The sequence below is a fragment of the Somniosus microcephalus genome, chromosome 16 (assembly GCF_052327205.1).
Source record: "Somniosus microcephalus isolate GS21.2 chromosome 16, FLI_Smic_1.0, whole genome shotgun sequence".
Taxonomy (NCBI): domain Eukaryota; kingdom Metazoa; phylum Chordata; class Chondrichthyes; order Squaliformes; family Somniosidae; genus Somniosus; species Somniosus microcephalus.
Window position 1 is genome coordinate 64,925,645 of NC_141002.1, and position 72,089 is coordinate 64,997,733.

The 72,089-nt window shown below is 43.9% G+C and overlaps 1 protein-coding gene across 3 annotated transcripts; it reads right to left on the reverse strand.

The window, feature by feature from the left end:
- Nucleotides 1-9,511: 9,511 nt before the first annotated feature.
- On the reverse strand, nucleotides 9,512-40,777 carry tfec (transcription factor EC). 3 transcript variants are annotated; one of them, XM_086009168.1, is made up of 7 exons: nucleotides 40,539-40,777; nucleotides 33,559-33,657; nucleotides 26,943-27,078; nucleotides 23,768-23,824; nucleotides 23,552-23,627; nucleotides 22,495-22,642; nucleotides 9,512-12,579 (listed from the first exon to the last, which is right to left on the reverse strand). In XM_086009168.1, exons 1-7 carry the CDS (start codon nucleotides 40,629-40,631, stop codon nucleotides 12,202-12,204), a joined length of 987 nt encoding a protein of 328 aa, XP_085865294.1. In that variant the 5' UTR covers nucleotides 40,632-40,777; the 3' UTR covers nucleotides 9,512-12,201. The 3 variants fall into 3 exon arrangements, with proteins under 3 accessions (XP_085865294.1, XP_085865293.1, XP_085865292.1); XM_086009167.1 differs by having other exon boundaries at nucleotides 22,495-22,675; nucleotides 40,539-40,774; XM_086009166.1 differs by lacking the exons at nucleotides 33,559-33,657; nucleotides 40,539-40,777 and adding an exon at nucleotides 27,193-27,355 and having other exon boundaries at nucleotides 22,495-22,675.
- Between the last annotated feature and the right edge of the window lie 31,312 nt (nucleotides 40,778-72,089).

A 72,089-nucleotide genomic window follows, 5' to 3' on the forward strand; every position in this document is an offset into this window, starting at 1 on the left:
AGCCACAGAAATGTATGGGATGGAACTGGATCAAAATAAGCCATCTGTGGAGATAAGAAGGTCTTTGTTCTGAGCATGTGCTAGGAATACCAAAGAAACTGCTGGATATACAATTAGAGGTACAGAGTAACTTACAAAGTTTAAGTGCAGCTGAGAAGCAAGGGCATTCATGTGAGCCAATAACTTGATAACACAAGCTGCTCTTGGTTGACATTCTGAAATACTTGTACTACTTGTGAAATCACTTATAAAAATACATGCTTCACACTTACCAGATGGCTCAGCCTGTCAATGATCCTCTTTCCCTATGAAATAGACAGCAATATTTTAGGATCATGTGCTCAGATCAAAGCTTATTGTTATCTTGTGGCTTGTTTGCTGTGCCCTGACTATTTTTTATTGCATTCCATTTTCATTTTTCCATCTAATTAAGCTAATTGATCTGATCCTGGGCATTCTGTTGCATCCGTCAAATTTTCAATGCGTTGCAACGTGCTCTCCTATGGTTGATAGTATTAATATGGGTTGGAAAAAAGTGTGGCTACCTTTGGACTTTAGTTCTAGTCTCTGTTTTGCATCATTTATTACCACGAACATGTTCTATCACATTCGCAGTGTAGGTCAGGTATCTCCTTCACTCCCACTGAGGTGGTAGATTTGAGCAATTCCAACTTTGCTGCCAATGATAGGTTGCATATCAGAATTTGCAGTGTTTCTGTTTGGTTGATAAGATGAACACATTTACAACTGGATAACTGCCTAAAGTGTTATATTGCCTGCAATGTGGGGTTTCATCCATGTATAACCAATGAAGCAGACTGTACAAAAGATTTTGCTGATTTCTTGTAATGTTCAGTTCCCCATGAAAAAGAAATTAACTAAAACATTTAATGTGATTTTTCCTCTTTTTATCCTGTAATTATTTTTTTAAACTGCCCAGAAAATTAAAAAATGCAAAATGCTATTGGATATAATGATGAAAATAATTACACCATAGGCTGCCAGTAATTTTTTGTTGTTAAATTGCCTGTAATATTATCAAAAAACTGCCATATTAAAGCATTCACTTGAAAAATTACCTCGGGTACCACAAGATTAGTCTTTTAAATAATTTAATCTGTGTTTTTGAATGCCTATAACTGTGCGCAAGTTGAGTGGAGACTTCTGCAATGCTCTTTGAAAAGCCTTTGTGAATTGCAAAACAGAAAATTTTCATAATTTTCAGCCAGTTTTAAAAACCCAAATGTTAAAAGCAGCAATTGACAAACCTTGGATAACAGTTCTGATTAAACAAATGTGCACCATCTACGTAATACAGTTTAATGTAAGATAGACAGTTTGTTGACATGTAGCAAGACTGAAGATTAAACAATTGAAGTTAAAAATCAATATAACTGAAATCTGGGTGCAATTACAGAAAAACTGGAAGATGGACTAAGGGTAAGAAAATAAATAAGAAGGAAAGAAAATGGCATCAACAAAGAACTTTCATAGAAACATAGAAGATAGGAGCAGGAGTAGGCCATTCGGCCCCTCAAGCCTGCTCCGCCATTCAATGCGATCATGGCTGATCATCCAAACTCAGTACCCTGTCCCTGCTTTCTCCCCATATCCCTTGATCCCTTTAGCTTTAAGAAATATACCTAACTCCTTCTTGAATATATTTAATGAATTGGCCTCAACTGTCTTCTGTGGTAGAGAATTCCACATGTTCACCACTCTCTGGGTGAAGAAATTCCTCCTCATCTCAGTCCTAAATGGCTTACCCCTTATCCTTAGACTGTGACCCCTGGTTCTGGACTCCCCTGCTATCGGGAACATCCTTCCGGCATCTAGTCTGTCTAGTCCTGTTAGAATTTTATAAGTTTCAATGAGATCCCCTCTCATTCTTCTAAACTCTAGCGAATATAAGCCTAATCGAACCAATCTCTCTTCATACATCATTCCTGCCATCCCAGGTATCAGTCTGGTGAATCTTCGCTGCACTCCCTCCATGGCAAGAACATCCTTCCTCACATAAGGCGACCAAAACTGCACACAATACTCAAGGTGTGGTCTCACCAAGGCCCTGTACAATTGCAACAAGACATCCTTGCTCCTGTACTCGAATCCTCTCGCTATGAAGGCCAGCATACCATTTGCCTTCTTAACCGCCTGCTGCACCTGCATGCTTACCTTCAGCGACTGGTGCACAAGGACACCCAGATTTTGTTGCACTTCCCCTTTTCACAATCTATTGCCGTTCAGATAATAATCTGCCTTCCTGTTTTTGCCACCAAAGTGGATAACCTCACATTGATCCACATTATACTGCATCTGCCATGCATCTGCCCAATCACCCAACCTGTCCAAATCGTACTGGAGTTTCTCTGCATTCTCCTCACAGCACACACGCCAACCCAGCTTTGCGACATCTGCAAACTTGGAGATATTACATCTAGTTCCCTCGTCTAGATCATTAATATATATTGTGAACAACTGGGGTCCTAGGACCGATCCCTGCGTTACCCCACTAGTCACTGCCTTCCACTCGGAAAAAGATCCATTTATTCCAACTCTTTGCTTCCTGTCTGCCAACCAGTTTTCTATCCAAGTCAGTACCTTACCCCCAATCCCATGTGCTTTAACTTTTCACGCTAATCTCTTATGCAGGACCTTACCGAAAGCCTTCTGAAAGTCCAAATACACCACATCCACTGGTTCTCCCTTATCTATTCTACCAGTTACATCCTCAAAAAATTCCAGTAGATTAGTCAAGCATCATTTACCTTTTGTAAATCCATGTTGACTTTGTTCGATCCTGTCACTGTTTTCCAAGTGCTCTGCTATTACATCTTTTATAATGGACTCTAGCATTTTCCCCACTACTGATGTCAGGCTTACCGGTCTATAATTCCCTGTTTTCTCTCTTCCACCTTTTTTAAATAGTGGGCTTACATTTGCTACCCTCCAATCCATGGGAACTGTTCCAGAGTCTATAGAATTTTGGAAGATGACCAGCAATGCATCAACTATTTCTAGGGCCACTACCTTAAGTGCCCTAGCATGTAGATTATCAGGCCCTGGGGATTTATCGGCCTTCAATCCCATCAATTTCCCTAACACCGTTTCCCTACAAATACTGATTTCATTCAGTTCCTCCCTCTCATTAGACCCTATGTTCCCCGACATTTCTGGGAGTTTATTTGTGTCCTCCTTTGTGAAGACAGAACCAAAGTATGTATTTAATTGGTCTGCCATGTCTTTGTTCCCCATTATAAATTCCCCTGATTCTCACTGCAAGGGACCTATGCTTGACTTTACCAATCTTTTTCTCTTCACATATCTATAGAAGCTTTTACAGTCAGTTTTTATGTTCCCTGAAAGCTTACTCTCATACTCTATTTTCCCCCTCTTAATTAATCCCTTTGTCCTCCTTTGCTGAATCCTAAACTGCTTCCAATACCTCAGGTTTGCTGCTTTTTCTGGCCAATTTATATGTCCTCTCCTTGGATCTTATGCTATCCCTAATTTCCCTTGTTAGCCAATGTTGAGTCAGCTTTTTTGTTTTATTTTTATGCCAAACAGGGAGGAACAAATTCTGTAGTTCATCCATGCGATGTTTAAATGTTTGCCATTGCCTATTCACCGTCAACCCTTTAAGTAACATTCCCCAATCCATCCTAGCCAACTCGCACCTCATACCATTATTTAAATTCAGTACCCAAGTCTCTGGATCAACTACTTCACTCTGCATCTTAATGAAGAATTCTATCATACTATGATCGCTCCTCCCCAAGGGGCCTCGCACAACAAGATTGCTAATTAGTCCTTTCTCATTACATAATACCCAGTCTAAGATGGCCTGATCTCTAGTTGGTTCCTCAACATATTGGTCCAGGAAACCATCTTGTATACACTCTAGGAATTCCTCTTCCACAGTATTGTTACTAATTTGGTTAGACCAATCCATATGTAGATTAAAGTCACCCATGATAACTGCTGTGCCCTTATTGCACGCATCTCTAATTTCCCATTTAATGCCATCCCCAACCTCAGCATTACTGTTTGGGGGTCTGTATACAACTCCCACTAATATTTTCTGCCCCTTGATATTTCTCAGCTCTACCCATACAGATTCCACATCATCAAAGCTAATATCCTTCCTTACTATTGTGTTAATCTCCTCTTTAACCAGCAATGCTACCCCACCACCTTTTCCTTTTTGCCTGTCCTTCCTGAATATTGAATACCCCTGGATGTTGAATTCCCTGCCTTGGTCACTCTGGAGCCATGTCTCCATAATCCCAATTACATCATATCCGTTTACATCTATTTGCACAGCTAATTCATCCACCTTATTACGAATGCTCCTCGCATTAAGACACAAAGCCTTCAGGCTTGTTTTTTTAACACTCTTAGACCTTTTAGAATTATTGTTTACTGCGGCCATGTTTGATTTACACCCTTGATTTCTCTGACTTCCACTTTTGCTTTTCTCCTTCCTGTCTTTTGCTTCTAACCTTGCTCCCCTTTCCTCTGTCTCCCTGCACAGGTTCCCAACCCCCTGCTATTTTAGTTTAAACCCTCCCCAACAGCACTAGCAAACACTCCCCCTAGGACATCGGTCCCAGTCCTGCCCAGGTGCAAACCGTCCAGTTTGTACTGGTCCCGCCACCCCCAGAACCAGTTCCAATGTCCCAGGAATTTGAATCCCTCTCCCTTGCACCATTGTTCTAGCCACGTATTCATCTGAAATATCCTTCAATTTCTACTCTGACTAGCACGTGGCACTGGTAGCAATCCTGAGATTACTACCTTTGAGGTCCTTTTTTTAAATTTACCTCCTAACTCCCTATATTCAGCTTTTAGGACCTCATCCTGTTTTTTACCTATACCGTTGGTACCTATATGCACCACGACAACTGGCTGTTCACCCTCCCCCTCCAGAATGCCCTGCAGCCGCTCCAAGACATCTTTGACCCTTGCACCAGGGAGGCAACATACCATCCTGGAGTCTCGTTTGCAGCCACAGAAACGCCTATCTATTCCCCTTACAATAGAATCCCCTATCACTATAGCTGTCCCGCTCTTTTTCCTCCTGTCCCGTGCAGCAGAACCACCCATCGTGCCAGGGAGTTGGTTGCTGCTGCCTTCCCCCGATAAGCCATCCTCCCCAACAATATCCAAAGCTGTATATCTGTTTGAGAGGAGGATGGCCACAGGGGACCCCTGCACTACCTGCCTGTGCCTACTACTCTTCCTGGTGGTCACCCATTCCCTTCCTGCCTGTGCAGCCTTTACCTGCGGTGTGACCAACTGATTAAACGTGATATCCACGACGTCCTCAGCATCGCGAATGCTCCAGTATGTACCCATTCACAGCTCCAGGGCCGCAATGCGGTCTGCCAGTAGCTGCAGCTGGATACGCTTCCCGCACACATGGTCGTCAGGGACACAGGAAGTGTCCCTGATTTCCCACATAGTGCAGGAGGAGCATGCCACGGGGCCGAGCTTTGCTGCCATGACTTACCCTTTAATTAATTTAAATTAAATTAATACCACCAATTATACTACAATTAAATGATATGGCTCTGGAATGCCGCCGCCAGTCTGCGAGATTGGTAAACCTCTGAAAAAAAAGCCCGCGAAATTGAATTTAAATACTCACTGAAACTCCACTCACACCGCTCCCAGCACTGGCCTGTGAAAAAAAGCCCGCGAAAGTGAGTTTAAATACTCACTGAAACTCCACTCTCGCCGCTCCCGACAATGGCCTGTGAAAAAAACCTGCGAAAGTGAGTTTAAATACTCACTGAAACTTCGCTCTCACCGCTCCCGACACTGGCGGGTGTAGGAGAAACGATTTCAGTTAATTTGCAAGAATATATCCTATGATTCATGTGTACTTAAATATGTAACAATGTAACAATACTATTTCAGAAGACAAAAGTCTCCACCTCCAAGTTCCCCTCCAAGTCACACACCATTCTGACTTGGACATATATCGCCGTTCCTTCGTTGTCGCTGATTCAAAATCCTAGAACTCCCTGCCTAACAGCATTGTATGAGTACGTTTGCCATACGGACTGCAGCGGTTCAAGAAGAAGGCTCACCACCACCTTCTCAAGGGCAACTAGGGATGGACAATAAATGTGAGCTTTGCCAGCGATGCTCACATCCCGAGAATGAATTTAAAAAAGAGATTTGTCACATAACACTGATTTTATGTTCCATCTCCTGAAACGTAGTGTAACCATTCTGTTTTATTTTCAAATGAACTATCTTGTGAGCACTCAAATATATAAAGAGCCAAACATTAAGTGTAGTCAAAAACCTGAAGTATTGAATGTTACCAAACCCAACGTTATTCCAACCCCTTCAAACCCCTTCCAATCCCTCCCAGAACCACGATAGGGTTCCTCTTGCCCTCACTTTCCACCCCAGCAGACTCCAGATTTAATGAATCATTCGCCACCATTTCTGCCACCTCCAGTGTGATCCCACCACCAAACGCATCTTCCCTTCCCATCCCCTTTCAGCATTCCGAAGGGAGTGTTCCCTCTGCTATCCCCTGGACCACTCCACTATCACCCCCAACACCCACTCACCTTCCCACGGCACCTTCCCTTGCAAGTGCAGGAGATGCAACACTTGCCCTTTTACCTCCTCCCTTCCCACCATCCAGGGTCCCAAACACTCCTTCCAGGTGAAACAGCGATTTACTAGTACTTCTTTCAATTCAGTGTACTGTATTCACTGCTCACGATGCGGTCTCCTTTACACTGGGGAGACCAAATGCCTCCTGGGTCCGGGGTGACCACTTTGTAACCCTGATTCTCCGGACCACTCCCACTCTGACCTCTCTGTCTTCAGCCTCCTACACAGTTCCAATGAAGCTCAACATAAGCTCAAGGAACAGCACATCATCTTTCTATTAGGCACTTTACAGCCTACACATTGAGTTCAACAATTTCAGGTCATAACCTCTGCCCACATTTTTTCAGACGGCAGTTGTTGCTGTTGATTCTGATATTCTCATTTCCACCTCCTCTAGACCCATCTTTTGTTCCTTTACTTGTCCCATTACCATCTCCTTTCACCTTGCACCATTATTCCTTTTGTCATTTAATCTCTCCTGCCTTCCAGCCAATCACAGACTTCCCTTTTGTTCTTTCCTCCCCTCCCCCTTTCCCTGTTACATCCCTAGCTTTTTTCAGTTCTGATGAAAAGTCATTGACCTAAAATGTTATTTCTGTTTTTCTCTCTCCACAAATGCTGCCTGACCTGCTGAATATTTCCAGCATTTCCTGGTTTTTATTTCTAACTAATGCCTGACATTGTTAGATGCCCAGGTATTAGTTGCCGCATATCTTATGAGCTTGTGCGACCTGCTGGTTTGTGATGCAGAATTTTTATGAGGCCAGCAGTGGTTCAGCTTTTAATACACCTGACCTCATTATCTTCAGATTTCTGACATCTCCTTGACTGCCCCCCTCCGGCCTTGCCCAGGTAGACTGAGCAGCTGGCTTGCTGTGCAGATTGTCCATGGAATGGCATGAAGCATCTGGGCTCCCGCCCGTGTGATGGCTCACCTATGACTGAACACAGCATGTGCCTAGCTGCTTGAGACTTTTCCACTCCTGATGAGGTCCCAGATTCTTTAATTGTCTGGAACTATTTCCAGAAATTTATCCTTTAGCATTAAATGACAAAAGGCCTTTGTAGTCTGCCATGCCTTCGTTTTGAGCTGGTTAACCATTTCTCTAAGTATTTTCTCAATTCTTAGTTTCTTAAATTTCTGCCTGTGCACTTAAGACGATAAATCATAAATCCAGAGAACAGCATGCTTTACAATCCTAAGCCATGTTATTGGCAGGATTGACAACACCTTGAGCACCTTTCTGCTTAGTGACATCATTCATTTTTGTCTTTTTTATAGTACCCAGCTAACAATTTAAATAAGGCTCAAATAAGGATAATAAAATTTGAAGTAAGGTTTGATTTCACCCCAGGTTCCATGGCTATGCTTACTGGACTCACTAATATGCATTTCTTTGCCAGTCTATTGAGAGCATGGCAATGCTTTGTCTCCATCTCCATGTCATTGACTTTTGCCAGTGCATTTTGACACTGTTTTACCCTGCTGACTTTGAATTTTGTTGTTTCCTGTCATCTAATGCACCCCACATCACTCAAGCTATATTTGAAATGTGTGCTCTCTTACCTGAAAGTCTCATATTCACTTTTTCTTTGAACGTTAATCTCTCAAACTCAAACTTAATCCGTTTTGATTTATTGGACATTTTTAAAATCTCACTGCTTCTGTTCTGGCATATGATAAAACTCATCAATTTGGACATTAAAAAAAAATCTGTCTCTGTTTATGTTTAAATTTCAAATATTTTGATTCACAGTGTAGCTCAGAATCCCAGGTAGCTACCACCAATCATTACAAATTCAGGTCACCATAGATATCTTCTCAAGTTCAGTGACATCTGTCATTCCTGTTGACAGACTGAGCACCTTACTTTTAGGAGAGTTGATTCATACTGTCCTCTATCCACTTGTACCACAGTGTAATCCAAGTGTAATAAAGTACCCCACACTTCCTCACAGCAGGTGGTTATCACACTAGACTCAAACAAGGTGACTTCTAACAACAGCATTTCAAACCTGCGTCTCCACAAAAGCCCTCATAGCGCACACTTTACAGAGATGACTGCTTGTCTGACAGCAAAACACTGCGGATGCTGGAAATCCGAAATAACAGAAAATGCTGGAAAAACTCAGCAGGCCAGGCAACATCTGTGGAGAGAGAAATAGAGGCAACGTTTCGGGTCGAAACCCTTCTACAGAAGTGAGAGAAAAGGCAGTTTGGGGCTGGGAAATGGGGGAGGGGATGAAAGAAGAGACATTAAGAGATATTCAAGGTGTCTCTTCTTTCATCCCCTCCCCCATTTCCCAGCCCCCAAACTGCCCTTTGTTTCATTTCCTGCCTTTTCTCTCAGTTCTGTAGAAGGGTTTCGACCTGAAACATTGACTCTATTTCTCTCTCCACGGATGTTGCCTGGCTGCTTGTCTGTCTGTTTTATCTTCCTCTGTTCACAGCTGGAATGGGGGGGGGGGGGTCAATGGGCAAGAGGTGCTTATTGATTAAACTACAAGCATTGTGCGTGAGTCTACAATCTTTGGGGGGGAAAATAACTTTTTTTTAAAAAGGCAGATTAATGACCTTTTATCTGGGTGCCTTTTTTCAAACTTGGGAATATATTTTACTTTAAAAACAATATTAAAAGGTAACTTTTGCCCCCCAATCCTTTGTGGAAAAATGGTTTAAAAAGCCAAAATGTGACAGGTTACATTTTCTTTAAATGAGAAACATATTTTGGTATTTGTTGTGCATTTTTTTTTTTTTTTTTTGCAGTTCAGGAACAATATGGAATGGTCTTATATAAGCTGAGGACATTTCTATTTAACAAGAAAATAGATGACACTAAAAGACCAAGTATGAAGATCACAAGTTTCAATGTTGTTTTATGGTGAGTTTACTAGTTTTAGTAATGTCCATTTCAATGACAGTGATGACAGAAACAAATACACTATGTACATGAAGAATTTTCCACACAAGAATTCAGTGCTGAATCTTTTACACAAAAGTTTAAAAATCTATACAAATCTTACAAAGGGTTATTTCATACAAAAGTTGCAATTATACAATGATCGTACAATTCAGTAAATAGTTTATAGCCTTGAATATAGATTTACAAGTCAAAGCTCAATGATTATCAGTGCTCAAGCCCAAAAAAGCCTTGCACAAATACTTAGTTAACCCTACTCTCATTAAACTGTCAAAATCTTCACCTCTTCTCTCATTTCCAAAACTAGCATATTGTCTGTGCACTGTGTGTAACAAAGTTGTAAACCCATTTACACAGAACAGGGTAAACATTATGTTGAAACATTTTCTCCTGTTGAAAATTAGTCTTCATTGGCAATATTGCTTTGCTTGTGCATCTTCTTTCTAAAGCAAGAACTGGCTAAATGACTCAAGTTCAAATCAGTTTTCCATTCCCAGTCTATTGTATATGTTAAAATGATTCATACACAGCCCAAGTTTGCATCACTTTCGAGAATTCTAGGTTGTTTGAAGGACAGCCTTCTAAAGACAAGATTGTAATTTAATCTATTATGTAATCAAAATGTCGCTAAGGCATCACGAGTGTTTATCACGCAGAACACGATTATAGCTAATCATAAAGTTGCAAGTCCCTGGACTTCTTGTATATTCCAGCAGGTCTAAAGCCTTATCCAAATGTGCTGATGCAATACAAAGACCATCAGCACCAGTTAAATTAATATAGGCTAATTATAATGGGTCACAGGATTCAACATTTGATGCTGCCTATGTTCCAGCCCACATCAAGTCCTGCTCACCCATCACCTCCCTTTCCTCACCAGCCGACATTGGCTCCCGGTGCCCCGCAACACCTCAAATTTAAAATTCTCATCCTCCTGTTTAAATCCCTTCATGACCTCACCTCTCGTTATGTCTGTAACCTTCTCCAGCCCTACAACTTGTTCTAAATTTTGAAATTCTCCGACTCTGGGCCTCTTCTGCAGTAACCCCCAGATTTGGCAGCCATGACTTCAGCCACCCAGGCGCTGGAGTTCCCTCCCTAATTTCCCTTTCCTCCTTTAAGACCCTTCTTAAAACCCACCTCTGCCCAAGCTTTTTAGTCACCCCTCGTGTATGCTCCTTCTTTGGCTCAGTGACCCAGTCTTTTCTGATTCTATAATGCACCTTGAAATATTTTGCTATATTAAAGATGCAATATAAATGCAAGTTGTTATTGAATAGTTGGGAAATGATTAAAGGGGAAATGATTAAAGGGAAAAATAAGAGCTATTGTAATGCTCCATTTTCTAATTGCAACAAATATCTTTAATTATGCAGTTCATCACCCACTAATCAAATGGCTCCAACAATAATTAATACATGGTGAGGAAGATCATTTTAACACCAAGTAAAATAGTTTCTTTTTTAAAAAAAAACATGGCTTCTGAAATGTTATTTCAAGAAGGAAGACCACTAAAGCACATTTTAAAACAAAATCAGAATGTAAATTCTAGGACCATAATTACTGTTTACAGCAAAATACAAACAGAAGTAACACTCCTTAGAAACTAAGCTTTTACTTAGAAAACTCCTCTAGACATTGCGGGAGCATTCTCAACATTTTTTTAAATTCTTATTCAAATAAGATTGTATTAAGTATTTTTTCTACATTTTGCACTTGCTTAATGCACTATAATTCTAACAAACTAACGTACACCCTAATTATACTCTGAACGTGGGCTGTTATGCATAATACAACATAATTCTCCCATAGGTCCAGAAAGGGAGGGTCAGTGTTACAATAGTTTATTTAAAAGGTCATTTTTGCATCACTTGGGTATTTCTCAAAAATGAAAAATCAACATGTCCCTTTTGCTCAATTGCTATTTCTAAATAACAGAAATGGGAAGTTACGTGCGATTCTGGTCCACACCCAGTTAAACAGAACCAGCTGAGCTGAGAATCTCTCTCCCTTAAAGCAGAAGAATGCAGTTTGACTCAAATATACTTGGGGGGTGGGGGGTGAAGGATGAAAAAACACACAAAGTTGTAACTTAAATTTCTAAAGGACACACACACAAAGTTCTTTATTTTGTATGCAGAAAAATGCAATTCCATCTAATCCTTCATTACACCACCTGGTGCCTGTAACAATTCTGACTGATCATTTCTATAAAAAGACAGTTTGATTTTTATTACAGGAAAAATATAATTGTACCACTTCGATTTGAGCCCAAGTACACAGATCAATTGGTCGTTTGTGAATATACTTACGGAAAAGGGATGTTGGAGCCTTACATTCTCTATTAAATTGTGCATATGATTTTATATTTCTTCTGAAAATGTGCAATTTTTATTTTGTCAATGTGAACTCACAGATCTCTCCGTTTCCCTCGTGAAGGATTATTAATAGCAGCACCGAAGTGAAATAAACATTAATCATGTGGAGAGGATTCTAACCTTCAGTGTAAAACTTTGACAGCCTGATGTGCTCACAAGGCATCAGTACTTAAGCAGTAAGCAAATCATCTGTGTGTTTACTCATTTTTCTTCAAAAATGAAATGATTAGAGTCCCTCACTGTATCACATAGAATGGCGTTTATCACAGTTCATCATCATCTGTGCTGAAGCTACTTCTCCTGCTGCTTCCTTTAGATGCACCAGGTGATATTGCAGACAACAGTGGATCAGCACCCAATGGAGAGATTGTGTTGTCTATTAGAATGTCATCAAGCCTGTTGTCCTGTTTCAAAGCAGCACTGAAGGACAAGTCTGTGAAATGTGACAAAGGATCCAAGAAGCTACAAGACCCATCATTGAGTTCACTCAACATCTCAGGCAAGGTTGGCTGCTGCAGGTAATCAGGGCCTTTGTCCTCTCGGTAGGACTCGTGCTTGACAAGGTGAGCAGCCAGCTCCGTTGGATTAAGGGCCGACGACATGGTGGGCAGCCCATGGGCTCGAGCCTGCATTTCCAGCTCCTGCAATTTGAATGAGAGAAAGTCATCTTGGGTATATCAAATGATTTAGAAATGCAAAAGAAAACTGTAACTTGCATTTAAACATGGAGAAGGAGGTTATCTTTAAAGCCTAATAATGAGCGTAGGATTCTTCCAGTACACGGCTGTAGTGAGACTATGGACTAGGCGACAACAGTATTAGCCATCTCAACCAAAATTCCTAGGGCACATAACCAAATGTAACTTTTTTTTTGGAGGGGTTGGGAGCAAATTATAACTCTCCTCTCCTAACCCCTCCCAAATATACATCAGCTCCAATGCAAAGTGTTAAAAACATTATTTTAACATATTAAAAACGTGTTTTGCTAGTGGGTTTTTTCACACTCGTATGGGCAGAAATTTCCACCATATACATGGTCATTTTACCTTTTGTCTAAAACTAATTGCAATGTTGGGGTGGAGGAAGAAAACTTAATTGTACTTTTTTTTTTTTTTTAAAAAAACCTCTCAAATGCAACTCCACAAAACTGTAACTTATTTTGATCAGACTTTTATTGGTTCACCAGCGGCAGCAGCGAGAGCGGCCCTGGTTGGAGACTGAGAGCAGAGACTGAGGATTTAGAGCGGGGAGAGAGAGAGCGGCCCAGACTCACCGGCAGCAGCAGCAAGAGTGGCCCTGGGTGGAGACTGAGTAAAGAGACCGAGGACTTAAAGAGCAAGGAGAGAGAGAGAAGTAAAAAGTCATCGCAATGTGACGTCACCAGAAAGCAGGTAAGTGATTGGTTGGTGAGTATTTCTCTCTTTTTTCCAAACTTAATTTTTGTGGTTTATAGTTTCTAGGGTCTCCGTTGTGTAGCGGAGAGTGCTAGTAAACAAGGGCCCTTGAGTATATCATTTAATTGTAGTGTAATTAGTGGTATTGATTTGATTTGTTAATTTGAATTAATTAAAGGTTAAGTCATGGCAGCACAGCTCGGCCCCGTGGCATGCTCCTCCTGTACTATGTGGGAAATTAGGGCCACTTCCTGTGTCCCTGATGACCGTGTGTGCGGGAAGTATATCCAGCTGCAGCTACTGGCAGACCACATTGCGGCGCTGGAGCTGCGAATGGACACATACTGGAGCATTCGCGATGCTGAGGACATCGTGGATAGCATGTTTAGGCAGTTGGTCACACCGCAGGTAAAGGCTGCACAAGCAGGAAGGGAATGGGTGACCGCCAGGCAGAGTAGTAGGTGCAGGCAGGTAGTGCAGGGGTCCCCTGTGGCCATCCCCCTCTCCAACAGATATACCTCTTTGGATATTGTTGGGGGAGATGGCTTATTGGGGGAAGGCAGCAGTAGTCAACTTCCTGGCACCATGATGGGAGGAAAAAGAGCGGGAGAGCTACAGTGATAGGGGATTCTATTGCAAGGGGAATAGATAGGCGTTTCTGCGGCCACAAATGAGACTCCAGGATGATATGTTGCCTCCCTGGTGCAAGGGTCAAGGATGTCTTGGAGCGGCTGCAGGGCATTCTGGAGGGGGAGGGTGAACAGCCAGCTGTCGTGGTGCATATAGGTGAAAACATGGGATGAAGTCTGAAATGCTGAATATAGAGAGTTAGGAGGTAAATTAAAAAATAGGGCTGCAAGGTAGTAATCTCAGGATTGCTACCAGTTCCACATGCTAGTCAGAGTAGAAATAGAAGGATATTGCAGATAAATACATGGCTGGAGGAATGGTGCAAGGGTGAGGGATTCAAATTCCTGAGACATTGGAACAGGTTCTGGGGGAGGTGGGACCAGTAGAAACTGGACGGTTTGCACCTGGGCAGGACCGGGACCAATGTCCTACGGGGGGGGGGGGGGGGGGGTGTTTGCTAGTGCTGTTGGGGAGGGTTTAAACTAAAATGGCAGGGGGTTGGGAACCTGTGCAGGGAGACAGAGGAAAGGGGAGCAAGGATAGAAGCAAAAGACAGGAAGGAGAAAAGCAAAAGTGGAAGGCAGAGAAATCAAGTGTGTAAATCAAACAGGGCCACAGTAAATAATAATTCTACAAGGATTAAGAGTGTTAAAAAAACCAGCCTGAAGGCTTTGTGTCTTAATGCGAGGAGCATTCATAATAAGGTGGATGAAATAGCTGCACAAATAGATGTAAACGGATGATATAATTGGGATTACAGAAACATGGCTCCAGGTTGACCAAGGCAGGGAATTGAACATCCAGGGGTATTCAATATTCAGGAAGGACAGGCAAAAAGGAAAAGGAGGTGGGGTAGCATTGCTGGTTAAAGAGGAGTTAATAATAGTAAGGAAGGATATTAGCTCTGATAATGTGGAATCTGTATGTGCAGAGCGGAGAAATACCATGGGGCAGAAAACATTAGTGGGAGTTGTATACAGACCCCCAAACAGTAATGCCGAGGTTGGGGATGGCATTAAATAGGAAATTAGAGATGCGTGCAATAAGGGCACAGCAGTTATCATGGGTGACTTTAATCTACATATAGATCGGGCTAACCAAATTAGTAATAATACTGTGGAGGAGGAATTCCTAGAGTGTATACGGGATGGTTTCCTGGACCAATATGTCGAGGAACCAACTAGAGATCAGGCCATCTTAGACTGGGTATTATGTACTGAGAAAGTATTAATTAGCAATCTTGTTGTGCGAGGCCCCTTGGGGAGGAGCGATCATAATATGATCGCATTCTTCATTGAGATGGAGAGTGAAGTATTTGACTAGGGTCCTGAATTTAAATAAAGGAAACTATGATGGTATGAGGCACGAGTTGTCTAGGATGGATTGGGGAACATTACTTAAAGGATTGATGGTAGATAGGCAATGGCAAACATTTAAAGATCGCATGGACGAACTACAGAATTTGTTCATTCCTGTCTGGCATAAAAATAAAACAAAAATGGTGGCACAACCATGGCTAACAAGGGATAGCATAAGATCCAAGGAGAGGACATATAATTTGGCCAGAAAAAGCAGCAAACTTGAGGATTGGGAGCAGTTTAGGATTCAGCAAAGGAGGACAAAAGGATTAATTAAAAAGGGGGAAAATAGAGTATGAGTGTAAGCTTTCAGGGATCATAAAAACTGACTGTAAAAGCTTCTATAAATATGTGAAGGGAAAATGATTGGTGAAGTCAAGTGTAGGTCCCTTGCAGTCAGAATCAGGGGAATTTATAATGGGGAATAAAGACATGGATGACCAATTAAATACACACTTTTGTTCTGTCTTTGTTCTGTCTTCACAAGGGAGGACACAAATAACCTCCCAGAGATGGTGGGGAACATAGGGTCTAATGAGAGGGAGGAACTGAATGAAATCAGTATTTGTAGAGAAATGGTGTTAGGGAAATTGATGGGATTGAAGGCCGATAAATCCCCAGGGCCTGATAATCTACATCCTAGGGTACTTAAGGAAGTGACCCTAGTAATAGTAGATGCATTGGTGGTCATCTTCCAAAATTCTATAGACTGGCACAGTTCCCATGGATTGGAGGGTAGCTAATGTAACCCCACTATTTAAAAAAGGTGGTAGAGAGAAAACGGGGAATTATAGACCGGTAAGTCGGACATCGGTAGTGGGGAAAATGCTAGAGTCCATTATAAAAGATGTAATAGCAGAGCACTTGGAAAACAGTGACAGGATCAGACAAAGTCAACATGGATTTACAAAAGTAAATCGTGCTTGACTAATATACTGGAATTTTTTGAGGATGTAACTGGTAGAATAGATGAGGGAGAACCAGTGGATGTGGTGTATTTGGACTTTTAGAAGGCTTTCAATAAGGTCCCGCATAAGAGGTATAAAGTTAAAAGCACATGGGATTGGGGGTAAGGTACTGACTTGGATAGAGAACTGGTTGGCAGACAGGAAGCAAAGAGTTGGAATAAACACGTCTTTTTCCGAGTGGAAGGCAGTGACTAGTGGGGTACCGCAGGGATCAGTGCTAGGACCCCAGCTATTCACAATATATATTAATGATCTAGACGAGGCAACTAGATGTAATATCTCCAAGTTTGCAGACGACACAAAGCTGGGTGGGCATGTGTGCTGTGAGGAGGATGCCGAGAAACTCCAGTATGATTTGACAGGTTGGGTGATTATACTGCATCTGCCATGCATCTGCCCAATGTGGATAAATGTGAGGTTATCCACTTTGGTGGCAAAAACAGGAAGGCAGATTATTATCCGAATGGCAATAGATTGGGAGAAGGGGAAGTGCAACAAGACCTGGGTGTCCTTGTGCACCAGTCGCTGAAGGTAAGCATGCAAATGCAACAGGCGGTTAAGGCGGCAAATGGTATGTTGGCCTTCATAGCGAGAGGATTACAGTACAGGAGCAAGGATGTCTTGTTGCAGTTGTACAGGGCCTTGGTGAGACCACACCTTGAGTATTGTGTGCAGTTTTGGTCGCCTTATGTGAGGAAGGATGTTCTTGCCATGGAGGGGGTGCAGCGAAGATTCACCAGACTGATACCTGGGATGGCAGGAATGACGTATGGGGAGATTGGGTCGATTGGGCTTATATTCACCGGAGTTTAGAAGAATGAGAGGAGATCTCATTGAAACTTATAAAATTCTAACAGGACTAGACGACTAGATGCAGGAAGGATGTTCCCAATGGGAAGTCCAGAACCAGGGGTCACAGTCTAAGGATAAGGGATAAGTCATTTAGGACTGAGATGAGTAGGAATTTCTTCACCCAGAGAGTAGTGAACCTGTGGAATTCTGTACCACAAAAGGCAGTTGAGGCCAATTCATTAAATATCTTCAAGAAAGAGTTAGATATATTTCTTAAGGCTAAAGGGATCAAGGGATATGGGGAGAAAGCAGGGACAGAGCACATATGCCAGAAACACTGTTTACGGAGGTCACGGACCATCATCAAAGACCCTACCCACCCCAGCCACAGTCTGTTCGCCCCCTTGCCATCTGGGAGACGCTACAGATGCATTCGCACCTGAACGACCAGATTTAGGAACAGCTTCTTTCCCAGGGCTGTCATCCTACTGAACTCCACAAATAAACGCTAAAGCCTGCACATCTGTCAATGCACTTTATTATGTTTATGTTAATGTATTACAAGCCAAATGAATGTTGAATGTTTAAATGTCTTAATCTAAAATGTACACTCTCGGGAGCCGCAAGCCTACATTTCGTTGTACTGCACTTGTGCACTAACAATGACAATGAAGTTGATTATGATTATGATTATGATTATGATGATCTCATTAAATGGCAGAGCAGGCTCGAGGGGCCGAATGGCCTACTCCGATCTTCTCTGTTTCTATATATCCCTGAACAGAATATACATCTAAAAGAAACATTCTCCGATCTCCTGTAGCACTGCTCAAGGTTAGCTTGATGTTTAACTTGGTACCATTCTAATATGACCAATCCCAGGGAGTGAATCCAACCTAGCAGGGTTGAAGAGGGTAGCATTTAAAAATTAATATTGGATGTCAGAAGAGGCTCTCTGTTTACTAGCACTGGGAATGTAGCAAATTGCGATGGCTGCTGTTAAAGGTTTTTTACTTTTTCAGATTTCCAATTCAGACTGCTGTATCTGGGATAACATTTTTTGTTTCCCCCCCAATCAGAAATTTGGGCTGTATTTTAAAGATTTTTACATAAATATGAATGCAGCACTGGTCATTCTCAGATGTGCTTACAAACTCTAGCCTGTCTTTTTAGTCCATTTTAGACTTGGGTTTAGATGCATTTTGGAAGTTGTAGTGTAGAGTGACACGGGCAGTGAGATTGGTGCATTCTGTGAATTGTAATTGACCTGCAGGATGTGAGCAGTGTAACTGCTGTATTCTAAGAGTCACCTTCTTGGTGCAGGTTCTTTATCTGAATGAAGTACAAAAGCAGCTAGGAATGGGCCCCAGAAGAGGAAAAGCTGTTATGGGGAAACTTTATGGAAACAGGGAGACATTTCTACCGTGTAATCGCTGACAACATTATTGCTTTTTAATAGAAAAAATTACTTTTTTTTTTAAAATAACGCATTCATTATTTACACAACTATATATTCAGCCCCAGAAACGAAAATGGCAGCTGAAACCGGCATAATAAAAATAGCAAAGTGATTAATTTTAAATTAATTCGGCAAGGGGATGGACACCAGGATGAAGCATTAGAGCGGAGAAACAACCTGCACAGAGGACTGGGAGACACAAATAGCAATAGAGTAAAGAATAATTCAGAAATAAGAGGGTTCAGACAGGGGGCAAATGTAAGGCAGTCCAAGATGTGTTTGGAGTGCATGCACATTGCGTGGTAAATAAGGTTGGGGAGCTGCAGGCACACGTCCTCATATGGGATTATGATATAGTGGCAATAAGAGAGATCTGGCTCAAAGAAGGGGAGGATTAGGTACTTGATATTCCTGGCTATAGTGCATTCAGGAAAGATAGGGAAGGGGAAAATAAAGGAGGGGTGGCAGTATTGATCAAGGAAACTATAATAGAACTGAAAAGGAATGATGCAGTTGAGGGGTCAAAGACAGAATTTATTTGGTTAGAATAAATGGAGAGGAGCCATTACACTACTGGGTATATACTATAGGCCACCAAATAGTGGAAAGGAGAAAGAGGAGCCAATGACAGAAAATGGAAGAACTATAGAGTAGTGATAATGGGGGACTTCAATTATCCTAATATAGACAGGGATAGTAATAGTGTAAAGGGCAAAGTGGGGGAGAAATTCCAGAATTATGTACAAGAGAAATGTATTGATTAGTGTATTTCTAGTCCAATGAGGAAGCAGTTCTGGATCTAGTTCTGGGGAATGAAGTGGTGCAAGTGGACCATTTTTTGTGGAGAGCATTTGGGGGAACAGTGATCATAATACAGTACCAGACTTCGAGTAGTTATGGATAAGGACAAGGAATAATTAATCGTAAAAATACTTACCTGGAGGAGTGTGAATTTACAGTGAGTTAAAAGGGGATCTGGCTCAGGTGGATTGGAATCAAATATTGGTAGGCAAAACAGTAACTAACAAAAGGAGGCCTTCAAAACGGAAATGGTTCGGGTACAAAGTGAACACATTCCCACGAGGGGGAAAGGAAGGGCATCCAAAGATAGAGCTCCTTGGATGACTAAAGATATAGTAGTTAAAATAAAACAGAAAAAGGAGGCTCATGACAAATGTAAGGTTCATAATACAGTAGAGAACTAAGTTGAATACAGAAAGTTCAGAGATTATCTAAAAAGGATGCTAAAGAAGGGGACAAAGAGAGCATGAGTATAGATTAGCGGCTAACATAATAGGATACCCAAAAGTCTTTTAGAAACATTTAAATAGTAAAAGGGTAATAACCAATTAGGGACCAAAATGGTGATCTTCTTGGAGGCAGAGGGCAGGACTAAGGTATTAAATGAGTACTTTGCATCATTATTCACTAGTGATGATGATGCTGCCAATGTTGCAGTAAAGGAGGAGGCAGTAACAATATCGGATAGGATAAAAATAGATAGAGGGTGTACTTAAACGGTTGGCAGTACTCAAAGTAGAAAAGTCATCCAGTCTGGATAGGATGCATCCTTAGGTTACTGAGGGAAGCAAGGGTGGAAATTGTGGAGGCTCTGGCCAAAATCTTCCTTAGATATGGGGGTAGTGACAGAAGACTGGAGGATTGCAAATGTTTCTTTTTTTTTTTTTTTTTTTGGAACAGGGGCATGAGGGATAAACCTGCAGTTACAGGCCAGTCAGCCTAACATCAGAGACAATAATCCAGGACAAAATTACTTGGCATGTGGAAACGTATGGGCTAATAAATGAAAGTCAGCATGGATGTTAAAGGGTGTAGAAGAACATGCCGGGAGCAGCACCAAATATACCTGAAAATGAGGTGCCAACCTGGTGAAGCTACAACGCAGGAATACATGCATGCTAACTAGTGGAAGCAGTATGTTACAGGCAGAGCGGAGCAATCCCACAACTAACGAATCAGATCAAAGCTCTGCAGTCCTGCCACATCCAGTAATGAATGGTGGACAAAATGAAACAACTAACAGGAGGAGGAGGCGGCTCCATGAATATCCCCAACTTCAAGAATGGCAGAACTCAGCATGGGAATGCAAAAGACAAGGCTGAAGCGTTTGCAACCATCTTCAGCCAGAACTGCCGAGTGGATTATCCATCTTGGCCTCCTCGAGGTTCCCACATTCACAGATGCCAGTCTTCAGCCAATTTGATTCATTCCACGTGATATCAGGAAACAGTTGAGCGCATTGGATACAGCAAAGGCTATGGGCCCCGACAACTTGATGTAGTGCTGGAGGCCTGTGCTCCAGAACTAGCTGCGCTTTTAGACAAGCTGTTCCAGTACAGCAACAACATTGGCATCTACCAGACAAAGTGGAAAACTTCCCAGGTATGTCCTGTCCACAAAACGAAGGACAAAACCAATACGGCTAATTACCGCCCCATCAGCCTACTCTCAATCATCAGCAAAGTAATGGAAGGAGTCATCGACAGTGATAACAAGCAGCACTTACTCACCAATAACCTATTCAATTTGGGTTCCGCCAGGACCACTCTACTCCAGACCTCATTATAGCCTTGGTCCAAACATGGACAAAAGAGCTGTATTCCAAAAGGTGAGGGGAGAATGACAGCCCTTGATATCAAGGTAGCATTTGACAGTGTGGCACCAAGGAGCCCTAGTAAAACTGAAGTCAATGGGGATCAGGGGGGAAAAACCCTCCCCTAGCTGGTGTCATACACAGCACAAAAAGATGGATGTGGTTGTTGGAGGTCAATCATCCCTGCAGGAGTTCCTCAGGGCAGTGTCCTAGGCCCAACCATCTTCAGCTGCTTCATCAATAACTTTCCCTCCATCATAAAGGTCAGAAGTGAAGATGTTCGCTGATAATTTCACAGGGTTCAGTTCCATTTGCAATTCCACAGATAATAAAGCAGTCTGTGTCTGTATGTAGCAAGACCTGGACAACATTCAGGCTTGGGCTGATGAGTGGCAGGTAACATTCACGCAACACAAATGCCAGGCAATGACCATCTCCAACAAGAGTCTAACCACCTCCCCTTGACATTCAATGGCATTACCATCACCGAATCCCCCACCATCAACATTCTGGGGGTCACCATTGACCAAAAGCCTAACTGGACCAGACACATAAATACTGTGGCTACAAGAGCAGGTCAGAGGCTGGGTATTCTGCAGCGAGTGTCTCACCTCCTGATTCCCCAAAGCCTTTCCACCATCTACAAGGCACAAGTCAGGAGTGTGATGGAAAACTCTCCACTTACCTGGATGAGTGCAGCTTCATCAACACTCAAGAAGCTTGACACCATCCAAGGCAAAGCAGCCCGCTTGATTGGCACCCCATCCACCACCTTAAACATTCACTCCCTCCACCACCGGCGTACCATGGCTGCAGTGTGTACCATCTACAAGATGCACTGCAGCAACTCACCAAGGCTTCTTCGACAGCACCACCCAAGCCCGCGACCCCTTCCACCTAGAAGGCCAAGGGCAGCAGACACATAAGAACACCATCACCTCAGAGTTCCCCTCCAAGTCACCCACTATCCTGACTTGGAAATATAACGCTGTTCCTTCATTGTCACTGGGTCAAAATCCTGGAACTCCCTACCCAACAGCACTGTGGGAGTACCATATTGACTGTGGCGGTTAAAGGCGGCAGCTCACCACCACCATCTCAAAGGCAACTAGGGATGGACAATAAATACTGGCCTTGCCAGCAATGCCCACATCCTGCAAATGAATAAATATTTTTTTTTTTTTTTAATAAAAAGTGATTAAAATACCCAACTCTTTCTTTCCTTCCAGCAAGGGCAGAGTCTCATATGGGGTAGAGTTTCACCGGCAGCCATCGAGTCCTCCTTCCCAAATAACTGCATAGCACAAAATACACATTCTGCCCTTTGGACTCTTTACAAACCTGAATCCGCAGCAGTAGTCTCCTGTTAGCCTGTTCCAGTTTCTTTTGCCTGTTTTCTAATTCTCGGACACGGTGCTGCTCTTTTTGGAGCCACTTGATGTATTCCACAGATGCTTTCAAAATGGTACCTTTGTTCCAGCGCACATCACTGCAGAGTAAAAGGTCATCTTTTAATAAAAGTCTGCCTCAGCAGAATTTTATCAAAAAAGGAAAAATTTAATCAAATTAATAAATTGCTAAACAGTTATTTTAAAGTGAAAACAAAGTGACTTAATGTAAAGAGGGCTACGGATTCTTGGTTAATGTTTTGTAGAGCTTGCACACTGGGGGAAGTAATGGGATACTATCTCATTTCCTCTAAACAAGTGCTCACAGAACAATGAAAAACTTCCCTAACAACTGGTCTTAACCATCAACTTCAGACGTACCATCACAGGATAAAGACTAGGAATACTGTCCATTAAATCCATTAACAGATTGGAGATCAGTATCCCATCCAGTCTGGCTTCACAACCATTATTCACATGGTAGGGACAGCATTTGAGCATATTACCAAACATTCTCCTCCCTGCCCTCATACCCAATTTTAATTAATTGGGTTATTTAAAAATGGTAATGCACAATGAATTCCCTTCATTGACCATTGCATCGATGCTGCTCTTTAACAATTTAATAACAACATTAATAGTTTCCAGAAATAGAATTTGGGGCCTTCTGTATAGAGGCCTTCTGTATAGAAGGTAGTTTTGATAGACCAATAAGGTAACTGGTTACTGTAATGATGCATTTTACAGTTAATAGTTTATAATTAAACACCAATTTTTAAAAGCAATTAAATCCAGCAGGACATTTGTTTAAAGCAATTACAAAGTCATACTATGCAGCACTATGTTGAAAGAGAGGAAAGGGGTTTTAAGGAAGTTCTAAAGTAGTTTTGGATCATTTTTCACTGTGCAGGCCGTTGATCCAGTTTTGTGCAGAAGCGCAACTGAAACCCAAGTGTGAAGAGTTTGAAAACAGGATTCTTTTAAATGCATCAATAGGTATCTATACTTACGGATCATTTGACTTTGGAATTAAGGTACCAAGCTCTTTAATACGATAATTGATGTTGAATCTTCGTCTTCGTTCAACTGTTAAGTAACAAGCGTTAAATTAGTTGCATAATGTGATTAAATGGCATAAACTGTATTCAAGTACAATTATACCTAAATATAGCCCAAGACAGAACCAAAACTTTCAACACAATGACATTGAATTAGACCACACTTACTCAAGTTGTGATTATCTTTCTTTTGCCTTTCTTTAACAAGTGCACGTGTTTCAGCATCTGCAGCAGTTAATGAGGACTTGGTTAGTTTCAAGCGACCATGAGTTCTATTTTGAATGCAACACAATCACATGCATTGATAGTCTTATGCCTGCCATCCGAACAACCTTCAATAGTCATTTTGTAAACTCATCTTGGTAGACGGTCTTTGCAAGCAATTTCTGAATAAGTCCCCATCCCTGAATTATTTAATTTATTCCATTAGAACATTTCCAAAATGAAATTAGTTTTTTTTTAAATATATACCTCCCCCCCCACCCCACAACATTATCCAGAGAGATATTAGTATCACGTGGCCACAGCAACCAATCTTAATCCAGTTAACCAGCAAAATCCACCCTCAAGTGCGCAATTGTGAATTTTCATAATAAGCCAGTGTTCTAAAAATACCACAATCTGAAAGACTGCTATATTGATTTAAATATTGAAGGGAGGCGTTCACCCGGCTTCCTAAATTCATTAGGCTTTAATAGAGCATGATATTAAATAAAATGTTAGACAGAGGGTCCTATTCTTGGTTACTGAGAGTGGCCATAAAATCAGCTGAAAAACACTTTCATGTTGAATTGGTGGAATGTAATAGAAATCTTTTTTGTTCTTAATAGGTTAAGCTATTTGCTTTTTCTAGAACTACTTTTAGAACATGCAAAAAAGGGAAAATAAATGGATGGGATTCCCTCTGCCTGTAATCTCTGAGGAGAGCTGTTAGCAGTAGAATTGCCCAACCAATCTGGCACAAACCAGAGAAACAACTCCTTTCTATTGCACAAATTATGGAGTGCTGCTATTTTTTTTAAAAATTGAGAAACAAAGGCAAAGGTCCATTGTACAGGACACCGTGGAACAATAAAAATAGATGAAACGAATCAGTAATAAAGGTGATGCAAAGCTTTGGTTTCAAAGCCTGAAGAATGTAGGAGGAAAGAAAAACTACAGGAGGCAAAAAAATCCTTAGCTTTGGAGGTGCTGAGACAAAAAACTTCAATGCTGTGAGGGTGTAGGGAAGAGAAAGAGTGTATGATGGTCTATTTGTAGCTTAAGAACTAAAGGGAAAAGTTCAAAGAAGCAAGGACCATAGTGGTACTGATAAAAATGAAGAAAGAGACAAGAAAGATTGAAACAGAGCGAAAGAGTACAGGACATTAGAGGTTAGAGGCGAGAGATAAACTTCCGACCACATATCCGCACCATCACTAAGGCCGCCTATTTCCACTTTGGAATATTGTCTGACTCCGCCCCTGCCTCAGTTCATTGCTGAAACCCTCATCAATGTGCTGAAACCCTCATCAATGTCTTCGTTACATCTAGACTTGACTATTCAACGCACAGGCTTCCATGTTCTACCCTCCGTAAAGTTGAGGGCATCCAAAACTCTGCCCATGTCCTAACTCGCACCAAGTCCCATTCACTCATCAACCCTGTGCTTGCCGACCTACATTGGCTCCTGATTAAGCATTGCCTCAAATTTAAAATTCTCATCCTGTTTTCAAATCCTTCCATGGCTTTGCCCCTCCCTATCTCTGTAATCTCCTCCAGCCCCACAACCCTCAGAGATATCTGCACTCCTCTAATTCTGGCCTCTTGAGCATCCTTGATTTTAAATCACTCCACCATTGGTGGCCATGCCTTCCGCTGCCAAGACCCTAAGCTCTGGAATTCCCTCCCTAAACCTGTCCGCCCCTCTTTCCTCCTTAAAACCTACCACACCAAGCTTTTGGTCATCTGCCCCAATATCTCCTATGTGGCTCAATGTCAAATTTTGCTTGATAACGCTCCTGTGAAGCACCTTGGGATGTTTAACTACATTAAAGACGCTATATAAATACAAGTTGTTGTTGTAAGATTGCCTATTAGAGGACAAGCTTTATTTGCATCCTGACCAGAAATGAGTATTGAGAACATCCCCAGTTATGGAGCAATATTCAAGTCATCAGGTGCTTTTATACCATAACTGTCACATCAGTGCAAAGCATGGTCTGCTTTTCACCAACACTAAAGTTGTAGTGTAAATACAAAGTCAGGTTCTGACTCGTTTCCAGACAGAAGCAGTGCAGGAGTCCCTGAAGATTGTAGTCTGACACCACATGTGCAGAGCTCTTTACTGACAGAATTCCAAGTTTCAGCCTGGCTGAAAGCTAAACTGTAGCTATTGATCGCCGACTGATAACTGAAACATACATGCATCTTGAGAAGGACTTGAGCTTCATGGAAAATTAAAAACTGCTGGAGGAAAGGAAGTGATTGGCATGAAAGATGCTTCTTGGAGTCAGCTTTCACAACAAAGGTAAAGGAGTTCCAATTCAGGTCACAGGAAATCGTGAGATTAAGAAAGTCAGTGGAGGGAAAAGGTGGAGCCAAAGGTTAAGAAGTGGCAGCTACTGCTTATTCTTGTTAGAGACAAGAAACTGCCCTTAAAAAAAACTTTGCACTGCCTTATTCCAAGATGGATCTCTGACAACAGAGCAGTTATTTAAAGATATGTACTAGTTTGGAGAATAGCTATCTTTTTTAAATGTGCTGAAAGACGACCAATTGTCAGAATTGTACTATTGCCCTAAAGCTCAGGATTAGGAATAGCTCTTTGATGTTATCAAACTATGTTTCATATCTCATGCGTTGAGATTCCATCCCACAAATGGAAAATAACTAGAGCATCCTTTACAGATATGATCGCATTGTGTCAAATGGTTTACCTACCATTACAAGTAGTAGTCAAAAAAGAACCCCGATGGTCATTGTTGCCAGCAAGCAGGAAGTGCTGCCTGCCATAGCAAAAATGGGATTTGGTCTGCATAGATATTGTAGACAGGACACCACTTTTGAAAAGAGTGTGGCTAATTTAATTTTCTCCGATATACTAGCCCAATTGTACCTACTGTTACCTAGTATTTAGAGCCATGGTGTTCCTTCACAAAGCACATACTTGGAATGCAATTTCAAAGACAGAAAAACTGCGTTTATTTTAATCTAATCAGAGATTACTATGAATTAAGAAATATCCTTTGTCCCAACATAGGTTTTCTAGATGGAGCCTCATCAAATTGCAAAAATTCAAAAAGGCTGACTGCTGTAATCTCACAAGGATTTACAATATACTACTGATTAATACATCACTTACTTCCAGGATGTGTTGTAGTGATTTCTCTTTTCACTGGACGGTTAGTAGAGCAGGAAGTGCCAGTGAGTCCAATATTAGTTGCAATCATTCCCTGATCACCACCATAGACATCTAGAATACTGCTGGACAATGGCAGCTGGTTAAACAAGCGAGAGGAAAAAAACAGAATAGATAAATACTCAAAAATTCTAAACTAGAGTGTTAAGGAATTGCTGTCTGATATGTTATACAGTATTTATATCACATTTACATTCATGTATACATGCTGAGAAATATGCTTAGAATTTTCTTCAGTTTGAGACCATCAGAGTCCTGAAAACTAGTAAATATAACCTATCAGATTGAGACCAGTTAGCTCACTTACTACCTATTCAATAGTCTTTGGCAACTTTCTTTCAAAAAAAATCAACTGCAACTTACCTTAATTGAAAGCAATCAACTTTATACAGGACACAGCTGAAACCAACTATTTAAAATCCATGTTTTTTCACCTGCAATTTATAAAGTAAGCATCTGCTGGTAGGTATCAATCAATTAACCAGTATGGTGGATCTATGAAAATCATTCCACACAAAAGGAATGAGTTCTGCTGCATGGTGCCATTCAGCAGGCAAAATGAATACTACAGCAACATGTTGGAAAAGAATACCAGAAATCACTAAACAACTATTTCTTCCTGCTTCCCTTTCCCCTAATCATTTATTTTCAAACTCAAAATAAATGCGTTAGTGCACTTCAACCTTCTTGCATCCTGGTTATCTGGGTTACTCATGTATCTAAAGTTTTGATTGTATTCATTCCTAAATTGCTGGAACTAATCTTGAGTCTGAGTTATAATTTCAACAGCTGTTGTTGGTTCATTATAATTATTGGAACTGATTTTAAAAGGTTGATGGAGAACATTTGTAGACATGTACTAGAGGATCTAGAATAAGCAATTTATTAATTCTTGGTACAATGAAATGGTGTTCTTACTTTGGTCTGCTCCGATTAGCACACAAAGTCAATATTTATGTTGTTCTGTGATGCCTGGCAAGTTGTTGCAAGCCCTGTACAGCTGTCAGATATTATAAGATGTATTGTGTATCAACATCATCTCTTCTAATATATTTTGTCCATTTTCAGTTTGTGTTAGTTATATACAGCTGCACTGAATGCTCTCTGCTTTGTCATGAGTCACTTCTCTATAAACAAGATAGTACTTGAGTAAAAGTCCATAGGCAGATCACACTCTAATACAAACCATTCTGTTGGTGAAATGAATGCCAATGTTCTTCATTTGCTGAATGTCAGTATGAAGTAAATAGTTCTAAACTAATACAAGCTATGTACTATGAAAATGATGCATTTTTTGGAAAACAGTATCACAATTCACAAACTATTTTACAACTATTAAGGAGTTTGTGTGTTTTTTTAATTTTCTCTTTTTTAATGATTTATTTTACGGTATTGTTACACAAGTGCCAGAATTTCTCTGGTACATCACTTGTCTATTCTTCAAATGTTAGCCTCTGCCTTGCATGCCAACAGGCACTTTAACTGTGTGGGGTATCACAGCAGGGGTCACTAGATAGTGATCAGGAATGGAAACCCGAGTTTTCCTCTTCTCTAGTCCCAGTGTTGCTGACCCTGTAGTAGCCTGGCTGAGATCAGCTGATTCAGTACAAACCCTGAACAAAGCTGGGAGCTTCCAGGTATATATGGATGAGTATAATTCTCTTGACTACAAATTCCTCCATGATTTTCATTATCTTATGGGCAAATTATGTAGCCACTATAACTTTGCCTATAGGATATATGTAGCACATGGAGGAATTTCTAGCCACTTGTAGTGCATTTATTTACTGAATCACCAAGGAACTTTTACTGTATAGCTTCAAAGCAGAAAGGTCATAAAAAGAGAGAAAGGAAAGAAGTTGCAGTAATATATTTCTTTACCCAGAGAGTGGTGAGAATGTGGAACTCACTACCACAGGGAGTGGTTGAAGCAAATAGTTTAGTGCCATTTAAGGGGAAACTGGACAAGCATATGAGGGAGAAGAGAATACAAGGTTCTGCTGATAGATTTAGATGAGGAAAGATGGGAGGAGGCTCGAGTGGAGCATAAACACTGGCATGGACTGGTTGGGCCGAATGGCCTGTTTCTGTGCCGTATATTCTATGTAATCCTATGTAATATAGCACCTTCATGGCTGCAGGATGTTCAAAGTGCTTCACGGCCAATGAAGTACTTTTGAAATGTAGTCCCTGTAATTTGCGCACAGCAGTGTCTCTCGAATAGCAATGAAATAAATGACCAGATAATCTGTTAGTGATGTTGGTTGAGGGATAAATGTTAGCTATGACACTGAGATAACTCCTCTGCTCTTCTTTGAATAGTGCCATGAGATCTTTTACGAGCCCTCTGTTTAACATCTCATCTGAAAGACAGCATTTCCAACAGTACTGCACTGGAGTGCCAACTTACGTGTTCAAATCTCTAGACTGGGGCTTGAACCCACAGCCTATGACTCAGAGATGAGAGTGTTACCACTGAGCCAAGGCTGACACAACGGGTTGAGAACTGGTGAAAATACATTGCATATAAACAAGATTATGAAATGACATTCCTTTAAGCTTATTTCTTTTATTTGAAGTCACCCACAAGAAAGAAAGAATTACATTTATATAGGGCCTTTCATGACCTCAGGATGTTCCAAAACGCTTTACAGCCAAAGTACTTTTTGAAATGCAGGGACAGTTACAATATAGGAAATGCAGCAGCCAACTTGCACACAGCAAAGTCCCACAAACAGCAATGAGATAATGTCCAGATAATTTTTTTAAGTTATGTTGGTTGAGCGATAAATATCGGCTAGGATATTGGGGAGAGCTCTCCTGCTCTTCTTCGAATAGTGCCATGGGATTTTTAAACTTAAATGTATTACCGTTTGTCTCATGTATTTTGATTTATACAGCTTTTAATATTTATCTTTAACTTGTGAAACCCCTCCAGGCACTCTGCAATGCCTGTCCATTATTTCCACACTGAGTAATTGCAGGGACAGTTTCACCATTTCATAACACTGCACTACATGGGGAATTTTGCTGAGAAGGAAACTTTGGTTAAACTCCATTCTGTATTTAACTCCATGTAAACTAGTAAAGTCATGAAAAAAATAATGGGAGAATTTGAAACATATACCAAATTTAATTTGTAGCAATAAAGCAGGCTGACTAACGCAGTTTTGAAAGATAAGCTCTCCTATAAATAATGTTACGTTACAGTATTAGAGACCGCTATTCTACGTGGAAAAATAATGTAAAGTTTTGGCTAATACTTTAAGAGACATGCACACAAGACAAATACTCCAGTAAAACATTTAAATATGAATGTTTATTATGAAGGATCAATGAATTGCACTTGCTGTCAAGCATTTTTTAGTTTGTTTTTAAGAACATGCTAAAATTTGGATTGCATTGTAAAATATCAAAATTAATGAGAACTTAAATGGTATGACCACCTAGTCTGTTCTATGTTATAGTTTTTGTCATAATTACATCACAAAGGGCCTGGCTCTGCATCATCCTGTTTGTACTTTGGTTACTTTATAATCCATTGATAACCTTTGAAAGTTGAAAGGCCTCACAGAAGCCAAAAACATCTAAACTGCATTTTTAAAAACTGCAAGGTGCTTACACGTTAGCTAAAAGCATTACATTGTTGTTATTTTTGCAACACCCTGCACTTCATTAACCTTATAGTAGTTCTACTTCCTGATGTCCATTTAAAAAGGCAATAATATTCTTCATACATGCCTCGCCTTAGATTCATGTCCATTGTAGCTTTTGAAAATACAGTACTATAGTAAGTCTATTGCAGTAGGCTTACAGAAAATGATCAGTAAATTCTTACTACTGAATATTAAAGGAGAAATATAGAAAGTTACACAATTCCAAGAATGGTTTAATTTGCAGTATTATTTGAATAAGCAAAGCCATTGCAGTTTTGCTACTATTTTACTTTTGATGCACAAATGCTGCCACCATTTTAGGACTCTGCATTCAGTACAGAGGTACTGTACTGTGGTAATGCACTGCATTACAGTTATCTCACAAGATATTTTAATTTTGCACATATTTCACAAAATGCTGTCTCCAAAATCTACTGACTATTCTAAGTATAGTCCAAATAATAATAAGAAAGTCTATTTCTTACCAGTTTTATTTTCTGTGATTCTATAAACTCCACAATAGTAATTGTTTTGCTTTTCTCCTTCATTTTAACTTTCCTTCTTTCTCAGAGCTGCGATGTGAGCAGGAATTAGGGTACATGTGCTGAACATCAATTCACAAAAACAAATGAACTCTGACTTCTTGGACTTTAAAACTAATCTGATATAGAGTGAAATTCGCAAAATCATTCTCCTGCAGGCTGTTCAGCTCTTTGATGTTATGTCAAGCAGTGCAATTGTTAATGTTTACTGGCTTGCAAGAAACTATTTCAACAGAAGTTAAACAGTGAGGTGAAGAATCAATAGATCTGTGCTTCACTATCTGATATGTAGAAGGAATACCCCTAGTTGGATATTAGAGATTTTACTTTTCAGGACTTGCCATGAATAATAGCAAGTCTGCCAAGTTGCCTTTATCCTTAGCTTCCTCTTTACTGTTAGAAATATTTTTTCCAAGCTGCATATATAGATTTCACCATGGTGGGTACCAACAGTAACTTTGGCTGTAATACTATGTTCATTATTCCCAATGAATAATGCATCAACGCCCAGCAACCCTGAATAGTGGGAGGTGATTGCAAGGCAACCGCACATCAGCCAATAATCATCTTGAGCACCATTCTTCATAGATAGGCAAACTTTACTGTTATTTTGGTGCATATCTTAATGAGACTGTTCAAGCTCATTTCACTTTTAACTCTTTGCTGTTGTTATTCTTTACAACCTACAAAATAATAATAGTTTCATGATCTTTGGAATTATATTTTATTTTATAAGTGATAGATTCTTTGTACAATTTAAAACTATCAATCCAGTCTAATATGAAAAAGATGATGGGGGTAAAAATTGGTATTCGTTGTGCCTGTTTTTCAGGCATAAAATGGGTGCAAACCATAGCAGTTTAGCAGTGGGATGGTCTGTGCCCCATCTGCGCAGGCATTGGTCCCACTGCTAAATTCATGGAGTCCTTTCTTTAGGCGTCTCAGGCAGAAGCCTAAAGCAGGTTTTAGGTCCCCTATATATGTAAATTAGGAGCCCAACGCCTGTTGAAGGACCCTATCCAGAAATTAGTCGGCGATTAGCCCGATGCCTGCTCCACTCAGGATTCTTTAGTGGCCTCCGTGGCCGCCAACACCAGGTAAATTTTTTAAAATCCACCCTGTGGATTTTTCTTAAAAAACCCATCCTGTAAATCCCTGTTTTACACAAAAATCAGGGATTTACATCTATCAAAATGATGCATAAATGGTCTGCATTGCATGCAAGTTGATATATTCTTGTGAATAAGTGCATTAGAAAAGTCTTCATAATCATTATATTTGATCACCAGAGGAACAGATGGCTGTGCACCTCTGGTAAGTATTCATTTAGTCATCCTTCTTATTATGTGCAGCTTTAAACAAGCTGTTTGCAGCACCTCCCTCTTTACTCAAAGATAGGCCTCCTTCCTTTGTTGGACTCTGGATCTACTGAGCATTCTTACTGTATTTCAGCTTCATCCTTAGCCATTCTAACACCATTCATGGAGTGCAAGTGTTGCGTTTTTTTCCTTGCTATGTGCAGCACTTTACACTTTTCTGTGGCGGAGCCACTGAATGACTCTGGGCAACTGTATATAATTCCCTTTAACGATGTTCTAACACCAGCCTAAGCCTGTACCATTGTGTTAGACATTACTGTGTTTTGTATATAGTGTTTGTATGTACGGGGCGTGGCCCCTTTAAGGGCGCAGGAAAATGCAGGCAAACGTGATGACGTCATGTCGCAAACCACGTGACTGTCCGGGCAGTCCTCATGGAATCTCCATCTTGTTAAGACCTGTTTTCGTGGTTCTCCTGTATCGATCTCAACAAACTGTTTGAACTCGTTTAGTCTTACATTAAAGACCTGTTTGATTGATCTCCTGAGTCGACCTCAGTTTTTGGTTAGGAATTCGTCAATTCCTACATTTCTACATTAAATTTCATCTGCCTTTGCTCTCTCATACATATTTTGTCCAACACAGTCTGTAAACTTCTGAGCTGCCTCCTCCAATTTCACACCCCTCCTTCGACCACTTTGCATTGAGTTTCCAAATCCAAATCATTTGCGTAAATTAGAAACTGCAGTGGACCGAACGAACACTGAGCTCTGGGGCATCCCACTCAGTACTTTCCCTCCACCCCCCAACCCCAACATAACTCCCCTTAAGAGTACTTGTTATTTTTAACTTTCATCTTAACTGTTCCCAGAGTTTACCCTGAATCACTACAGCTTTGAGTTTAATTAATGGCCTTTCATGTGGAAGTTTATAAAATGCTGGGCACACTCACATGCCTGTGTTGCTCACATCCAAGAGTAGACCCAATGCTGGGTGTTTAGTCCTCCCCCCAAAATCTACTGGCCCCTTTATCAGTACTTACTGTGTTATGCATGAGAGAAGGCGGCTCCATACAGTTGAGAGAATCTTCATTGAAGCAGCTTGATTCCAAACTGATTATATCATCGATAACGTCATCCATCTAAAAACAACGTGTTGTGCAGGTGAAAATGGCATTGTCTGAATACAGTGCCCTCAATTTCATTTTAAGTGACAATCAAAAGGGAATGAGCTGAGAGCTGCAATACATCACAAACCCTGAGTGAAGTCATTCTTTTGCCCATGTGTTCACTCATAGTGATAGGAAAGTGCAGATAAGAACCCTGTGTTGGCATAACTAGTACATGCTGTACATGTACTGTATATGGCTTTCACTTAAAAACACAGCTTTTAGCCAAAGTAACAAAACACAGCTCTGTTAAACACTAGTCCATTCAGGAAGTATAGTTTTGGGTATTAACTCAAAACAACTGCATTGTTAATCTGCCTTGATTTTTATATTTATGCTATTAGTGCAACCGAAATTCAATGAAGAATAAAAAATGTTGTTCTGTGGTCATTGAGGTACTTCCACTGAATGACTTGCTAACTGACCTCAGTTCCAAATTACTATCAACTAATATACTGCCATTTTATTTTTTCCAGCGGACAACTTCATGACTTCAGATACATTGTGGAATAGTGCATGCTGGTGTTTAACAGTGATTGTTATTTTCAATGTATGGTATACAGTACACACCATGTAAATGGAGCACTGGTACACATTTCACGTGTGTCACAGCATTGTATGAGGTACTTACTGTGATGAAATATTCCATTCATCACTGCCTGTGACTGTGGTCGGTTTCAGTTTCATTTCCCTTCCCCCAGTTCCGTTTCCTCACCATTGTATTGTATATTGGAATGTGTTGTGTGTAGGGCGCCGCCCATACCTGGCCCCTATGTAAGCAAGCTCAGTCTGGCCTCATGTCCAGTACTGCAGCCCTCCGGATGGAAGATACCTCTCTCCACTACGTGTTACCTTCTAAGTTAATAAAAGCCTTGTTTTGTTTCGCTAACATCGAGTCTCGGAATTATTGAGGCACATCAATTTTATTAACTTATTTTTCAACACAATGGATCAACTCCTGAAACCAGAACGTTTGGATTTGGATCAGCATGCTCCGGACGCATCAGCACGCTTCGGACACTGGTCTATGTGTATGGAATTCTTCCTGGACAATTCCGCAGCCGTCAAAGATGCTACGGACGCTGCGAGTATGAAACTCGGAATTCTGCGAAATTGGGTAAGCCACCGGGTTTACCCCCTCATCTAAGATGCTGACACGTACCTGGCCGCCTGCGACATCTTAAAGGCGCATTACCAGCAGCCTACGAATGAGGTGTATGCTAGGCATCTGCTCGCTACTCGCGCACAGCGACCTGGGGAATCGGTGGAGGAGTTCCTAGGCACCCTGAAAATGCTTGGCAAAGACTGCAAGTGCCGAGATGTAAAAGCCGCAGTGTACACTGACGAGCTTGTTCGCGATGCCTTTATCACAGGCCTCAGCTCCACTTACATCCGGCAAAGACTGCTGGAAAAAACGGGATTGGACCTGAAAACAGGCTGCGGACACCGCGCGATCCCTGGATGTGGCCCAGAGAAACTCGGACGCCTACTCTTCAGCCCGCGCCGTCCACGCCGCCACGTGTGCACCAAGGGCACCGCCATCTTGGAAGGCATCTTCCCCGCCCGGCAGCCCGACACCGTCGGGGCCCCGCTCTCCCCCCAGAAGCCCTACGACAGCCGCGACGCGTCGGGGACCCAACTGCTACTTCTGCGGGCAGCCAAAGCACACCAGAAACCTGTGCCCGGCGAAATGCACCACCTGCTTTAAGTGCGGTAAGAAGGGGCACTTCGGGAAGGTGTGCAGAGGGAACCCCGCCGGAAAACCAACCGCCGGAAAACCCGCCACCGCCGCGTGCGCGCCGTGGGAGCGGCCATCTTGGACGCCATCTTGCCCGACCTCGTGGGGTCCGCCATCTTATGAGCAGACAGCGTGGACGCCATCTTGTCTCGATCAGGGCCCTACAGTGGCATCAGTCACAGTGGACCAGACCAGGCCGCACCCGCTATCCAAATCAATGGTGGACATCGAGGTAAACGGGTGCAGGGTTAAATGTTTAATTGACAGTGGAAGCACGGAGAGTTTTATCCACCCTGAACTGGCACAACAACTCTCCCTAAAGGTGGTCCCTACTCAGGGTACCATCTCTATGGCTGATAAAACCCAGACATCGACCATTCTGGGTTACTGCACGGTACAATTGTCCGTTAACGGAACTGTATATGATAATTTTAAAGTATTAATCATGAAGAATCTATGTGTGAGCGTGATCTTGGGCCTGGATTTCCAGTGCAACCACCAAAGCATCACGCTCAAGTACGGTGGGTCCCAGCCGCCCCTCACAGTGTGCAGTCTGGCTACCCTGAAGGTAAAGCCGCCTTCGCTATTCGTGAACCTTACCCCTAACTGCCGGCCAATAGCGACCAAAAGCAGGAGGTACAGCTGGGAGGACAGGCGGTTTATCGCGACCGAGGTAGACAGGCTCCTGAAAGAGCGCATTATTGAACGCAGCAACAGCCCGTGGCGCGCCCAAGTAGTAGCGGTAAGGGGTAGCGAGAAGAAACGGATGGTGATCGACTATAGCCAAACGATCAACAGGTACACCCAACTAGACGCCTACCCGCTACCCCGCATATCAGAAATGGTGAACCAAATCGCCCAATACTGGGTGTTCTCCACCATCGACCTTAAGTCAGCGTACCACCAGCTCCCTATCAGACCAGAGGACCGCCCGTACACCGCCTTCGAGGCGAACGGACGCCTCTACCAATTCCTCAGAGTCCCCTTTGGGGTGACGAATGGGGTCTCGGTCTTCCAGAGGGAGATGGACCGCATGGTCGATGACCACCACTTGCAGGCAACCTTCCCCTACCTCGACAACGTCACCATCTGCGGTCACAACCAGCAGGATCACGACTCGAACCTCGAGAGGTTCCTGGAAACCGCACAAAAACTCAACCTCACCGACAACGAGGACAAGTGCGTTTTCAACACCACGTGCCTCTGCATACTAGGCAGCGTGGTGGAGAATGGGGAAATCGGACCAGACCCCGACCGATTGCGCCCCCTACGGGAGCTGCCCCTGCCCAACACTCCCAAAGCCCTGAAAAGGTGCCTGGGGTTATTTTCTTATTATTCCCAATGGGTCCCCAACTACTCCGACAAAGCCCGCCCCCTCTTGAAAGCATCCTCTTTTCCGCTCTCTGCTGAGGCCCACGCCGCCTTCAAAAGCATTAAGCAGGATATTGAGCAGGCCACGCTACAGGCAGTGGACGAGAACACTCCATTTCAAGTGGAAAGTGATGCGTCTGACTTCGCCTTGGCGGCCACCCTCAACCAGGCGGGGCGGCCCGTAGCTTTCTTCTCGAGGACCCTCCAAGGGCCCGAGATCAGACACTCCTCCGTGGAAAAGGAGGCCCAAGCCATCGTGGAGGCAGTGCGCCACTGGCGCCTCTACCTAGCCGGCAAACGCTTCACCCTACTTACCGACCAGCGGTCGGTAGCATTTATGTTCAATAATAAACAGAGGGGGAAGATTAAAAATGATAAGATTCTTAGGTGGCGGATCGAGCTCTCCACCTTTGAGTATGACATCATTTACCGGCCAGGGGCCCTTAACCGATCCCCTGACGCCCTCTCACGAGGGATGTGTGCCAGCGCCACCGGGGATCGGCTACAGACCCTCCACAACGACCTCTGCCACCCAGGGGTCACGCGGCTGTTCCACTTCATAAAGTCCCGTAACTTACCCTACTCGATTGAGGAAGTTCGGTCTCTGACCAGGAACTGCCGCACTTGCGCTGAGTGCAAGCCTCGGTTCTACCGCCCAGATAGAGCCCACTTAATCAAAGCTACACGGCCCTTTGAGCGGCTCAGCTTAGATTTCAAGGGCCCCCTCCCGTCCGTCGACCGCAATGTTTACTTCCTGAACATTGTGGACGAATACTCCCGGTTCCCATTCGCCTTCCCCTGCCCAGACATGACCAGCGCCACGGTCATTAAATGCCTCAACAGCCTGTTCTGCCTGTTCGGTATGCCGAGCTACATCCATACGGATAGGGGGGCGTCCTTCATGAGTGAAGAGCTACGCCAGTACATGCTGTCCAGGGGGATCGCCACGAGCCGTACCACCAGCTACAACCCCCGGGGTAACGGCCAAGTGGAGCGAGAGAACGGGACAGTATGGAAAGCAGTCACTCTAGCTCTAAGGACCAAGGGCCTCCCTATCTCCCGCTGGCAGGAAGTCCTCTCAGATGTGCTCCATTCGATACGGTCACTATTGTGTACTGCCACTAATGCCACGCCTCATGAACGAATGTTTGTCTTTCCCCGGAAATCCACCTCAGGCGTATCCATGCCGTCATGGCTCTCCACCCCAGGTCCGGTATTCGTGCGAAGGCATGTGAGGGGCCACAAGACGGACCCTCTCGTGGAGCCAGTGTACCTACTCCACGCCAACCCCCAATACGCATATGTCCGGCACGCCGACGGAAGGGAGGACACCGTGTCCATAAAAGACGTCGCCCCAGCCGGTAACGACAACAACCACGGCGATAGCAGCGACAACGATCGCAGCAACTCTTACCCACCCACTACTCTTTCATCACCCCCGGAAGAACATCGACCAACGGCACCCCCACCAACTACCCCTTCAACAACACTGGCGGCACCCCCGGCAGAGACCCAGGAGGCTACCGGGGACACCCAGCCGACACCCGCGGCACCGCAACAGCCACATCGGTCGCAGAGGACTATCAAACCCCCGAACAGACTAAATCTATAGAAGGGGTGAATGTGATGAAATATTCCATTCATCACTGCCTGTGACTGTGGTCGGTTTCAGTTTCATTTCCCTTCCCCCAGTTCCGTTTCCTCACCATTGTATTGTATATTGGAATGTGTTGTGTGTAGGGCTCCGCCCATACCTGGCCCCTATGTAAGCAAGCTCAGTCTGGCCTCATATCCAGTACTGCAGCCCTCCGGATGGAAGATACCTCTCTCCACTACGTGTTACCTTCTAAGTTAATAAAAGCCTTGTTTTGTTTCGCTAACATCGAGTCTCGGAATTATTGAGGCACATCACTTACTCACTATGTATGCACAGGGGATGTTGTCACTTACAAGGAACCATACCTATCTTTAGGTGCTTAACAAATGAACATCAACGCCTCTGTTACTAATATGGCTTGCCCTGCTTGTGTATATCGGTTCCTCTGCCCAGGATAGTAAACATCCCGTCTAATTTACAGGGTTTATATGCATGTTACCCAGTAAAATGCAGGTTTATGCCTGTAATTCTCCATGTTGTGAGTTCCCCATCTTGATTGTGCTATCAAGGGAAGTGGCAAGCAGGAATTATGCACTTCCTTATGGAGAGGATGGGACATGGAATGCTTCACTCTGGCCATTCTCCTGTGCTGCTCCTAGTGGAAAGCTCATGTGCAGCCTTGACCTGGTCTCATAGTAAGACAGCTGCCTGCCTTCTCAGCTGGAGGATAGTACATGGCAATGAGAAGGACAAAAGCTGGTGTGAAGATATTTTACAATTACATTTAAAAATGTACTTATAAATTGCTGTAAGTGGAGCAATAATTGAACATAATTTAAAAACAGTCCTGGCGTATTCATGATGAAGAGGAAACTATTGGTGTAGCAGAATGAAGATCTAACAGACTATACCATGGATGGATAAGGCATTCCCACACGGAGAGGGAACAATAAGAGAAAGAGTCAGAAAAGACACCTACACACAGTAGCTGAACAGTGGCACTAGTGGAGAACTTGGAGAAAATCTCCAACCTGTCCTCTGAACTGGAGAAGATGCATGGTAAAAAAGGGAAGAAAATAAATTAACTTTAAAAAAAATTAAGAATCTGCTTTTATAAATTCTATCCTTTAGCAAAGCTTAGTTTGTCATTCATCATTAGCATAAATTCTTTAACTAAAATAAAAATAATGTAATTTTAACAAACTTTTATGTCTGCATTTAGAAGCTAAAAGGACAGCCAGTTGGAACCAGTTAAAATAAAATGACTGTCTCTTCAAGAGAAAATCAAAAATTCCCAAATGTATAACTTGCAGGAAATTGCACTAGCCCTCCTTCCCTGGACTCACCATCTTATGTGTTCCCTCCTCTCCAGTGTTACTGATGGAAATGCCCGCTTGGCAGCCCGTGTGTGTTGGATCCCATATCTTAACCTAATTTTATTACAATTTAAAGGCTCACTGTCTTCAAGAAAATGTATTTGCCATTTTTTCTTTACGTTTGAGGTGGGAGTAGAATCAGAAGAGTCAATTTTGTCATAATAATTCATGTAAGTGATGTGTGGATAGAGCTGTATGACTTTCACATAGCCTCTGAAGTTCCTCAAAGTTGAAGGACTTCAGTAGACATCTCCTAAAAGCAATGCAGAACAACTTTCTGCAAATTATTTAGCTCCTCTGACTTTGTGAAGATTCAGTTACACTGTGGAAAAACTGCAGTCTGAAAAATGTACAGCCAAGTGGTCGAACTATACATTTTAGCTGGATTTAAATCACTGCATTGTATATTTTTAAACAAACAGAAAAACGGGTTTGACCATTTTTATATGAAGGTCGTGCTACTTAAAGATGTGGCATTTCAGAATATATATAAACTAAATTAGTGCGGTAATGCGTCCATTTAAAACAAATTCATAAAAATTGGGGGGAAAATAAAAAACAAGAGATGAAATAACTTATGGAATGATCCAGAAATAGTTCATTAGAAAAACTTGCAAAATGTTCTGCAGTCAGAACTTACATGCAATGTCATATTTATCATTTAAAGTAATCAGAAGTTGAATAAAGATTAGTGAAACACTTACGATTTTGTTCTGTACTGTAACTAATCAATTGTAATAAAAATATGCAAAAATACTAAAAGAAAGATTACCTCATTTTCACGATTTGTTCCTAGAGTTAGCAGTGTGATTGGACTGTCAGGCGTATTACTTTCATTGCCGGGAGGAATATGGCCATTTCTCATAATAGGAGTTGCTCCAACAGATTCTCCTGCGTGTGAGTGAGAAATGGAGAGGGTCTGATTGGAAAGCTTGGTGCCCAGTGCCAGGTATTGTTTCACCTGTTGCCTCTGTGTCTGGTGGATATGATACTTGGTTGGGTTTTCCAGGTGTGTCTGGACCTGTTGAAAATAATGTGAAAAATTTTGAAGACTCTTCATTTATACTTTATTGTCAAAGTGATAGTCTATGGGTATAGAGCTTTATGTATTTTCACTGTGCATGGCAACACATTACAAAGATACATTTCTGGTCTGTTCCCAACAGAAGCAGCAGACCTTCAGCCCCTTCAAAATATTATTATCACTGTTGCTGTGTCTGTGCAGTAACAGAGATAAAACTGAAATACTGTACTAGAGAGGGGAAATTGGTAACATCTGAAAGTACTGCCATCTGAATGATATCTGATTCCCTCCTGACATGTATTAACTCTGTGATTTGTAAAGAGGTTCATGCAAGAAGAAGTTTAAAAATGACTAAACAAACTTACTTTGATCTGAATGTTTTAACTTGCTCTTGTTAAATTGACAATAAACTATTCAGTTATTGCTTTAGCAATCTTATTACGACTTAATACTCTAGACTAACCACACTGTTCTGAAAGGTTATTCTCTTCAAAACCCTGCAGAATGAGATTGAAACTGAATCATATAAACATTTCCCCTTAATGAAATAAAGACGTTCTATGTGTGCTATGTGTAATAAAATTGTAAACCTGTTTAGAAAGAACAGGGTATGACTGTTAGACATAACACCAAAGGAAATCTCCCCCACACCCCCAGTGTAATTAGACATTGTCCACATATTTCAGAAACTGTGACACAAATTAAATTTTCAAGATTATTGACCTATTTGTTGTATTTATTGTAAAGGATATATAAGTTTAAGCATTTTCAAAGTGACAAAATCTGGTTAATCCATTAATGTATCTATCTTTAAATATGGCAAAGATATCACCTCTAATTTCACGAGGAAATACTGTCCTAAAATATTGAGTAATTTATTTCTTAGTGAAAGACTTTAAAGTAGCAATGGTAATAATTGAATCCAATTGAGGTCACACTGCTAGACTGTAATTGTACTGAACCTTATCGCACACACACACAAAACAAACAAACAGAACTTCTTCAGGTTCTTTTCCAGAAGACCATTGTGCCATTGGGAACTGTTGCAGTGCTGAACACAGGGGAACTATGTGTACGTCGGACAGCACAAGAAAGTATTAAATATTTGAATTTATCAGTTCACTGCTACAATCAGCTGCAAAAGCTAAACTGTTCATCATAATGTACCTGATTCTCACCTTGTAATATGCATATTCTGATATGTGTGGCATTCTGGATCACAGAAGAATATGTAGTTCCCTTGAAGTTTGTGAGGACAACAATTCCACAGTCCTTTGCAGAATTATCTTTCTGCAGCCAATCTTCAGAAGAGTGCTACTGCTGAAGCCAAGCAGAAGACTTTATAAACTGGCAAGGAATGCTAAAGAATCTAATTGGTGTAGACTAGACCATTCTTCCATTACACAGTGTGACAATTACTTCAGAGAGCTTCTGATTTCGAAAGACGTCACTTTCCCTCAATTTGATCACAACAGTAATTCTGCATAGTCTAGTTATCAAGAATTCCACAAAGCAGCACTACTCTGCCTTGTTATTAAGTAGCAACCATTTATTCAACTGTCTTCTGCCACATTTTCCTCCAGGGTCTCTCTGGATAATACACTGTTTGTTCTTCCTCTCCCAAAACATGCTCCAGTCATTTTTATTACTTATTTCTATAGTTCATTGAGTTGCTTGTATATGTACATATAGAAGGGCAGACTTTCATCAACACTGGCTTTGAAATGGTAAGGGTACAGTCCCACTGTAAACAAAAAGATGGCATTATGTATTTTCAATTTGCTCATTAGATTTGAGGGGAGTTGCTGTCACCTTATAAAAAGCCCCAGAAGGCACAGTTTGTATTCTAGCTACAAAACTACATCAGAGTTGAAGTGTTATTTTTAAACGATCGCTATACTGACTTTTTTTTTTACAGGGCTATTAATGGATGCCTTTCTGGATTTACAAAATTAATTGGATAATGATTTTCTTCTTTTCCTTTCAGAACCAGGCAAAGCTTTTGTCTCCAAATGTAAAAATACCTGTGTCCCAAGGTCATTTTTATAATGTCTTACGAAGAATACAATGCAGATGTATTTTCTGTGATTCAACAATTTTATGATGTTCAGCAATACAAAATACAATCTCAATCTTATTGTATAAGAAAAAAGTGTGCATATTTCAAAAATTATAAAACAAGTTACAGATGCCGCCTGCGCCAGCCTGGAAGGATCCCAACGCAAAGAAATCCAAGGCCACGGTCAGCTTCACAGTCACTGGCAGCGCTGTCCTTGCCCTGGTGTGAGAAACATAGAAACATAGAAGATAGGAGCAGGAGTAGACCATTCGGCCCTTCGAGCCTGCTCCGCCATTCAACGAGATCATGGCTGATCATCCAAACCCTAGCACCCGGTCCCTACACCGACAGCCATCCCACCCAAGCCCTATCCCCGTAACCCCACGTATTTAATCCCCCCGAACACTAAGGGTCAATTTTTTTATCATGGCCAATCAACCTAACCCGCACATCTTTGGACTGAGGCTGCAGGTCTGGTTGCAAGAGGTGGCAGAGTTCTGTGAGCACCTCCTTTGTAAAGCGCAGATGCCTCGCACACTGCTCCTGGCTCAGGCTGAGGTAAGAGAATTGCTCTTGGAAGACCCTAGGTGGGTACGGCCTCCTGCTGAGAGCCCTTATCCCCTTCCTCCTCCTCCCTCTGCCAGCAGCTTGTCCTCTTCTTCGCTGCCTCTGCTCCATCTCCCTGTCATGCTGCAGGCCAAGGGGGATGACAACTACAGCACCCATGGCTGGGAGCAAGTGGTCTGACCAGAACCCTTGAAATCAGAACCAAGGCTTTCTCCACTTGCAGCACCACTCCGTGTCACCTCACCAACTTTAAGTGACTCTAGAAAGCTCCAAACACTTCCACAAACTTACACACAGCCAGAGAAATTAATCAGCAACTAACCTGAGAGTGGTTGTTTATCCCTTTATCACCAAGATGGCGTCCGATGTGGCGTGCACCAGAATTGTGCGCATGCGGCTCGGAAGCCATTTTCGACTAAAAATGGCACCCGTGGCGCCCAAACAACAGGCGCTACACAATTGAATTTTTAGCCCAAAATATTCTTGGGGCTGCATTGTCCGGATGTTCACATTAAAAAACAAAGTTGGACAGTAGCAAAAGTTTCCATTACCAGATATAGCTGTCGACAACAAAGTTTCAGTCCAATCTCCACAGCAGGCTATCCTCTCCATTATTGTTGTCCTCTTTCTCTTCCTGTGGGGCTGCAGAGCCATGGACCTCCTCATCACCCTGCTGCATGCTCATCCTACTTTGGATGTCAAAATTTCAAAGCATGCAGCAGATGCTGATGATCTTCGAGACTTTGGCTAGATTATAGAGCAGCACCTTGCCTGAGTAATCCAAATATTGGAATAATTGCTTCAGCATCCCTATTGTGTTCTCAACAGTATCTCAGGTGGTTGCATAGGCCTCATTGTATCTGCACTCTGCTGCATTGTGGGGGTTTCTGATTGCAAAGGGTAACCCTGATCTCCCATTTTCTGGGAACCATCAAATAATGCAGGGACATTGAACTGTTACAAAATGAAGACATCAAGGACACTCCCAATAACAGGTATTATCATGTAGGATGATATTTCTGCCATCTATAACCACCCCTATGGAGTCGTACCTCTTCCTATTAATGTATTGTGGCGTACCGATCACAGAAAGGACACAATCCGCTTTCCGGTCCGTAGACTATAAATCAGGCGTTATGCCTTTAAGAAGGATCACACCTTTAAGAAACTCGATCTGCAACATAGTTAAGCCCAGAGTGGGGGAGGAGCAGCGGAAGCTGTGCACTGATGAAAGGCAGTCGTACTTTGTGTAGTCTCTGACTCCATTTTGTGTTCAGCATGCAGCCTCAACAATTAAACCTTTTCTGTTGAACCTCTCCGAGTTCAGTATTTTTTGCTAGGAGTACGTAGACTCCTACAGTATACATTAGAATTCATATGTGGAGCCCTGATGGCCACATGGGTTCATTTATAACACCTTGAACTCTTAGAAAGCCTGCCAGGCGAGAATGATGCTCCAGTTGGTGTCTCCTTTCAACTAAGTAAGTGATGAAAGTGTTTCTCCTGGCATACATGATGTCAGTCACTTGCTTGATACAGGAATAAACAGCAGGCTGGCTTATTTGGCAAATGTCCCCTGCGATGGCTTGGAAGGATTCTGTTACATTAAGGTGTAATACCATTGTGACCTTCACAGAGGTGGGAGTAGCCATTAAAGTTGATTAAGTCAGGCCGTAGAAGGTGGTCACTGCCTTTGGAGTGAAGCATAGGTCCTGAAGCCTGATACCTTCTGACCTGGTCAGCTAGGAATGTTGTGGTCTGCAGACACAGACTCCACAAAAGTGTGTCTTTGCCAAACTAGCCTTACAACAAAAGACAACAATATAAAGGGCAAAAAAAATCTATGCAAAATGTTCAGTGCATAAGAAAAATGAAAGAAAGATTTGCAATTATATTTTGCCTTTCATGACCTCAGGACATTTCAAAGCGCTTTACAGCCAATTTTGAAGTGTAATCACTGTTGTAATGTAGGAAACGCGGCAGCCAATTTGCATACAGCAATGTCCCACAAACAGCAATGCGATAATGACCAGATAATCTGTTTTCAGTGATGTTGGTTTAGTGATAAATATTGGTCAGGACATCAGGGAGAACTCCCCTACTCTTCTTCAAAATGGTGCCGTGAGATCTTTTACATCCACCTGAGAGGGCAGACAGGTCTTTGATTTAATGCCTCATCCAAAAGACGACATGGTCCAACAGGTAGTTTTTAAGAAGGGTCTTAAAGGAGGAGGAAGAGTGGAGAGGCTGAAAGCACAGTCGCTAATGGAGGGGGAGTGCTCTCCCTCAGTTCTGCACTGGATTGTCAGGCTAGATTTTGTGCTCGAGTCTCTGGAGTGGGACTTAAACCCATAACCTCCTGACTCAGAGGTGAGAGTGCTACGAACTGAGCCACGGCTGATGCCATAAGTAGAGAAAGTAGAGAAATGTACACTGCCAAAAATCTAAACTTCAAAAACTATCCAAAAGAATAGCAAACTTGCTTCAAGAGATACTCCAAAGCAGGCTCGACCCGTTCCCCTGTTAGGCACCCATTTTATAAGCACAGTGTGCTGGGGATGGATCTTGCCCAAACTTGTGAAATACAGGGCTGAATTTTGCCGGCACTCAGAGGGTGGGTTTGGAGGCAGGTCCACTGTCAAAACCTAAATGATTGACAACGGGGCAGTATCCCGTTCTGAACCCGCCTCCTTGTGAGTTTCCCCGAGTGCTGGCTCTGCCTGCGTGTTGCAGACCCGGCACTGAGCGGCGAGCCAGGCAATTCTGATAGTTAGCAGGGTAGTTAAAGCAATTGAATCAACATGTTACTACGTCCAAAGCATTTTCCCAAGTTTTCCACGAGGTTCCTGTCGCTCAGGGATCACGCCAGGTAAGTATGTCGGGTTCTGAACAACTCTCCATTTGTTTCATTAGGTCACAGCTGCAAAGGTGGTATAACAGCTACCATTTTACAGCTGGTCACTTTCCAATCTCAGAAACTTCAGCCTTCAGTATTTGGAACCCATTTTTGAGCTTTATGCACTTTTGAAGTGTTTGGAGTAATCTCTCTATCCACTGTCACCTCCTTGGAACAATCTATCTCAACACTGACAGATTACTTCTGTCATCTCAACCTCACTTGCCATCTATCCCATCAGCATCGCTGCCCTTAAAAAAAATCTCACCTTGGTCCTCAGAATCCCAAAACGATCAGCCTCAACACCAGCATCACCAGGCACACCAGCAGCACCAACATCCACACCAACCTTCTCCGCAAGCAACTGATGCTGCACTGGATACAGGGCATCATCACCCATGCACATTGCTGCCCGGGAGGTCAGCAATGGCCTCACCATGTCCCGATTAGCTTCACTTAACACTGTACACCCTGGCTGCCATATGATGCACCAGGTTGGCACCACTCCGCACCAGGTTGGCACCACTCCACACCAGCACCATAAAGCATCCCTACAATGTCCAAGCCATTCCTTTCACACTCAGCACCATTGGGGGGGGGACATTATAGGCGCGATTTTCCCATTGGAGGTGGATTTCGGTATGGGTGGGTTCCAAATCCGCCATCACTGTCAGGTGGGGAAAAGTTGTGATTTTCCCCTAATTGGCCAGTTAATTTCAGAGGTGTGGGTTCCCCTGGCCCAATTAGTCTTTTGAAACTGAAACTCGCCTCTGCTGACGTCACTTATCCAGCTTCATTTACGGGCTGCTTGCTGCCTTGACTCATTCCACTGGTTTTTGGTCGATGGTGCACCACCTCCAAACTTTTATCTCCTTGAAGAATGGCCAGCTCCAAGGCAGGGGCCTCCCCGAGGATCTCAGATGAGGTGTTGGGTATGCTGGTTGAGGGGGCGAGAGCTAGCAGGGAGGTGCTCTTCCCCTCACCTGGGAGGAAGAGGCCATCCAAAGAAACCAAGGCTGTGTGGGTCCAGCTGGCAAGGGATATAACCGCCAGATCTGTGTGCAGATTGGGTGATTGTTTCTGTTTATTGATGAAATGCCATCCCTGTGTGAATGTATTAAAATTAGGTGATGGCAAACTGTTGGCATGATGGCATCTGTTATTTCGGCTCAGGCAGCTCCACATTGTGGGCTCCGTGACACTTGTGTGGTCAGGTTGGTGGTCAGAGTGAAAGGAGGCCAGAGAGTCATGTCCATTGTCTATCATGTGTTAAGAAGGACCCAAGCACATGTGCCACAATGGGCAACCTATGCAAATTTGGCCAGGATGAGTGCATCCTTTGCATCACAGGCAGCCACGTGCTCGCGTGCTGCCGCTGCTGCTGGTAGATACGCCATCGCTCGGTCTTCCTCTTCCTCCTCCTCATCTGAGGAGGCTATGAACTGAGCCACTTGCTCATCAGGAAGCTGCAAGCCACGATGCTGTGCCATGTTGTGCAGTGCACAGCAGACCATGACCATTCTGGAGACCCTGGCTGCTGAATGTTGCAGGGCTCCATCTGATCTGTCAAGGCATCGGAATCGCATCTTCAGTAAGTCAATGGTTTGCTCGATGATGGACCTGGTCGAAATGTGGCTGGCGTTGTAGTGCTCCTCAGCCTCATTACCTGGCCTCCTGATTGGTGTCATTAGCCACTTCTTCAGGGGGTAGCCCTTGTCACCAAGGAAGCATCCGTTAAGTTGGTTTAGCGGATTGAAGAGCGGAGGAACACTAGAGTTTGCAGGATGAACGAGTCATGGCAACTACCACAGAACTTGGCGCAAACATGCAAAATCTCCTTCTTGTGGTTACACACCAGCTGTACCTTGAGGGAGTGGAAGCCCTTGCAGTTGACAAAGATAGCTGGGTTTTTATGGTGTGCAGTCTATGACGCCCTGCACCATTGGCAAGCCTGCCATATTTGCAAAGCCAACTGAACGCACGGTTACACTTGCTTGATCCCTTGAGAAGTGGATGTAATTGTGTGCCTTTGCGAAAAGGGCATCGGTAACCTGCGTGATGCAACTCTGGGCAGCCGACTGGGAGATGCCGCTGATGCCTGCTGATGATTCCTGGAAGAAGCCTGAGGCAAAAAAGTTGAGTGTGGTGGTGACTTTGACAGCCACTGGTAAGGAGTGTCCACCTGCTCCTCTGGGCTCCAGGTCTTGGTGCAGCAGTGCACAGATGTCTCCGACAACCTCTCATGAAAGTCTCAGCCTCCTTTGGCACTGCTGCTCAGTCATGTTGAGGTAGCTCATCCTCTGTCTGTAAACCCTGAGAGGGGGGTATCTCCTGCGGCGACGTGCTTCAATGCGCTGGTGCCTTCTGCCCTGTGCAGCATCAGGTGGGTGAGCAGGAGGTTGGCGCTCCTGCTGCTGTGCTGCCTGATTCTGCTGCTATCATGGCTGCTCCTCATCCGAATCGGAGGTCCATGATGAAAGGAAATAAATGGTTCCCATGCTGCTGGTAGATACCTCCGTTGGGGAAATGCTCAGTCCAAGCAGGGAGAGGGTCTTCCAAGGAGGTCCCACAGTTGAGAGATAGAAGCTGCAGCACCTCTGACTTCGGTAGGCTGGCTAAAAGTGCTGAAAGACCCGTGGAACAAAAGTTCTGCCACCTGCAACTGCTCCCTGATGAAAGCTCCGTTTTAATGGTGGAGCTGCAGCTGTGAGGAGGCCACCCACTTGTCAACCCGCCAGGATTAGCTAGCGTGGTTTAGGAGGGTTGTGCAACACGTACAAAATGTGGCGAAATAACAAAGGCCTATCAAAATAGGATTATAGAGGCCCTTAACTACTATTTAAGGGTCTTAACTACCTCTCCTGACTGATGGAGGCGGGACCGAATTGCACCCATCAAATCCGCCTCCGGCAAAATCGCGAGGAGGCAGGTACCCGACCTGTGCTGGGAATTAGTGCCAATTAACTGCCTGTTAACAGGTAGTTAACAGGCAGTTTTTTGCCTAATCCCTATTTTTAGCCCTGAAGTGTGGGCTGTCCGACGGCTCCGAACCACGCCAAGGTAGCGAGGCGGACCGTCGGTCTGCAGGGGTTGGAGGGGTCGAGATGTCCGTTGTGCAGGTGAATGATGGGTGCATGTGTGCAGAGGTAAGTGTGTGAGGTAAGTGTAAAGTGTTTTAATAAGTTTTACTTACCTTTAATTTCTCCTGCAGGCTTCCTTCCTTCAGTTCTCGGGAGTCCCTCAGCTCACCAGCACAGAAAGCAGAATGGTCGCTGAACTATCAAAAGCTGCAGCCTCTGCTTTCTGGTCTGGAGAGCTCTCTAACTGAGTCTGAGTAGGACTCAAGTTAGATGACCGATTGTCAGTGTTTGACAGCGTCACAGAGCTGTCAAACGCTGATTTTTCATCTGACAAAAGCTCTTGACAGATGAAATGTCAATCGCGGACATCACCAGTAACCAGGTGTCCCTTAATTGGCCTGCTGAGCCCACTGGGCGGGCTTAACAAGGTCAATCAAGGGAAAATAGCGTGGGTTGGCCACAAGTCAATGGAGGCGGGACTACAACCCAAAAAGTGGGAGTCCCGACTCCAAAAGCTTCCCATTGACAAAATCGAGCCTGGGGAAATGGAGGGAGTGCAGCGAAAATTCACCAGGCTGATACCTGTGATGGCAGGAATGATGTACGAGGAGAGATTGTGTCAATTGGGCTTATACTCACTGGAGTTTAGAAGATTGAGAGGGGATCTCATCAAAACCTATAAAATTCTGTCAGGTCTGGACAGACTAGATGCAGAAAGGATGTTTCTGATGGCCGGGGAGTCCAGAACCAGGGGTCATAGTCTAAGGATAAGGGGTAAGCCATTTAGGACTGAAATGAGGAGGAATTTCTTCACCCAGAGAGTGGTGAACCTGTGGAATTCTCTGCCACAGAGGGAGGTGGAGGCCAGTTCATTAAATATATTCAAGAAAGAGTTGGATATATTTCTTGAGGCTAAAGGGATCAAGGGATATGGGGAGAAGGCAGGGACAGGGTACTGAATTTGGATGATCAGCCATGATCTCATTGAATGGCGGAGCAGGCTCGAAGGGCCGAATGGCCTACTCCTGCTCCTATCTTCTATGTTTCTATGTTTCTATAATGTAGATAGAGAGGGATGGGAGGAGGTGCAAGGTAAGTTGGCGTGAGTAAGTGTAATGATCAATAACATGTCATTCTATAGTGGACACTAGGTGGAGCCGTAGAGCTGTGTAGAGCTGTATATAGGTGACAAAGCTTGTGAAGACTTAGAACTGGTCAAGAGAGTCTACCGTATAAACTGTGCCATAAGCAGACCAGATGACTCAGGTGATGAAGCAGAGAGCCCATCAAGGATGAAAAGGCCAAAGGGTATCCATGTCTTCAAAAAGCCTAGTTTCTCCAAGAAGAAAGAAAAAGACTTTAAGGTCAAAGAGAAGCCAAAGGAGGAAAAGTCCAAAGATATAACCGCAGCAGATGTTGTTAAGCAGTGGAAAGAGAAAAAGAAAAAGAAGAAGCCTGCACCAGAGCAGGAAGCAGTTCCGGTGGATAATCCTTCTGCCCTCAGGCCAATCTTTGGTGTTCCATTAGCCGAAGCTGCTGAGAGGACTATGCTGTATGATGGGATCCAGCTGCCAGTAGTTTTTTGAGAGTGCATTGACTACATTGAGAGTTATGGCATGAAGAGTGAAGGAAACATTGAGACCCTCTCCAAGCAAAGATCGCAAGGAGACCTCGATCTATACAAGAGACACTGTTTATTGGCCTGGCATAAATAAGGACATTGAGAACATGATAGGCAAATGTGAGACATGTCAGAAACACCAAAACAAACAAGCAAAGGAACCAATGATAGTAGCTGACATACCAACAGCACCATGGCAAAAGGTTGGTATGGACCTTTTTCATTTAAATGGTAAAGACTATCTAATAGTGATTGACTACTATTCTAACTATCCTGAGATGGCGCTGCTCTCAAGCACCACAGCAAGCAGTGTCATAATGCATGTGAAATCCATCTTCGCCAGACATGGAATTCCCAGGATTGCCATTAGCGACAATGGTCCGTGCTTCAACTGTAAGGAGTGGCAACAGTTTGCAGCACATTATGACTTTCAGCACATCACATCCAGTCCTTTGTATGCTCAGTCAAATGGTAAGGCAGAGAAAGGTGTTCAAGTTCTCAAGCAGCTACTGAAGAAAACGACAGAAAGCAAGTCTGATCCTTATCTCGCCCTGCTGAGCTACCGAGCCTCACCTTTAGACTGTGGTTCTTCACCTGCTGAACTACTAATGGGTCGCAAGTTGCGCACCACGCTACCCTGCTGTGCAAAAGAACAGCAAAGTGAGGAACTGAGACAGAGACTTCAACTGTTAAAGCTGAAACAGAAATCATACTATGACAAGTCATCCAAAATTCTAAAACCATTGACAAGGGATGATGTTGTCAGGATTGAGGATTCAGATGCATGGAACAGGATAGCTACAGTTCTTGAGGAAGTAGGACCAAGGTCATACACTGTTAGAACTGAGGAAGGACAGATTCTCAGGAGGAACCGCCGTTCCCTCCTAAAAACACAAGAGACTATTCAAGAGCAGATTGATGACAATGCCGCAACTGCATCTTATCATTCACCACCAGAACAATCTCATGAAGACACATCAGACTTACCTGTGTTGAGAAGATCCACACGTGAAGTAAAAAAGCCTGATAGACTTAATCTTTGAGTACAATGTAAAGCTTTGAAAATGTGTTGACTGTTTTGAAAATGTTTATGTTTATAGAGCACTAACAAAAGTGTTACTGATATTATCTTTATTGTTTTCTTGAAAGTTGATTGATATTGATTTTGTTAAACCTCAAAGAAAGGGGGATGTAATGATCAATAACATGTCATTCTATAGTGGACACTAGGTGGAGCCGTAGAGCTGTGTAGAGCTGTATATAGCTGTATGTATAAGACTACACTACCCAGCTGTATGTATATTAAGACTACATTACCCATGAGGCACTAGGCTACCCACAAGGCAGCAGTCAAGATGGAAGCCTCTACAGATACTGTACCTAGTCCACATGGGCTCAATAAAGTGTCTAGCAAAAGCTAGCTGTGTTCATAATAAGAATGTCTATTTATTAATGAACATAAGAGTAAGGATGTGCAAGAGTAGGGTAGGGAAAGCAGAGTGATAGGGATGTGATGAGTGGCACAGCAGGATGACGATGAGTGTGGCTTTGCAGTAATGTTTCGTGATCTACTGAGATCAGTGAAAGGTTTGCACCACTGCAGCCTAGTCCTCCTGACGACACCCCTGCTTGTGTCCTCCTGTGCAATGTGCAACTAGGCTGTGTTGATCTCCTGGGGAGGTGTCTTCAGCCCACTGGAAGGGAAGAGAACCTCCCTGCATGCTGTGACTCTCTCCATAAACATATGGAGGGAGTCATGGGAGAGCCTGGGTGCAGCCGTGCACCTTTGTGCAGAGCTTGTCAGTGTTTGCAGCACCTCAATGCTGTAGAACACTGACAGCACAACTGTCAAAATCAATTTGGTCATGGCCCCTTTAAGGAAACCAACAGATGACACGTCATCAAATGACGTCATCAGACCCACTTCTTATTAATTGGCCGGGAACCTCGCAGGTTGGGTTTAATAAGCCCAATTGACAGAATATCTTGTTGGAGGCTGGGATCGACACAGATAGGAGGGTCCCCACACGCCACCGACATCGCCCTTCCCGGACCCGCCAAGGTTGGAAAAATCCAGCCCACAGGCCCAGAAATTCGGGTCCCCATGCGTGAGTATGCACGAGGTACTCACGCGTAGGCCCAATGAAAGTGCCGGTTTCGTGCATGCACTGCGCATGCGCCGGGAACCAGCACTTCTGTTCCCCTGAAAGAAGGGGTTCAGAAGTCGAATGCGTGCGCCGGAGAGGCAGAGCGTGCGCATTGATCTTATGTTTTTTTTGCAGTGTAAGTCTCCAGCAGTTACACTTTTAAAAAGCAGGCGCAAGGCCTGCTTTTAACAAGGTAAGTGGTGAATTAATTAAAATTAAAGCATTTTTTCCACAGGTTTATTTTTTTTAAATACTTTAAAGAAAGGTAAGTTTATTTTTGGCCCTGTTAAAAAATGTAATTAATTTTTTCAAAAATTTAAATTATTGTTTAAAATAGTTATTTCATGTAATTTATAGTTTATTTTAAAAATGTGATTTAAAAAAAAAAATTATTTGAAGTTTTAGTGATGTTTTGGGGCTTATAGCATTTATAGGTTTGACAGGTCAAACTTATGAATGAAGCATTCCCTGCTACCATTGGCTCTCCATGGCCCACGTGATCCCAGGGGACGCATCGAACTAACTGCGCCCCTGGGATATGCAAGCACTGCGCGCCGGCAGTTGGAGGAGGCCCAGGATCGGAATCCCATGGGGGCCCACAGCTCAACGGCCGGCGCGTAAGGTAAGTGCAGGTCGGAGGCTTGCACCCGCGGGAAACCCCCGACCCAAATTTCTGGGCCAATAGGAGGTGGCACTAAAAGTGTGGTCACACAGGTAGGTTTCAAGGAAGGTCTTAAAGGAGGAGGAAGAAGTGGAGAAGAGGAGGAGCTGAAAGCACGGTCGCTAATGGAGTGGGAGTGCACAAGCTGCCAGAGTTGGAAGAATGCAGAGTTCTTGGAGGGTTGTAGAGCTGGAGGATATCACAGAGATAGGGAGGGACAAGGCTAGGGAGGGATTTGAACACCAGGATGTGAATTATAAAATCAAGGCGTTGGTGGACTGGGAGCTAATGTAGGTCAGCTGGCACAGGGGTGATGGCTGAGCAGGACTTGGTGCAGCTTAGACTACGGGCAGCAGAATTTTGGATGAGCTTAAGTTTATGGAGGGTGGAAGATGGGGTGTCGGCCAGGAAAACATTGGAATCATCTGCAGGTTACAAAAACATGGATGATAGTTTCAGCTCCAGATAAGCTGAGGCAGGGGCTGAGGCAGGTGATGTTATGGAGATGGAAGTCAGCAGACTTTGTGATGGGGAGGTTTTGGGTCACACGAGATCAGAGCCCAATTTTCCGATACTTGCTCATCATGGGCAGAGCCTCTTAAATTGGAGCTTTAGAATATTATGCATTACATATTTCCTGTTTTCAGCTTTAAAAAAATGTTATTGGCCCAGATTTTGCAGTGATAATGACGGCAAAACTGTCAGCATTTGCCGTCATTACCCCTCTGAAAGTGAGAGCAACTTCAGGATTCAGCGCATGCGCAGATAAACACGGAAATCCGGAAGTTGCGGTCAGTCATTCCCTGATCCACCACAGGTTGCACTGTGGAACTCCCCGCAGCTGGCAATCAATTCAAATCACACTGAAGGATGAAAACTTCCCCTTTTACGATGGAATATCACTGTTAAGAAACCCCAAAAATGTTAACCTTGTTGAAAGAGGTGGTAAGTGGGTTTTTAATGGTGTACCAACTACTGAACAACCATTCTGGCCCTGAAAAACTAATTTTATATTTGTGGAATGTCAGATTTTTCCATTAATACGATTAAGAATGATAAGTTTTTAATATAATAATTTTGTTTAAGTTTGTTTATGATATTACAGCTTCTACCTTAATCCTATGTGTATGTCCCAATATTTATGTTGCTCTCTGTAAAATTTATTTAAAGTAAATTATAATCTGTGCATTTTACTTCCTGGTTTGCTGTCTGTGAGAATTCTTTAATGTGATTGGCTGCTAAGTCAGCTTGATGACATCACTGTTGCTGGACACTGGAGACTCATTTCATTTGGCCCCAGATTCAAATTGTGGTCAGGAGAGCTGAAATTGACACCACCGAGATTGCTAGAGTGCTGTCGCTTCGCCGCTGACTGCAAATTCCGGGCCATTATCACGATAATCCGTTATATGATGCCATACAGCTTGGTTCACATGTCCTATCACCTGCCTTAGTCCATGTCTTACAAGATTCACACTTCTAATGCAATATTTAATAAATAAAAATTAAGGGTACAAAGGTAATGACTAAAATTAGATGCTAATACATGTTTTAATGATCAACTGCATCCTGCCAAGCTATATTTGAAATTGATCCCTTCTACCGAATACATTACACAGCCTTTGAAGTGCAAGCTCAATAGATTGCTTGGGTTATACGATGAACTCCAGTTCAGGTTGAAAGTTACAGACCACTTTCTGTTATGGAAGTAAAATGCATTCCTAATTGATCTGTGACATCATTATTTAGCATTGGAAATATAAGTATTGCACTGTATCTCATATTGAAGGTTGTATTTAAATATACAGGAAAGGTCCAGTGAATGTTTTTGAGTACTTAAGGGGAAAAATTGGGTGGCGTCCCTTTTGGAGCGCTAATGTCACCGGGGCACTAATTTTAGCGCCCCAAAAAAGTTAGTGCCCCTCCGCCGGAAATTCAGTAGTAGTAACCCAATCAGGAGGTGGGGCTCTACTGGAAGCACTCCATCTCATACTTGGGGCACTACTACTAAAGATCGCGGTGCTACGTGCAACAGCGTCACACACGGCGGCACGTAATGCCACGTCATTGCAGGCCTCCTCCCCTGATTAAAGGGGAGGGGCCTAGTGCTGCTCACACCAGGACCCTGCTAGACCACCAGGGAGCGGGATGCCGTGAAAACAGCCCGGCACTCAAGAGGAGTGCCGGGCTGAGCGATCGCATCCGGCCCCCAAAAAAGAAAGGAAAGGGGACAGGTGCTGGCAGTTGGCCAAAGAAAATGGCCGCCCAACACCTGCCCCTTTAACTTGCACTGCCACTGCTGCAAAAACGCCCCCTGACCCTGTCGACATATCGTCCGGCGATAGGTCAGGGGACACAAGGGAAGTTTGCGGCCGGGGAGCAAGTGGAGCACTGCGCACGGCGATGACGACATCGCCAGCGGCGCAGCACCACAGGGTGCTACCTGCTACCGCTGTCGCTAACCTCCCACTGAATTTCGTGGAAGGCGTTAGCAGCGCCGCGCCCGGGCGCTAGGGGATTTGCGTCCCGTTAACGCCCCCCAGGTGCTAATGAACATAAGAACATAAACATAAGAAATAGGAGCAGGAGTAGGCCATACGGCCCCTCGGGCCTGCTCTGCCATTCAATAGGATCATGGCTGATCTGAATCTATGTAAGAAGTCACACAACACCAGGTTATAGTCCAACAGCTTTATTTGAAATCTGTTTGAAAGCATTTCTCCACTTCACCTGACGAAGGAGCAGCGCTCCGAAAGCTTGTGATTTCAAATAAAGCTGTTGGACTATAACCTGGTGTTGTGTGACTTCTTACATTTGTCCACCCCAGTCCAACTCCGGCATCTCCACACCATGGCTACGATCTGAATCTAGACTCACGTCCACTTCCCTGCCCTCTCCCCGTAATCCCTAATTCCCTTATCTGCTAGGAAAATGTCTATCTCCATTTTAAATTTATTTAATGTTGCAGCTTCCACAGCTCTCTGGGGTAGCAAATTCCATAGATTTACTACCCTCTGAGTGAAGAAGTTTCTCCTCATCTCAGTTTTGAAAGGGCAGCCCCTTATTCTAAGATTTTGCCCCCTAGTTCTAGTCTCACCCATCAGTGGAAACATCCTCACCACATCCACCCGATCAAGCCCCCTCACAATCTTATATGTTTCGATAAGATCGCCTCTCATTTTTCTGAACTCCAATGAGTAGAGTCCCAACCTACTCAACCTTTCCTCATACGTCAACCCCCTCATCTCTGGAATCAACTGAGTGAACCTTCTCTGAACCACCTCGAGAGCAAGTATATCTTTTCTTAAATATGGAAACCAAAACTGCACGCAGTATTCCAGGTGTGGCCTCACCAATACCCTGTATAACTGCAGCAAGACTTCCCTGCTTTTATACTCCATCCCCCTTGCAATAAAAGCCAAGATTCCATTGGCCTTCCTGATCACCTGCTGCACCTGCATACTAACTTTTTGTGTTTCATGCACCAGGACCCCCAGATCCCTTTGTACTGTAGCACTTTGCAGTTTCTCTCCATTTAGATAATAACTTGCTCTTTGATTTTTTCTGCCAAAGTGCATAACCTCACACTTTCCAACATTATATTGCATCTGCCAAATCTCTGCCCACTCACTTAGCCTGTCTATGTCCTTTTGCAGGTTTTTTATGTCCTCCTCACTCACTGCTTTCCCTCCCATCTTTGTATCGTCGGCAAACTTGGATATGTTGCACTCGGTCCCTTCCTCCAAATCGTTAATATAGATTGTAAAGAGTTGGGGTCCCAGCACTGGCCCCTGCAGAACACCACTAGTTACTGATTGCCAGCCTGAAAACAAACCATTTATCCCAACTCTTTGTTTTCTGTTAGATAGCCAATCTTCCACCCATGCCAGTATATTACCCCCAATCCCGTGATTTTTTATCTTGATCAGTAATCTTTTGTGTGGAACCTTGTCAAATGCCTTTTGGAAGTCCAAATACACTACATCCACTGGTTCCCCTTTATCCACCCTGGCACAAATCAACCCAATCTTTCCCCCTTAAACTTATCCTGCCCCCCAAACAGATTCATAAAGGTTAGAGTATAGTACTATTTACATGAAGCGAAAGAGACTGCTTTTCTACTGGTAAGCTGTCGCTCATCTAATTTTCTGAAGTAGCATTTAAGTCATAAGGTGTTCGGTGTTATAGCACATGTAGGTCTTTGTTTTAATAGGCGATGGTATAAATCTCTCTAAATCCTTTCCATTTCTCCCGAGTTGTCTTGATCTTCTCCGAGTATACACAACTTTTCGCCAAGAGAGTAGGCCGATGCTTTCATTTGGGTTTTGCCAAAGCTCCTTAGAACCAGTTAGTAGGGGAGGCCAATTCTGGCTTTAGCAACTGGGGAGAGGGAGGGAGGGAGAAGGGGAGGGACAATTTCCAGTAGATCATTGAAGATGAAAGTATATTAAAAATATCTCGAGGAATCAGCCTCCATTGGTTGTAACTTACATCCAAATACCCTTAACATTATCCCTTCAAAACCCAAGATGTGAAACATTGTCAGCTGAAATCATAGAAATCTTCTTCTTTCATATGGTAGTAGCAAATCAAATCAAATGTTAATATCTAAGTCAGATATCCAGGCCAAAGCTTCTGGTGTAACAGTGTGAATATCTTGTAGGCTGCCTGCGAATTTCCTCTGAGGGCAGTGCTCAATGATGTGCTCCAGGGTCTGATTAGGAGCTCCACAGTCACATGATGGAGATGCTTTAATCTTCCATCTATAAAGAAGGCGGCAGCATCTACCATGACCGGTTCTGAGACGGTTGATGGTTGTCCACTGTTTGTGAGGAAGGTTTGATCCTTAAGGTTGTACTTTGGGGTCCTCTATAAGAAATCTATTTTGTATGTCATAATTCTTCCAGCATTTTGCCATTGGTCATCAAGGCTGAGGGGAGATCGCTGAAGGGCTTTGGCAATGGTCCAAAATGGCCTCCTAGATTTGAGACGGGTTGGTGGTAGGTTGTTCAGGTCAGTCTGGATCGGCCTGTCTTTGTTGTTGTAGCGGTTGTATTCTCTGGAGACTGCATATTCGTGGCGTAGGTGTGGTGGTGCGATGTTTGCAAGCACGGGCAGCCAAGGTGTTGGTGTCGATAAACACATACTGGTGGTAATTGTCATAGTAGAATTCAACTGGACATCAGCGGATTTGACATACAGACTCGATAGCCATGCCGGAGAGCAGTACTCCGCTGTAGAGTACACCAGGGCGAGTGCTGCCGTACAGAGGGTTTGAGCGTCTGCTCCCCATGTCGATCCGGCGAGTTTCTGGATCAAATTAACCCTACCGGTTCAGTCTTTAACCTTTTATTGTTCCTAAGACAGATTCAAAACCCCAACCACCATTCGAGCAGTTCACCAATAATGTTACAGGAAATCATACATACAACCACCCGCCGATGATCAGTCCAGCGTTGATTGTAGGCCACGTCCTTTCAACTGCAGCTCTTCACCTTCCGACTGCAGCTCTTCACCTTGAGACGATCAGTGAGGCCCCGCCTTCCGACTGCAGTGCCGATATTTTTCGTCATTGGTTTTTATAGTTTTCCTTATTTTTTCCAGTAAATCAATTATTCAGAAATGGTGAACTGTTCCTTTAATGAGTTGTTTGAGCTGTCAAACTTTCACACTAACACATCCTGTGTCGTTATCCATTAGTTGCCTTTATCAAAGCCCAAAATTGTTAATTCACTCATAAAGTTTACAAAAGTAGCAGAAAACCACTTGTTTACAGTTCAAGTGTTACATCGTATTCTGCATTTCAAAACTTCAAAGGTTTGACTCCTCCCCTTTAGCCACCAAAAATCGTCCTACAATCTTGAAGCCCATTTCGTTGTAGACATGATGGGCAGGATTTTCATTGGGCCGTGAAGTCGGGATTGGAGGCGTGTGGGGGGTTAAAATCCCGAAATCAGGGGTCCTGACCCCATCCTGCAACCAAACCCGCCTCCAGGCCAGTTTCAAAGGAGGCGGGTACCCGCCCCACACTGGGACCCGCCTACCCGAGGCGGGAAGGGATTAGTGCCAATTAACTGCCTGTTAACAGGTAGTTAACAGGCTGTTTTTAGCCTGATCCCTATTTTTAAGGTTGAAGTGTGGGATTCCCAATGGCTCCAAACCACGCCAAGTTAGAGGAGGCGGGCAGTCGGGTTGAAGGACTTGGGGGGTCGAGATGTTGGTGTTCAGGTGAATGATGTGTGTATGAGTGCAAAGGTAAGTGTGTTTGGTGTGTCTAAAGTGATTAAAGAAGTTTAAATGACCTTTTCTTACCTTTTCAGCCTTCCTTCCTTTAGGTCCCGGGAGTCTCTCATCTCACCAGCACAGAAAGCAGAATGGCTGCGAACTGTCAAAAATGACAGCCTTCAGCTTACTGTGCAGGAGAGATTTCTAACTGAGTCTGTGGAGAAGGACTCAGGTTAGAAGACTGTCAGTGTTTGACAGCTTCAAACAACTTTCAAGCACTGATATTTCATCTGTCAAAACCTCTTGACAGATGAAATTTCAATCTGTGGACGTCACCTGTTGCCGGGTGGCCCTTAATTGGCCTGCTGAGCTCGCTGGGCGGGCTCAACAAGGTCAATCCAGTTAAAATCGCATGGATTGGCCGCATCTCGATGGAGGCGGGACTACAACCCCGAAAGTTGTAGTCCCGTCTCCAACCCGACTCCTGAATGAAAATCCTGCCCGATGTCTGCAAATCTAAGGGTGTTTGTTTATCTCTGTTGTCTATGACTACCCCCTGCAGTCACAACCATGTTTGCTGCCTTTTAGTAAAGCACATTCCATGTCCACTTGTTACAACTTTATTTCACTTCAAATAAAACCTTTTGGCCTGGCAAAGCATTTCCATATATACCAAAATTAAGGGTCTGTGTATGCCTACAGCATGGAGTTGAGAAGATGGATCGTTGTTCTGCAGGGTAAAATGATGGAGAGCTTGAAAAGCAATCCATGCTTCCATATGGTGTCATACGCCACTGACTGGTCCACGAGTGCTATGGTGGTCTTGAGCTGGTGCTGGAAGCCTGCTTCGATGTGCATTGTTAAAGCTACCACTTGGTCGCAGCAGTTACAGCCACTCACCCATGACTAACCTCACTTGTGTCCCAAACCCCAAGGTTGGCTTTAGAGGCACAAGAGTATCCCTGAGTAACCTGGGACCACTGGGGGCTGGGGGAGCTGTGGGTAATGCAGAGGTTTGGGGTCATGGAGTGAGGTGATGTCTGAGGTTTGGGGACATGGAGTGAGGTGATGTCTGAGGTTTGGGGACATGGAGTGAGGTGATGTCTGAGGTTTGGGGGCATGGAGTGAGGTGATGTCTGAGGTTTGGGGACATGGAGTGAGGTGATGCCTGAGGTTTGGGGACATGGAGTGAGGTGATGTCTGAGGTTTGGAGGCATGGAGTGAGGTGATGTCTGAGGTTTGGGGACATGGAGTGAGGTGATGTCTGAGGTTTGGGGACATGGAGTGAGGTGATGTCTGAGGTTTGGGGACATGGAGTGAGGTGATGTCTGAGGTTTGGGGACATGGAGTGAGGTGATGTCTGAGGTTTGGGGACATGGAGTGAGGTGATGTCTGAGGTTTGGGGACATGGAGTGAGGTGATGTCTGAGGTTTGGGGACATGGAGTGAGGTGATGTCTGAGGTTTGGGGACATGGAGTGAGGTGATGTCTGAGGTTTGGGGACATGGAGTGAGGTGATGTCTGAGGTTTGGGGGCATGGAGTGAGGTGATGTCTGAGGTTTGGGGGCATGGAGTGAGGTGATGTCTGAGGTTTGGGGACATGGAGTGAGGTGATGTCTGAGGTTTGGGGACATGGAGTGAGGTGATGTCTGAGGTTTGGGGACATGGAGTGAGGTGATGTCTGAGGTTTGGGGACATGGAGTGAGGTGATGTCTGAGGTTTGGGAGACTCGGGTGGGGCCATGGTATAAAGTACTCCTGAGTTACTAAAGGGGACACACAGAGAATGCTCACAGCTGCTGAATGAGCTTGGATCAGAGAGGAATTAAGATGTAATTGGTTCCTTTTTATTGTGAATGGATATCTTTCGAGAAACTGTTCAATAAATGGTTTAATTTCCACAGGGGTTCTCTCGGTCCACCATAACTTCACCGGAAATGCTGCTGAAACCCTGTAAATGAGAGGAGGCAGATATCCTTTCCTGTACGACTCTAACCTCTATGAACATCAGAAAATGTTGTATTTTATTACAATAAAGTCTAAAGTGAACACAAGACAACCTACTTCTTCCTAACTACAGCTTCCCTTAGATGCTTAAATATGCCTTTCTTTCACCTATTCTAGTGCTTTATCTAGGTGCAACCATAGGGCCAGTATCGTGAGCCATGGGTTGCTGCTCATGCTCTACAAAAAAGTATTGGAACCTGAGGTAACCCTGGTCTTATGCAGCTTGTTCCTGGCACAGAGCTGCTGCTGGCTGCATCCCTAGAGCTTGTTCCTGGGCATCCTGGTGTCATCTCCCATGTTCCACTAGCTTGGTGTTTTATGGAGAAAGCCATGTGCTGCTGTTCTAAGAGACAGCAGTATCAGACAGGCCACCAGTCCACTGGATCTGTGACCTCTTGGATGAGTGGGATGGCTGGTCTAATGGCAACTATTATTTCCTAAAAGCTCTGAGAAACAGCAGCATGCATTGTAGCATGCCATGGTCTGGAAGCTGGTATTCAAGGCACTGTCTATTCTCTCCCCTATTGCTACCAGAGCTGCAGTCTGTACTTCCATGGAGATGGAGGGACTGACTAGTCCCTGGTTGCTACTTAGGTAGGGGTCTGCTGCAGGTTCCAATGAAGCTGCCATACACTCCATTGGGGTGTCTGCGTCAAAGGAAAAAGCTTCACTGATGTTGCCACAAGTGAGAGGCGCAGCCAAGAGTCACATCTGTCAGTTGCCAGACATCCTCAGAGGCTGACCACAGAGTTAGCACATAGGAGCGATGTTCCTCGAACAGCTTTCTTTTCAGGCGAGTACTCATGAGTTCTGGGTCCTACGACTCCAAAGCCAAAGGCAGTCTTTTCCTCAGCTTCTACTGGGAAGATGGCACATCCTCACCTATTTCAAACTCCTCTAGCTCCTTGGTGCTCTGTGAATCACCCGGTACCACGTCCTTAATAACACCATTTAATTCCCCCAAGTGAAATTATCTCAGCTGCATAGGAGTGAACAAGTGATGCAGGAGTTCAGTTCAAGGAAGTTGAGCAGAGGAACACGAAGCAGTTGGTCTGTACAGTAACTCATGGGTGGGCTCGAGTCCAAATCCATCTTCTTCATCTCCCTCTTCATCATCATCCTCCTTGTCCTCCACCTCATCATCATAGTCATAGTTCACAAAGAGGTAGTTCAGTCTCAGTTGTCCTTCCTCATCATCATCATCTTCCTCCTCTTGTGCTCTTCATTGCTGTGGTACATCCGCAGGAAAGGAAGTTAGAAGCTAAGAATGGATGAGCATTGCCACCACACACCGCCCCCCAGGATTAAGGGGACAGAGAAAGCTTGTGTCAGTGTGGTTCTTCACAGGGATGCCATGGCGACAGTGTAGGTGTAACAATATGGCCCAAACCTCATCATCTCCCACAGCTAGAGTAGAGTGCACTTTGAAGAGCTCCATGGTCTTTTCTCGTAGTGTGTGAGGTGTTTAAAGGGAGAGATGCCCCCTCCAGTGGCCTGATTCTTGTGGACATCACATGGTACGAGTGTCATTTCTGGCAGGTTTGTTGCCACAGGCACCCAGCAGTCTGTCTCCTGCTGTTCATTTCCTTGAGGACGGCTTGCAAGTCAAATTCTGTGAGATTATGCCACCTTCTTTTGTGTTAGCGTGCCATGCACTGCTGCCTTTTTAACTGCGTGTGCCAGCTGTTCCTGCAACAGCTATCCATGAAAAATCTCAAGAATAGCTGCATGAGACATGCAGCGAACTGCCTGTTCCCCAGTCTGCTGCTGCAGCATTCAGCCAGAACTTTCATTCTTTAGGCTGCTATCTAATTTCCATGCACTCCAGCAAATTACACCTGTTTTACACAGGATTTACGCCAATCACTGCTCCAATGGACATGCAAATGAGCTTATTCAGGAAACTTTGTGTAAACATCTTTCAATCTCCTATAAGCGTAAAAGCGACACAACTCGTTACGTGGAAATTCACCCCCATATCTTTCTTTTAGTTGAGAATTCACATTTAAACTCTAGGGGGGGAAATTGGGTTGCTTTGTGCCTCCTGTTGGCGCCCCAGGGGCCCTAACGGGGCACAAAGCACCTAGTGCCCAGGTGCGGCACCAATATCGCCTCCCATGAAATTCAGCGGGAGGTTAGCGCTGGCAGTAGCCAGTAGCGCCCCGCGGAACTGCGCCTTTGGCGAAGGTGTAATCGCCGTGCGCAGCGCCCGGCTCGCCTCCCGGCCACAAACTTCGGTCGCGCCCCCTGACCTACCACCGGACGATATGTCCGACAGTGTCAGGGTGGTGTTTTGGCGGCCGTGGCAGTGCTAATTAAAGGGCAGGTGCCAGGTGGCCATTTTTTTTCGGGCTGCCTGCCAGCACCTGCCCCCTTTCCATTCCCTCATACAGGATGCTGGCCGCGATCGGTCAGCCTGGCACTCCTCTTGAGTGCTGGGTTGTTTTCCCAGCACCCTGCTCCCCAGTGGTCCAGCAGGGCCCCAGTGCGTGCTAGGCCCCTCCCCTTTAATCTGGGGAGGGAGGCCTGGAATACCGTGGCATTACGTGCCGACGCATGTGGCGCTGTTGCACATAGCGCTGCGATATTCACTGGTAGCACCCCATGAAGAAGGGGGAGCGCTTCCAGTAGTGCCCCGCCTCCTGCTTGGGGCACTACCACTCAATTTACGGCGCGGGGGTGTTAATTTTTTCAGGGCGCTAAAAGTAGCGCCCCGACAAAGTTAGTGCACCAATGGGGGCGCGGCCGAATTTTTCCCCCTAGTTATTCTTTCGGTGTAAGGCTCCAGATACAAAATAACCCCATCCCAGTAGTCTCAATAAGGACAACACGTGTGGTTTTGTAAGAATAAGTATCCATGTGCTTCTTTAGACAACTGTGTTCTTGTCAAGTAGATTACACTGATGAGTTTCACAGCTGACATAGAAGAGAAGCATCTATTCATAGCCAGATTTCTGCAACTTTTGATCTAAAAACGAACCTCTTGACATTTGCCTATAATTACCATGCTAAAATTCATAGTCTAAAATAGGATTTGTTGCTGAACGATAAATAGCCCAAATATTTAATGCCACAGAACGTTATTATAAACTGCATAACTTATGGCTTTTAGCAACTAAAAATAGCAGTTCAAATATATAAATTAACATTTGTGATGCTCTGGGTGATCCAACATGCCCCAAGCTCAGAATGAAGCAAATATTCAAAGTACAGCTGCCAAAGATCAGCAGGTTTATAAAATGCATGAACACATCTGTACAAAAATAGCATTGTGGAGGGTAATAGATGTTAGATTATTCATTACAAAAAATGCAATGTACTCAAAAGGTCATTGGTTAATAATATACAGATAGTCGATGGTTGTTGACATTTGGATATGTAACTTTTACTCTAGGAGCTCAAATGCAGCCCTTGTTGCATCTCCTCATGCTCAGCTATCATAGTTGAGTGTTTGGTTCATCCAGTGTGGAAATTGTAAATGTTATACTGATCATTGAGTGTTCATTAGGATCAAACCCAAATCTTTACACCAATTAAAATTAATATTGCACTGGCAACCATTGCTGAACACATTATGCGCTATTCATAAGTTTCTGAGGTTCAACTGAGCTGTGCTTACAACCCAAGCGCAAAGTTCCTACTTTCAGCTTATTGGCAGCGACACTGAGAACAGTGCAGATGGATGATCCTGTATTGGTGGAATGAGCAGCATGAGTGAGCACAATTTACATCACTGTCTCAAAGAATAATAAAAATATGATACATGTCCCGTAACTTAACAAAATTGGGTGGGAGGGGGGAATGAATGGCAAGCCTTTTGTTCTGTTTGGGGCAAGACTCAGAACAAGTGTCCACTATTTTTATCACAATAAGATTACATCCAAATGGCACAGTGATTATATTATGAATTTTGAAACAAAAAAAACATGTTTGCCAAACAGTTATTCCTGAGGTTGGTCATCTTTAAGCCTCATTATTGCCTCCTTTATGAGCTGCTGCTGTATTATCACTCACTGTACAGTCATCCTGCTCTGAACTAATTTTATAGCACATTCTGCATGGTGTAGGCAAAATGGTGCAAAAGAATCATTTGCTGCATAATATTTTCTGTACTTTGCACCACAGTCACATTGGTTTTTAAAAGTTCTGGACCATTACCAATCATTCACCTATGCAAAAATGCATAGTGCAAATTTGCTTGCAAAAGGGCTGTATGTTGACATAGCATGTTGATACTCCAGTATAAGTGGAAGGATATGTATTTATAACCATAATTATCACAATGAATATATTGACGTTTTAAAATAGGAAACAATTTTCCCTCATCAGAGCCGAAAGTTATATTTTTAGTTAAGGAGAAAATGGCCCAGAATTTGTGATCCTGATAACAGCGAACTGGTAGCGTTTGTCATCATTTTGCTTTTGAAACTGACCGCAACTTCAGGATTTAGCGCGTGCACAGCCTAATGCAGAAATCCTGAAGTTGCGTTCTGTCATTCACTGCTCCTCCGCAGGCTACGCTGTGCCTCCCCCCATTGCTCTTCCAAATAAACGTTGCTGTTTTCATCACATAAAGTCTTTTTAGTACATTATTGGAAAGAGATTTTTCCTGAAGATATATCCACAGGATTGGAAAAACTTACAGCGGTTGGTCTAGAACTTCCAATTGGCAAAGTTCCAATTGGCAAAGTTCATATTTGAATGCTTAACGCACTCATGCTACTTTCCTAGGTATGCTACTTTTACACAAAAATTAACCCTTAGCACCTTAAGTGTTCATAAGTGAACTTTGTTGCATGTAAATTCAATCCTATCAATTGAGTTATTGTCCTATAAACAGGTAGCTTTTTGCTTCACTGGACCTTGGAAATTGGTGTTCTCGATCAAGCAATGAAGAGGTAAAAGGTGGAGTCCCATTATACCAGGTGTCCTCCCCCATTGTACTGCCCAGGATTTCCAACGTAGACTTCAGTGGGCCTGACCCTGTAGGAGGGGCAGGCCCATCAGTCCCATATTAATGCGATGGGAGAGGGCATTCCTGGCCACCTGCCACTTCTTGCTATGCCTAGAACTGTTGGGCGCTCTAGGGTGAGCGCATCTGATGAAACTTGGTATAGGGGCCTGCCCTGGGACAGTTGTAGATCAGAAGATCTGCAAGATTCCTGAAGCAGGCCAATGGCTGGAGGCAGAAGGTAAGATTTTCACTTGCCCAGGATAATCTTTGGGCTCTCCAGCAACAGCCAGAAGATCACAATGTCAGAAGTCAGATGCTCACCTGCAGTCCTGTGGCTGTGTTCTAATTTCCTCCCTGATTCTCCAGTGCAAGGCCAAGCTACAGGCAGACCTATACTTGAAGCGTGCCCGAAATGCCCTGTCATTCACTGCTCCTCTTCATGCTCCCATTGAGAAATTTCTATTCTAAAGATTTTTTGTTGTATCGTGCTACCTTGTGAACTGTTACTATTGCTTGAAATATAGGTGTAATTAAGAAAAATGTGCAGTAGCATTTGCTGCAATTTAGCCATGTGTTTTTACACTGTCCTTCATATATTATGAATGATCTATAAACTGTGCTAACTGGGGAACTTCTCAAATGTGTACCTTAATCCTAAATGAATTAAAATCAAATCACATGGAGCAACATTTAAGCAGATTCAAAACCCAGCGTTTACTGAGGGTGTGATTATACAGCATTTATACTGCTCAAGCTCATTGCAGGTATGTTCCTTAATAGCCATTAAATGCCTGCGTCCCACGATCCCTAGCTAGGCTGAAGCCCAGTACTTGAAAGTGATAGGACAATTTGCTGATTCACTACCTAGACTTTATTACAATTTAAAGGTTGGGACAAAAATTCGGTATCGCCCATTTTGGGGCGTTAATATCGGCCGGGCGCAAAGTTTAGTGCCCGGCGCTAATTATCACCTCCGACTGCAAAATTCGCCTCTATCACCCCTGGAGGCGATTTGAGTGCTAAACTAGGCGCTACACACCTCTCTTAAGGTGCAAACATCAGGGAGCGAGGCGCTACCTCAGAACGCTACCGAAGCTCAGGCGATGCCAATTACCATGGAAGCCAGACAGACTGGTGCCGTCCAGTTCTTAAAGGGGAGGGGCCATCTTGCTGGCCAGCCACTCCCTGCTCATTGCAAACTTGAATCTTGGCCTGGAGAAACCTCAAAAGCAATTGTGTTGGACGTACTAATGGATAAGCCCAGGGAAAGAGCTCGGCAGTTAGGAACCTCAAAAGTGGTGCTGAGGGCCAAATCTCCATAGGACAGCGTTAAAACCAAAAATGTTGCCAACAAGAAAAGGCAGGAAGCGCCCGCCTTTAAATAGTGCTTCCCCAGCCCCTTCCCGACTTGACAACATTCCCCTCTACCTGTCATTCCTAGCAGCAGGAGCTAAGGCAGGGGGTGCGACTCAATATCCAGTCTGGGGCGCTACTGGGGCGTTGCACGCTTGACTGATGTCACGATCTGCAGGCGCAGGAGATCATGGCGGTAGTGTTCAGCGCCACCGCAAAACAACTGGTCAATTTCGCAAGCGGCGCTAAAATCGCCGCGCTCGGGCACTAAGGCCTAGAAATTCAGTTAAGGCCCGCCAGCAGGCTAACGCCCAAAAGTTAGCACTGCGCGCGGAGCCAGTTGCGCCCGCCAGATATTCACTTTTAGCGCCCCAAGTCGGAACCGGGCGCTGTTCCAGGGTGTGCCCGCCTCCGCTTGGGGCGCTGAAAGTGAATTTCAGCGCTCCAGCTGCCGCTGCGCCACCCGATGCGGTGCGGCAGGCTGGGGTACTGCAGGCCTCCTCCTTCTCTTAAGGAGGAGCTGCCTGCAGCCGTGAGATCGCCGCTGGATTCTGCCGGCAAATGAGGCCGGCACCACGGAGAAGTGCCGGGCTCGCGGGAATCAGCCACCAATGCCGCGGGGGGGGTGGTGTAGGAGGCCGGGGAGGGAGGTGCGGGCAGGCGGCCGCTGAAAAAGCGGCTGGCCGCACCTCCACCTTAAAGCGCCCCAGTTGCGCAGCAGTACGGCCCCGTTTTTCCAGCGCTGTTTGCGGCCGCTGCAGAAGAGGTGGCTGCAACTAAATATGGGGTTTGGGCCGGAAGCGGGGCGGAACCGGGGCACTGCGCACACCGATGATGTCATCGGTGTCGGCGCAGCGCTACCGGCTACCGCCGCCATTACCGCAGCGCTGAATATCAGCGCACCCTCTTACACTGGCACAGAAACCCTCTTTGGGCGAAAAGTGGGCGCAAAGCCTACTGAATTTCTAGGCCTAAGTTCCTAGCGCCCCGTTAGCGCCCCTCAGAGGCGCTAACAAAGGCGCTAACCAACCAAATTTTTCCCCCATGTTTTTTTTTTATACAGAATTGTGCTGTACTTATTAGAATGGGGCAAAAGATCAGAAGGAAGCTTTCTCAGGGGGTGAAGTAGAAGGAATTACAGAATGTATTGACCTGATTACAAGTTACAAGCTTTTGACTTTTTTTTTGTCTCCTCCATCCTCACCTCCGACAACAAATGTGAGGAGCTCATGGACTTCTTTGTCTCTAAGATTGAGACCATCCGTTCAGCTGCCTCTGCCTCTTCCCTTCCTTCCCCTAGCCCACCAGGCCAAACTTTCTCTAAAGTTCTCCCCTGCCCTAGCCCTGAACTCACATCTTTCTCCAGTTTCTCTCTGATCTCCCCGCATGACCTCTCCACACTCATCTCATGAGACCCACTTCCTGCCCCCTCGACCCTATTCCAACCAAACTACTGATCACCCAACTTCCTTTTCTGGCTCCCATGTTAGCTGACATTGTTAACTGTTCTCTCTCCTCAGGTACTGTCCCCCTCTCCCTCAAATCTGACATCATCACCCATCTCCTCAAAAAAACAACCCTTGACCCCTCCGTCCTTGCAAACTACCACCCCATCTCCAACCACCCTTTCCTCTCCAAAGTCCTTGAACGTGTTGTTGTCTCCCAAGTCCATGTCTATCTTTCCCGCAATTCCATGTTTGAATCCCTCCAATCAGGTTTCCGCCCTTGCCGAAACGGCACTCATCAAAGTCACAAATGACATCCTTTGTGACTGTGATAAAGGTAAACTATCCCTCCTCCTCCTTCTTGACTTGTCTGCAGCCTTTGACACAGTTGACCACTCCATCCTTCTCCAACGCCTCTCCGCTGTCATCCAGCTGGGAGGGACTGCACTCGCCTGGTTCCATTCTTATCTATATAGTTGTAGCCAGAGAATCACCTGCAACGGCTTTCTGCTCCCGCATCATTACCTCTGGTGTTCACCAAGGATCTATTCTTAGCCCCCTCCTATTTCTTATCTACATGCTGCTCCTTGACAACATCATCCAAAAACACAGCATCAGTTTCCACATGTACACTGACGACACCCAACTCTACCTCACTACCTCTTCTCTTGACCCCTCCACAGTCTCTAAATTGACACACTGCTTGTCTGACATCCAGTTCTGGATGAGTAGAAATTTTCTCCAATTAAATATTGGGAAGACTGAAGCCATTGTTTTTGGTCCCTGCCACAAACTCCGTTGCCTAGCCACTGACTCCACCCCTCTGCCTAACATCTGTCTGAGGCTTGAATCACACTGTTCACAACCTTGGTGTCAAATTTGACCCTGAAATGAGCTTCCGACTACATGTCCGCAGCATAAGTAAGACCGCCTATTTCCACCTCCATAACATTGCCCGTCTCCACCCTTGCCTCAGCTCATCCGCTGCTGAAACCCTCATCCATGCCTTTGTTACCTCTAGACTTGACTATTCCAATGCACTCCTGGCTGGCCTCCCACATTCTAACCTACGTAAACATGAGGTGATCCAAAACTCGACTGCCCGTATCCTAACTTGCACCAAGTCCCGTTCATAGAATGGAATCATAGAAACATAGAATAGTTACAGCACGGAAGAAGGCTATTCATCCCGTCGAACCCGTGCTGGTTCTCTGAAAGAGGACTTCAGCTAGTCCCACTCCCACACCCTTTCCCTGTAGCCCTGTAAATTCCTTTCCTTCAGATACTTATCCAACTCCCTTTTGAAAGCCATGATTGAATCTGTCCCCACCACCCTTTCAGGCAGTACATTCCCAGATCTTAACCACTTGCTGCGTAAAAAAGTTTTTTCTTACGTTGCCTTTGGTTCTTTTACCAATCACCTTAAATCTGTGTCCTCTGGTTCTCGACCCTTCTGCCAATGGGAACAGTTTCCCTCTATCTACTCTGTCCAGACCCCTCATGATTTTGAACACCTCTATCAAATCTCCTCCCAATCTTCTCTGCTCTAAGGAGAACAACCCAGCTTCTCCAATCTATCCACGTAACTGAAGTCCCTCATCCCTGGAATCATTCTCGTAAATCTTTTCTGCACCCTCTCTAAGGCCTTCACATCCTTCCTAAAGTGCGGTGCCCAGAATTGGACACAATATTCCAGTTGAGGTGGAATTAGTGCTTTATACAGGTTCATCATAATTTCCACGCTTTTGTACTCCATACCTCTATTCATGAAGCCCAGGATCCCGTAAGTTTTTTTAAGCGCTTTCTCAACCTGCCCTGCCACCTTCAATAATTTGTGCACATATACCCCTAGGTTTCTCTGTTCATGCACCCACTTTAGGATTGTACCCTTTAGTTTATATTTCCTCTCCTCATTCTTTCAACCAAAATGTATCACTTCACACTTTTCTGCGTTAAATTTAATCTGCCACTTGTCCGCCCATTCCACCAGCCTGTCTATGTCCTCTTGAAGTCTATCACTCTCCTCCTCACTGTTCACTATACAGGAAACTCACGATTTACCGGCACCTAAATAACCAGAAATCTCTGTTAACCGGCAAAATTCAGGAGTAGGTTCAGGTAAGTTTTACTTCATATTAGTGGCCGTTCCTGGATCTGTGGCCATGTAACCGGGGTTCCTGCACCTGTTGCTATGCAACAGGGACACCTGGATCTGTGGCCGGGGTTCCTGCACCTGTTGCTATGCAACTGGGATGCCTGGATCTGTGGCTGGGATTCCTGCACCTG

Bases quoted from the DNA above. Each gene is read 5' to 3' on its own strand.
- tfec (XM_086009167.1), bottom strand. From the start codon at position 40,631: ATGAGAAATGGCCATATTCCTCCCGGCAATGAAAGTAATACGCCTGAC. The intron at 23,628-23,767 runs GTAAGTGTGGTC...GTTACTTAACAG, and splicing joins GAAAGATAATCACAACTTGA to TTGAACGAAGACGAAGATTC. The intron at 22,676-23,551 runs GTAAGTATAGAT...CTGCTGAGGCAG, and splicing joins ATTCCAAAGTCAAATGATCC to ACTTTTATTAAAAGATGACC.